This window comes from Agelaius tricolor, unplaced genomic scaffold, assembly GCF_023055355.1.
Source record: "Agelaius tricolor isolate 1412-34295 unplaced genomic scaffold, bAgeTri1.0.p SCAF_14, whole genome shotgun sequence".
In the NCBI taxonomy this organism is placed as follows: Eukaryota; Metazoa; Chordata; class Aves; order Passeriformes; family Icteridae; genus Agelaius; species Agelaius tricolor.
The window spans coordinates 11,724,779-11,785,726 of record NW_027269274.1 but is presented as its reverse complement, the minus strand read 5'-3'; the positions used below and the strand labels follow the sequence as shown (position 1 = coordinate 11,785,726).

General features: G+C 50.8%; 2 protein-coding genes and 1 long non-coding RNA gene across 3 annotated transcripts; 1 reads left to right on the top strand and 2 right to left on the bottom strand.

The window, feature by feature from the left end:
- Window positions 1-2,358: 2,358 nt before the first annotated feature.
- Window positions 2,359-21,665, bottom strand: RAB7A (RAB7A, member RAS oncogene family). The gene is made up of 6 exons (XM_071439675.1): window positions 21,528-21,665; window positions 6,640-6,700; window positions 5,429-5,555; window positions 4,442-4,660; window positions 3,826-3,954; window positions 2,359-3,694 (listed from the first exon to the last, which is right to left on the bottom strand). Exons 2-6 carry the CDS (start codon window positions 6,690-6,692, stop codon window positions 3,599-3,601), a joined length of 624 nt encoding a protein of 207 aa, XP_071295776.1. The 5' UTR covers window positions 6,693-6,700; window positions 21,528-21,665; the 3' UTR covers window positions 2,359-3,598.
- A 102-nt stretch (window positions 21,666-21,767) lies between these two features.
- On the bottom strand, window positions 21,768-33,509 carry LOC139595895 (uncharacterized). The gene is made up of 3 exons (XR_011681167.1): window positions 33,414-33,509; window positions 29,742-29,867; window positions 21,768-29,074 (listed from the first exon to the last, which is right to left on the bottom strand). It is a non-coding gene; the product is annotated as an uncharacterized lncRNA (long non-coding RNA).
- Window positions 33,495-40,970, top strand: RPN1 (ribophorin I). Its single transcript, XM_071439672.1, has 10 exons — window positions 33,495-33,813; window positions 34,349-34,413; window positions 35,604-35,910; window positions 36,157-36,366; window positions 37,322-37,514; window positions 37,842-37,941; window positions 38,211-38,349; window positions 38,522-38,641; window positions 39,112-39,357; window positions 40,377-40,970. The coding sequence occupies exons 1-10, from the start codon at window positions 33,586-33,588 to the stop codon at window positions 40,557-40,559; spliced, it is 1,791 nt and encodes a 596-aa protein (XP_071295773.1). The 5' UTR covers window positions 33,495-33,585; the 3' UTR covers window positions 40,560-40,970.
- The last annotated feature ends 19,978 nt before the right edge of the window (window positions 40,971-60,948 follow it).

The following is a 60,948-nucleotide window of genomic DNA, read 5'->3' as shown; positions in this document are numbered from 1 at the left end:
TCCTGCTGCCCAGAAAAAGGTACCCGGACGTCCATAACTCTTTGTCTCTATTGTCTCGTATTGTCCTAATTCAATTTGTCCAAATTATTATTACTCTAATTGTATTACTATTTTTATAACCATTTTATTACTATTAAACTTATAAAATTTTAAAAACAAGTGATTGGCGTTTTTCACACACACATTCCTGCTGGTGTAACTGTGTTTGGGTGTGCAAACAACTAAAGCCCTTTGGTGTCCCTGTAGAAACCTGAGCCCGTGTGTGTGTTTGTGTCACACATTTCCTTTGGTGTCCCTGCAGAACCCCGAGCCCGTCTGTGTTTGTGTCACACAAACTGCGGGCCCCGGGCTGTGTCCCTGCACACCTGGGGCCGGGGCGGTGCCGCCGTTTGGGGCTCCAGCTGTGCAGGGCCGGGGCTGGCACCGAGCCCGCTGCGGCTGCAGGCCCTGGGCTGGCAGGAGGGCTCCTGCTGGGGCTGCTGCTGGGGCTCCGGGCAGCTCCAGCCCCAGAGCCCGGCCAGGAGCCGCTGCCAAGGCGTGCGGAGCGCTCCCGCCCCAGGCTCCGCAGCTCCAGCGCCGGCGGTCGGCCTGGAATCCCTTTGGCACGGCTGCCCCCGCAGCCCCTCAGCACAGATGTGCTTGTGTGATTCCCCAGCTTTGATGTGCGCACATCACACAGCACAGCTGCCTTCCGAGCCGTTCCGGCCCTGCTGCGAGCAGCCGCTGCCAGCCCCGCACCTGCCTGCTCTGCCCACCCCGCCCTGCCGCCGCCTCCTCAGCTTCACCCACTGCAGTCCTGAGCTGGCTGAGGCTTTTCCTTCCCCTCATCCAGCCAAGCTCCTTCTTTGGGTCTCTTCCTTCTGCCCTGCCAGGACTTGGGCAAAGAGGAAAACCATGCCTGAGCTCATGCACCAACTGAATGCCTCAGCCTCTTCCAGGGCCAGGCTTCCTCTGGGATTCACCCAGCAACAAGTCACCCTTGCATCCACTGTCACTGCAGCAGCAACAGAGGTCATCACAAAAGTAAAAGCCATGAGACTCCAAAGGTGCAGGGAGTGGTTTTAAGTGTGTGTGTTCCCTGCAGCAATAGTCAGTTCAGCTGGCTTCTCCAGAGCACAGTGATGACAGAGATTCTTGCAGAACACCAGTCCCCATCTGTGACACCACCAGCCCTGAGTGTAACAGCAGGGCAGCAGTTCCCATGCTGCTTGCCTTCTGTACTGGTTTTTGTACACTTGTGTGTATCCCCACCTGTAAAAACATTGATATGTAGGTGGCAAATGGAATCCTCCCCTCCCCTTAAGCATCCATAGCATCCTGTGGCAAGGAGCCCCACAGCTGTGCTACTTCATCTGGAGCACTCTGCCTTGGGTTATTGCCAGTTTATCTGACTGGAAAGACATTAAACACAGGGTTGCTTGAGGGCTCAGCCCCACCACCCAAAACCAGGCAGAGGGCTGCAAAGTTCAGACCATCTCCTTTCCCCAAGAACTTCAGGGTTGTTGTTCCCCCCTCCCCCAACTTGGCTTGCTCCACATTCCAGCTGTGTCCACAGAAAACAAGTGCAGAGCAACACTTTAAATGAAGATGAGCAGAAGGTCCAAGTCTTTCAAAAAGCACACAGACAGAAAAGTGGTCCCAGCAGGACACGTTGCTAGTGCAGTTATTTGAGATTGATGTGGACAGCAAAAGCCCAGTCAAGTGAGAGAAGTATGATAGGACAGCACTATAAAATAGGATATGGAGCACAAAAACTGTTAGAAAGCTCTTGAAATAACTGCCCTCATTTCACTAAACTCTGTTTTCCATCTTCCTCTGGGTACAGTTGTCAGCTCAGCCTTGCTGAGTGCAAGCAGAGGGTCATAGCCAGCATTTAGAAATTAAAGGCTTTATTTGACTAGGCTGGAGCACAGAAAAGCCCTCAACTCACTGCAAGGAAGCCCAGGCCAGCCTTGCTGGGGAGCAGGAAGAGCTGAGCCTGCTCTGCTCACACAACCTCTGCAAGGGGAGGGCAGCAAGAGCTTTAAGAGCCTGTCCCAAAACACAGAGGCTGTCCAGGACACACACCCAGAACAGGGCTGTGCTCCGAGGGATCTGATCCAGCATCATTCCTGCCCCTGGAAGCAGATTCCAGAGAAGCAGAGGGGTAACTCTCTAGCAGTGCCCCAGCCAAGCAAGCAGGGCTGGCTCACCCCTCTCTCAAAAACCAAGCTGGAAGGCACAAACTTTATAGTAAGGAAGAAGCACAAATGTCCTTCAGTTAGCAGGCACTGGCTTGCTGGGATGGTGACTAGACAGAGGAAAGAAAGCATGTTAGTGGAGGAAAAAAAGAGCCAGAAACAGGAGTAAACAAGAAGGTTTGTTCTTGTTAAGTTTATTGGCATCATGTTTGTTTCTTTACATAAGAGCTCAGCCTACGTACTAGAATGTAGACCTCTGGAAAACAGGTAGAAGGGCTCCATTTAAGCAAGCTACAAATGCAAGAACAAATACCAGGAAGAAAGGAAGAGAGGAAAGGGACTAGATTGCCAAGTTTTTCCATACCAAAAATCCAGATTAGCAGTCAGTAAGAAGAAAGGGAAGATTCATAGTCCAGGTCATTCATTAAGAAACAGCTACCACACCCCAAGTGGGAGCTCCTTCCACAGCACAAAGAGCCACAGGCACACCTCAGCTCTGGCTCCTCATGCTCGCTCCAGGATGTCAGGAGTTAAGCAGTAGGGGAGGTGAACAAATGAGGTCATTTCATAGCTGTATTTAATTTTAAATCCAATAATCCAGTGTGCATATCAATGCTGTTATGCAAATCTGAGAATTTAGATACAAGGAAGCCAGACAGATTTTTCCAGAAGATGAAGCCTTTTTGGCCTCAAAACAAGAAGGCTTACATAGTTCATCTCTACTGTACAGAATACTGCCTCTATCTGGACTCTGTGTTGCTAGCACGCCGCAGGTCACAAGTGTCCTCCTCACTTTCTACACAACCTGTGTTTCAGTACTTGAACATGTAATTCAGGAATTTTACACTAATTTATACATTTTTAATTGGTTGCATATATTAACATGTACTATAAGATTTTTCCTAAAGAAGCATTACATAATACATGGATACTGTAAAAAGATCTGATTAGTTAAAAGTAACAAGCATTAACAGAGATACATACAAAACTCAACCTAGTCTGACTGAGTGCTGAGCTTGCAATGAACTATGGGTAATCAGCCTTTCCAATTGCAGCCTTCACAGGGGAAAACACGAGACAGTTAAAAATGTATGTAACTTGTTACACAGATTACCTGTAAACAGTTTCTCTCCATTGGACACCTGGAATTAGATTCAGTTCCAAACATACATAACAGTTTCCATTTTAAACTAAGAGAAAGGTCTGTTACCATGAAGTGTGATGTGGATGGTGTGGGGACCTGAGCTCTGAAGTGCAGGACTCAGATGCTCATGAGAGATGGGTGGATTTTGGCAGCTGGAGATGCAATTTTTTTTTTTTTGTAATTTCATTTTAAACACAGAAGAGGGGCTGTGTGTTTGAAGGCCTAAGTGTGATATTTGTTTGTGAAGGACTGTGCTCAACCCCTCCCACTCCCCTCAGCAGCTGCAGCTCTCCGCAGAAGCCTTCGCTCGGTCAGTCTTGTCTAGTTTGATGGGTTCGGGGAATTCATTGTAAAGTTCCACTTCGGTTTCCTAGTGGGAGAGGAGGAGGAGTTAATGCTCTGCAGACAGCTCCCAGCATGCAAGGAGCTGGGCAAGGCTGGGGGTGAGCCCCAGGCTGCCCACAGCACTGGGGCAGGGCTGCACACTGCTTCCCTCTCTACCTGTTTAAGTGCATTTCGTGCGATCGTCTGGAAAGCTTGTTCCACATTAATGGCCTCCTTGGCACTGGTTTCAAAGTAGGGGATGTTGTTTTTACTGTAGCACCAGGCTTGTGCTCGTTTTGTGGTGACCTGGGTGGACAGAGAACAGCATCACTGCCTTCTGCTATGCAGGGAGGGGTTTTATTTTCTGGGCAAGGCCAGAGATCCCTCACATCCAACCTGAGCAGCTCTGACCTCAAAGCCACAGCCTTGAAACAGAACACAGGAGACCACTTCCCATCACCTGACAGACCCAGCCCCAGGGGAAGGAGACCACAGAGCACTGGCTTGCTCCCATAGGAGCTGCTCAGCACATCTGGGGGAGGAGAAGCAGCTCCTCTCCTTGCACCTCCCTCCCCAGGAAGCTGCTGCAATCCTTCCACCAGTGGGCAGGAGCATGCTGTGCACAGGGGCCTGACCTCTCCAGGCAGGAGAAACCCTTCTCCGGTGGCAGACAACATCTGAGCCACTCTCAGGCACCTCCCACTCCTGTTTCTCAGGTAACCCTCCTGTGTTTCTACAAGGTCTCCCACTCCAGCAGTTTCTTAAGAGGAGGTTAGTAAGTCCCAGTACTCACTTGTCTGTTTTCTAGGTCAATCTTGTTTCCCAGCACAACAAAAGGAAAATTCTCAGGATCCCTTGGACTGGCCTGAATGAGGAATTCATCCCTCCAGCTGTCTAGGGTTTTGAACGTGTTGGGAGCCGTGACATCGAATACCAGCACACAGCAATCTGCTCCCCTGTAGAAGGCAACTCCCAGAGACTGAAATCGTTCTTGGCCTGCTGTATCCCATATCTGGAGCAAAAGACAGGGCAGATAAGCCAGTTCTACTCTGACACAGTCAGTCTGCAATTAGGGCATTCATTCCAAAACTCCCCACCAGGCATATATAGTCCCCAGCTGGGCAGATAGCAGCACCTGCAGGCTTAGGGATTTCTGTAGGCACTAAGCATCAGGAGCCAGAAACACCTTCTAAAGATAGTTGACCCTTTTTGTATTCAGCCTCAGCCAGGGACATATTCTTGTCCTGGACAAGCAGGACTTGGGTATTAGGGTCAGCAGGTGACCTGTCTGCAGTGCTTGGATGCACCTGGATACCAGCAGAGTTCAAACACTCCTGTGATGGCTGCAGCTTTTGCTGCCTTGCAGTCAGTTTCACCACAGAGAGATGAAAGCTGCAGATACCAGAGACATAAGCAGGCTGGCAGGTTAACACTACACCCATAAGGCTTGGGGTGACACAAATGGTTGACCTAGGGAGTCCTTTCCAGTTCTTGAACACTAGGGAAGCGAATCTTTCTAACAAGACCTAGTTTGCTGACAGTACCAAATCCAGTTTTTTAAACAGGACCTAACAACACTGCTGTTAGCTAAACCCAGATTAATCTTTGTATTCCCTTGTTCAGCCCATGCAAAAATTTGTAGAGAAGCCCAGAAGCACTTATGTCTAACAGAAGTTCAGTGCAAACAAGACTCACACCCTGGACACTGATCCCTACACCAGAGCAGATGCTTCCACACAAGTGGGGTGATGGCACCCCTTGCAGCAGGGTCCCTCCTTACCTGCATTGTCACTAGCCTGTCATCCACCATCACCTCTTTTGTCAGGAAGTCTGCACCTATCGTAGCCTTGTACTGGTTACTGAATTTCTTGTTCACATACTGGTTCATGAGCGATGTCTTTCCCACCCTGCACAGGAACACAAAAAAGAAAGACTTGGTAGGCTGCTTCTACAACAATGTTTGAGTTGACCACCCTTAAGAGAACATTCCAGTGCCCCTCACTGCCCATAACCTCCTGGCTTTTCAACCAGGGAAGAAGCACCCACCTCTGCTAGTAGGGGCTTGCACACCAAGAGATGCTGAGGCACCAGCTGAATAAGAGCATTAGCTACCCAAGGATACAAAGGATTACATCCTGAGAAACTTCACTTCCCCATCACTAATCTGATCCTTGGTAAGGAACACACATTCACATTATGACCATGAAGGTGATTTTAGAAGATGAAGTGCTTCAGAGAAACCCATCACAAACAGTAATCTTCAGCCTCTGCAGAAGGAGGAGGTGGAAAAGCAGACGATCTCAGATGGCAACAGCTCACAAACACATCTGCTAGGCACCCAGAGGTGGAGATCCTCCCCAGAGAGCAAGCTTAGAGGCTCACATGCCCTCTGTGTGGCTGAGAAACACTCCCTGAATAACAGCTTGCTGGGGACAGCAGTATAAATAAACCTTATGTCATGGGAATCAGGTTACAGCCTGCACAGCAAGCAACCTGTGACAGCAGAGCAGACTCCTTGCTGAGAGCACAGAGCAAAGCCTTTCACTCCAAGGGGAGTGCTCCAGCCAGCCCCGAGGAGGAGCAAAGCAGATGGCTCAGTACAGACTATGTCTCTGACAGAGCTTTAGGAAGTCACCTAAGAATGCTTACTAGAGGTTTTGGGGTTTTTTATTTTATTTTTTTTTTAAGTGAAACACTCATTCCAACAGCACATGTCCTCCCTGCAGAAGGTTATCCACTCGGCTACTCCAGTGGCCTGCCCACCACACTTTCCCCATTTAATATTGTGGCAGGACCTCAAGATACTGCAAGGACACATTCAAGACAGAGGGCAGTGAAGAGTTCTTAGACCTGAGGTAACACAGCTGTCATGGGCTGGAAAATCTCTCCTCCCAGCACTGCTGATTCCTTACAGTGCATCCAGGCTCCCACTAGTCAAGAGCACTGCTCTAGCCAGATACAGATTAGCATCTTAAAGGCTCTTCCACTTACCCAGAGTCTCCAAGGATGATGACTTTCAGTAACACTTTCTTCCTAGAAGTCATCTTTCACACTAGAAAGGAAGAACAATCCCATCACAAACTATTAGTATGTCATTCCTCAAGAAAGCAAGCAGCAAGTTTGGAGGCTGGGAAACCTGACTCCCAGCAAGGAGCCAGGGACAGGCAGGGCCCAGCACTCCTGAAACCAGACTCCAATTCAAGGCTACGCTCAGCACTGCCCAGGTGTCTGCCCACCGCACAGGCTGGGCCATGCCAGACCAGTAGTGGCAATTTAATACCAGATGAGCTGAGCACTTGTCACTTACTGTACCAAGACCCTTCTGGATCCCATTTCCAGGCCATTTGGGAGATACACTAGCCCTGGCCATCTCCCTTGACTTGAGGCAGTGCAGTAAATCATACCAGCTCCCAACACAGATTAATAATTCTTACACATGCCACAAAGTGAGGGGTAAGCAGGCATGTGTCTAATACCACACTCAAGCTTTTTTGTGCTGTTCAGTAGTTTCCCAGCAAAAAATAATTAAAAAAAAAAAAAAAAAAAGGCAGCATTTCCTCCATCATGAGCTTGGAGAGGGGATAGCTTTCTCCAGCAGCTGTGTTTTGTGAAAGAACCAAATCCCAAGGACATGATGTGGTTGAAGCAGCTGCAACAGCCACACAGGGCAGCTGAATTACAAAGCAAACTGCTACCAGACTGTGGCTTCTCTGAGGGCACAGGAAGCTGACTACTGCCACCTCAGCTTTGGTGTAATAAGGTTACAGTGACAAACCTCAACATTCAGCCCACTGATGGCCATCCACTCCATCAGATGATGACTTGTTTGTCAAAACTTCATAGGCAGGAGGCTCTAAACTGGCCACTAATGGTGCATCCAATTAAAGAGAGAGCTGAGCTTCAGAGTTCCACACTCATCTGCTCCCAGGTCTCCTTCAGACCAGTGAGGCAGCTACAAGTTCATCAGCTGCAGCAGGCCTGAATACACTTCTGGATATTCTTTAGCATGGTGAGAGCAAGTACAGGGTCTGTCCAGTGGCTGAGCACACCCCTCCTACCCTGAGGCCCTTCTCCACACCTCTGGGGAGGGGGTGGGCCAGCCACTCTTATGTGCTGCATCAGATCACAGACCCTGTTTTGGTACTGACCTGCTCCACAACACAAGGACTTGGCTTTCCTGAGGGAGCCCTGCACGTTCAGTACAGCAAGAGGAGCCACAGGACGGCTTTAGCTGTGCTACTTGACTCCAAAGATCCTTGACAACTGGACTTGGTACTCAGCCCTTATGTATGGACTTGCCTACCCTAAAATTCCCATCCTGCTATACCACATTCATTACAGCACACAACTCCTACTCTTCAGGAGCTATTCCTGATTTTCACAGCTAAGGAGGCCTTTGCTTCTACAACAGGGATTTATGTCTCTTCAAGCAGCTTGATCCTTATGTGCTTCCTGGGATACACAACAGCCTTAGGTACTGGATAACTACACCCATTTCACCCCACTACTACAGGAGGCTTCAGGCTGTAAAAGCCTCTCACTAGATGCAGTCCCAGTTGCAAAACATCTTAATCATCTCAGGCTTTGAGCGTTAGAAGACATGGAGAGCTTTAGCCTTTGCTGTCAGTGGATGCTGCAGAAGCTGAAGGAGCACTCCTGCAGCCACTGTAGTGATGCACCTACAGCTACACCTTTTTGGACTGGACCCACCTCACAGTCACAGGGTTGTTTAGGTTGGGAAAGGCCTCTGGGATCACCCATGTCCTGTACGTGTTGCATGGTGGCATTCAAGATATCTGCTCCATAACCTTCTCTGGCACCAAGGTCACACTAACAGGCCTTCCACAGATCCTCCTCCTGATTCTGACCCTTCCTGTAGATGCACATTTCATTTGCTAACTTCCAGTGCACTGGGACCTCCCCAGGGAGCCACAACTGCTGGATTGAAAGGGGCTAAGGAAGCACTTCCACCAGTTCCCTCAGTACCCACCCACAAAACCACTGAGTCTTGAGTGTGTGTTGAAGTCATGTAGCAGGCCTCTTCCTCAGCCTTTATCACTATGTTTCCCTCCACATCTGATAAAGGATGGGGATGCCTCTTTGCTCTCTTTTGTTACTAATGTACAAAAACACTCTTTACACATTTTATTATCTTTTACAGCAGTAGTCAGATTAAGTTCTAGTTGGGCTTTGCCCCTTCTGGGTTTTTTTCCTGTATAACCTCATGAGATCCTTGAGATACACCTAAACAGGACTCAGTGCTGAGGAGATAACAGCCAGGGGCTGTGCAGTGAGCAGCAGTGACAGGTCACCCACAGGGCTGATGCCACCCTTACATGGGTGTTAGCAGATGCCAGAGAGCATGTAGAGGACAGCTTCTCCAAGTGTCAACACCTCACTTTTCCAGTGGGCTGCATGGTTCACCGATCCAGCTGACAGCCCAGCTATGCTAACCAGGACAGAGCCAGCTGAAAGTTGTCAACAGCACCAACACTGAGCTCTCCTTCTGCTCTTGCCAAGATGCACGCACCGTAGCCACGGGTAGAACAGACCAGAGAAGGCCCTTCAAGCCTGCACCTCCTGTGTTCACAAAGCACATAACAAGTGACACTTTTGCCAGCCAAGCCAGAGACTTGTGCAGCACAAGCAGCCCAGATGGAGCGAGAAGCAAGTGAAGAGAGCTTTAAAACAGCCTTAAGACAGCTGTGTACACTGAACTGTCATCGAAAACATCTGCATAGGTTCAGGTCCAGTGCAAGTCACTCGATTTCCTCAGGACAGAGGAAAACAACTCACCCAGAAGTGGCTGTGCCAGAACATAGCATGCTTCTGGGAACTGCTTCTATTTTCCTCAGAGTGTTTCCAATATCACTTGCTGTTGCAGCTCACAGCTTCCTGGTATTCGAAGCAGCTTTGGACAAGCTGGCATTAGTTCTTGTGCTTAGGGAGGGATTTGCAGAGCCCTAAATTGCAACACTAAATCACACTGCATGCTTATCTCCCAAGTTCAACATAGCCTGAAGTTCCACTATGAGGGGAGGGAAAACTGCTCTGCTGAGCAGCCACAGGAAGTCAGGCTGAGTCAGAGCTGCCACTGCCTTCTTGTCATAGCTGACAGGTTACCCAGCAGTGTGAAGGGCTGTCACTGCCCCATCAACACCAGGCAGGTGAGACACTCAGCTTCCATCCCAGGTGATGCAACGGATGTGAGCCATAGCACAGGAAGAGCTGCTGCAGCTCCGTATTTGGTGTGGGACAGTGAGGAACTGCAGCCCTGCCAGGGACCAGCATGGACACTGCCCAGTCTCACACCATTGCTCTATCAATGCCTGACTGATACTGCCTTGAAGCCCAGTCAGTTGATGGGCCAAGCCCCCTTTAATAACCTTCTATTGCAGATATAAACAGACCAAGGCTTCAGAGTTATTCCTTGCCCAGTACAACAAGGAAAGACATCCTCAGGTCCTGTAGAAAATGGTTGAGTTCAGATAGGCTGGGCTTCCACTGACTCAGCACTAAGAGTATTTTGCACCATAGAATGCAGCTTGTCTTGCCTTATGGTATTTGACACAATTACTCCAGAGCAGCACCCTGTTGAGGCACACACCCTTCAGATGGCAGTGTGAGAGCTCACATGGGGCTTCTGTCCAGTCCAAGGAGCACTTCTGAACAAACACTTCCTTTTTCAGAGGTATCACAAAGAAAAACTTGTTTGTTAAGATTTGATCCAAGACTCAGCTCTGTTTCACACTACATGAAATCCTTTTGAGCGAGGTCATCTGCATGACTGCTCAGAACACAGCCTAGAGCAGCACACCCAGCCAGCCCTGCTCAGGAGCCACCAGACACTCCACATCAGCCAAGGGCTGATCACCAGAATCATTCCTCCTCCTCCTGGCTTAACTGTGCCAAAGAAATGACACAGCTGTCTCTAATACAGGAGAGGAAACCTTCCACTCCATTTTTAATGCCTATCCTCTAAGCAAACAAGCCATTAATGATATGCTGACCCTCAAGAAATTAAGCTGGTATAGCACACTGTCCCACAATACTGTTATTACCTTTAACACTCACCTGCAGCAGTAGTAAGGGAAAATTGCTAACACTGCAAGCATCACTGGTTTAGCTAATCTGAAAGGGAAAGTCAAAACCCATGCTATGAAGCTTCATAGCTCTACAGCTCAGATGCAAGAGCAAATAAAGCCTATGCCAAGTCTAATTAGGTTTCCCTTGTTGCTTCAGAGCACATTACAACTGTCCTTTCCCTTGCTATATTAAGACAGCTGCTTTAACTCAAAGCAGAAATGGAGGGTTACAAATTCCTTAGAGATGTTCACGTGTCAAGTCACAATGTAGGCATTTTAATATTAATTGGGTTGGTACAAGAAGGAACAGTAGCAGTTTGCATTGATGGCACACCAGACCTCAGATTAGCTATGCTTTAACAGAAGCAGGCCTTGCAAAAGGAATATTCTAAATGGCTCATGGACAGTTTTAGTGTGAAAGCATCCATCCCTAGGGGAATCTCACCTCCTTGGAAGACAAGGCTCCCTAAGCAGCAGCATACCCATGCCAGTTTTGAAGCTGCTGAGCAGTCTTTACTGTTTCAGCTTTGCTATTGAACAGTTGGAATCACAATCCTAACATGTCCATAGAGGCTGGAATGTTTGACCAGGAGCTCCCTGTTACTACAGCTATCAGCCTGCCACCTGCACCTTCTCAGCAATCAGCTCAGTGCTGAAGTGAGGATGCTGGACAGCACATCTCATCCTTATGTCCTTTGCCAGGAATATTTAACACCACACCAACCAGGCACAAAGTGGTAGGGCAGCAGGCATTAAGCACAGCTAAACTCAGAATTATGGATGCCTACTTATGCTCCCTGTCCCAGCAGGCAGCACAAGAGTAAAGCAGGTATCCCACAAAAAGGTGTATTTGAACCTGAAGCACTGCAGCTCTGTTCTGGATGCCATGGCTGATAAGCAGAGCTTCCACTTTCCCACTATACCACAGGACCTTTAGCAAAAACACCCAACCATGAAGAAGCTGATGTGGACAGATCAGGTGTCCATTAGGGGCTACCACACACAGCACCATGCCTACCACAGTGACCAGACAAGAGCTACGCTTGTGCTCTGGAAGAACCTTCTGTCCTGAAATGTGGGAAGAGTGTCCTAAAATGCAGCCAAGTGCACTTCTGACACAGAAACAGCACCTCTACTCACTGTTCTCTTGCATGGATGTCTCTGTACTACAGAGAGCTATTTTTATTCCCTCCCTCCTCCCTCACTGGGTTCAGCATTTCTTCAAGGAAACTGAAGCTGGAAATATTATTCAGGACCAGCTCAGTCAGACTGAACCAGTTCCCTCTCAAAAGTATCAAGTTCCCTAGCATGTTTGGCATCTCAAGGGCTTATGTCTGCTTAAATCTTCAGCCACTGAAATGAGATGGTGACTGAATGTTTATCCTGTTTTTAGAGGCCCAAGCACACCAAACAACCTGGCACATACCACTTGCCCCATGGTCACACTGCGCCTTGCCATGCTTTAGCTAAACCTTTCAGTAGATACATGAATTTGCTCCAATTTTTCAGCTACTCTGAAAAAGCAAGGCTTCATCCTGAAAAAAGGCATAGCCTATTATTGCCATTAGTTAACCAGAGTCCCAGTTCCTCGTTGCAGAGTGTCCAAGCAGTCCAGACACGCTTTGTATTGAAGCCTCAAACCCCAACTGCAGCAGAGCCCCAGATGGGGCAGAAAAAGCTTTACCAGTTACAATTTCACAGCAGCTTGGTTCCCACTGGCTGGTCAGACAGATATTGCTAACAAGGCATCAACCAATACAAAGCTACAAATGACTGCCTGAACAGTTCAACACAAATCTGAGACCAACAGATACCAACATTGCATTCTCCCAAGAGTGACACAAGTGCTGTCTTTTCAGCTGGGCAAAAGCACAGCAGTAGTCAGAAGACAATCAGCAGGGGCTATTAATTTAATATCAACATGGCTTAAGAGATGCCAAGCTGCCTTCAAGGAAGAAACCAGGAATATCACAATGTAGGCATTGTGGCTGCCTTTGATGTTTTTGACTGCCACAGAGCCTGCATATCTTCCTTACCAAACCCAGGTGCTCTACAGGTGGAACATGTATCCAGCATCCTCACAGTGAGCACTACTACAGAGGCATAGGAAGTTATAATAGCAGGTTGAGTCTTGCACTGACAAAGGCTGCACAGGCAGGACAGCACTCTCCCACTCCCATGACAGGACTATCAGGAGCTCAGCTTCCCCAGCTCACTGGAAAATACCATTGAGAAAAGCCTCACATTTAGTGGGGACACGTGCTGTGTCTAAAAAGGAAACCAGGAACATCTTGTAATTTGGGCTGACAACTTGCAAGAACTGCTCCCTGTAAATAGGTTGTTTTTGAGGCAATGGGCTCTACAGTCCATACAATCAGAGGTGCCTTCAGGCCTCGCAGATGCACCATGGAGCAGCAGTCAGTTCAAGTAGAGCCCACACCAAAAGCACCTGGCAAGATATTCTTGTGACAGCTTCACTGAAGGGTACACTCTAGCTGCTGTTCTACAGTAGCATCTAAAAACTGATTTCCACCTCCTTCTTCCCAACACGTTTATGTTGCTGTTCTAACCGATATATTTCCTCCTGCTGGTACCCAGCCAAAAGCTCAAGCAAGCACAGCTCCTCATTCCCTCCTCAAGAGGAGCAGCTCAGCAGGCAGCTGAGCTGCTCCACCAAGAGCAGGCTTCTGTCCAGTTGGTACTTTTCCCAGACAGCCCTGTGAGGCAGAAACTACCTCTGTTCATGGAGCTGAAAGCCTCAGCTACAACTTAATTTTTGATACCTTGTGTAAAACATTATATTGCAAGCTGTCAGGTGTAAATACACTGTCCAGTACATCCCACCCCCCTTTGAGAGTCCTGTGCCAAAAGCTTCACCTTCCTGAAAAACAGCCTGGAGCTTTAGATGCCTGCTAGCACACTGACATGGCTCAGATCAAAACTGAACCTTAGAACATGGTTCAATATCCCAGAGGAATTAGCTTTTTAGATTACATCTGTCTGCAGTAAGCTTCCACCTCCTTTTGAGGGCAGAGTTGCAGCCTCCAGTGCTGGAGCAGCTGCTCTAGAACTGAGTGAAGCTTAGGAACCAGCAATAGCAGCTCAGCCACATGGCTTCAAGTTCTGTTCATTGTCTACTTCAACACAGGCACCAAACCAATGTGACACAGTGCTAAAAGCCAACTGACATGGTCTGAAGAAGCTCCCAGATGGAGCTGACACCAGGCCTACACAAATACTCTGCTGTGTCCTGTTCATGGGTAACATGCCCTTAAAACAGGTCAGTGCTAAAGGAAGAGAACAATGGGGCAACATGCAGCTTGGAGAAACAGGCAGAAAACCTGGCTGGGAAATGGAAGTTTTGGAACAGTTTTGAGCATAACAGATTCCTGGTGTGATCAAGGATGCTCCAGAGCCAGGGCTGGGTTGCACACTCCTATCAGTGGTAGTAGGGTTTTAGCTTGCCTCAGACATCCCCTCAACCCTCAGCTGGAGGCTCTATCACACATCCCTTACATGGGCAAGGACTCAGGGCTCACTGGAAGGAGACACGCCAACATCCAGCCTGCCAGAGTGCAGACAACACAGGGAAGGCAGAAGCAATGCCACTGGTAGGAGCTGTGTCTGCACTGACATTGCAGGACTTGCACATGAGAAGGGGTCTGCCCTGCCTGAGGTCTCAGCTCAGCTGTGGCTCCCTTAGGGCTGAGATTTGGAGAGCACTGCATTCCTGAGAGGCACTGATGCATATGATCAGTTAGGCTCAAAGCCCGGGTTCTCAAAGCCAAGCTCTTCAGTCCAAGCCTCACTGATTCACAGGCCTGTTACACCTCCTGGCATTTCTCCAGATGAGAGTTGTTCTATGCTGCACAAAGTTTAAACACTAGCTGTGGATCTGAACAGGTTTTTGACTGTAAAGCTGCCATAATTAATTGTGACTCTACCCTAGAAAAGTCCAAACTACATAGGACTAGATCCCACCCCTAATGCCAAAAATTGATCTGATTTCTGCTGGTTTAGACATCACAACAGCCACCTTCTTGTGAGGAGGCATCATGCTGATCTGACTACATGGTTTGTGAGTGGGAGCAGAACAAGCATGAAAACACATTTGCTTACAGCACCACAGCATATGCTTGTCCATGTTCAAGCAGACCAACACTGGCTTAGGAGCAGTGGGAAAGGTCTGGAGGACATTTCTTATTGTCTGCAGGAACAGTACAACAACACCCAGGCCTCTGCCAAGCCTAAGATCACAGGAGCACATGCAGGACCTTCCAAGTGATAATCACACTGAGGCAAAGCAATGAAAGGAAGAGACTGAAGAAAATGTCCCCAGGGATGCAGCCAGCTATGCTGGGCAGCCACCTTGGGTGGATCACTTTGCTCCTCAACAACCTGAGGATGATTCCCATCATCTCCACAGAGGGTAGCAGGTATGGGAGACTGCAGCTGTGGCAGGAGAAGAGGCCACAAAGATCCTTTTGAAGCTGATGCTACACACTAACAAGACCAGGATTCCCAGAAAGCAAGCCAGGGCTGCTGAAGTGGAAGTCTTCTGCTTAGAGGAAGACATCTTAACAAAAAAGCCAAACCCAGAAGCTTCACTGAAAGCTGGATGTTTCCAGTCATGAAGTTTTAGTCCACTGATTCCTCCAGCAGCTAAATGGCCCTTATACCACAAAATATCCTCTCAGGATTGGGCACACATACCCTAACAGACCGGTAGCAAGTGTCCCAAGATCATCTTCTACCTTCTCTTGGAGGCTCAAACCATGTCAAGAATCAGTGTTGCTGTGCCCCTGCCTTCCAGTAAGAGGCAGTTGCCCTGTTAAATCCTACAGGATTTCAGGTAGTTCCCAGCAGATTTCCCCCAAGGATAAAGCTGTTACAAGAAAAGGCATGCTTGCTTTAACACCCCTCCCCCTTTATCAGAGCAAGTTTAACTTCCCCTATTCTGCCCTGGGGGAGACAATCTCAGGATGTGGGAGGAGAGTTGAGCACATAGCTGGCTGCTGGGAGACACTAGGCAACAAGCCATGTGTCTTGACTAAGGGCCTTGCCTACGCACAGCACTGCAGCTACACCAGCACAGCTTCCATGATGCCTCTACCACCACGGCCTCCTTGGTGGACAGCTTTCCAACCAGTAAAATAAATCTGGGACTAAGTGGAACACAGATAGAGTGCTCACAGAGCTCAGTTTATACAGTGGTGTTTACTGGCCTTTGGACACACAGCACTCAGATAGTGGAGCCACCCAACAGTTTTAGTAACCCTGACATGAATATCAAGAGCCTGGCACAGTTCTCACATCAGGCCATACCCTGAGTGACAACTCCCTTATTGCTTTCTATAAAACAAACACAGTCAGAGGCAGCTGTTTTTTTTTAATCTATGTGTCCAGAAGATAAGGCTGTCCAATTTGAAATATTCTAAGTTAGCCAGGCCCCTGACAAACAGTTGAGTTGTTAGATTTTTACCATATCTGACAGTATTTTTTAAAGTGCTCAGATTAATTCTAGTTTTGACTACAGTTTAAGTTTTCAGAGATTCCTGCTTTCAGTTTCAGAAACACAGATAACTTTTGCAGTGGTAAGCAAAACACAGATCTTAGACCTTGTCAGTGGTAAACAAGCCTTGTTTATCCACTCCTGGCTGCCAGAGTTCCTAGAAGCTGGGCAGGAAACAAGAAGCTGAAAGGAGACTTTGACCAAGTCAAATGACAGCCCTTAGGAGGTCTGCCAGAGGCTGCAACTTACACCTGATACTCAGATCTGAGAGTGAATATTGTGTTTCCTACAGCATAAGAAGCTTGATAGAGGAGAAAGGACAAATACTGATGGGAGATCCTACTAGCAGATGTGGGGAAGCACCAGATCAACACTAATGGCAAAAGCATTACTCCTCCTTCCAGGAGGTCCTGTTGTCAGTAACGAGTCTTCTAGAGAGGAAGCTTTCTCTAGGGGCAGGTTGTAATCTAAGAACTACACCTTGATCTGCGAGCAGAACTCTTGATCCTACACACACTCAATACTATGCTAATGTGGTTTGCAGAGCAGGAAGGACAAGTATTTCAGTACCAGAATGGGAATGCAACAGGTAGCTTGCCATCACGGCTGAGTCAGTGGCTAACAAGGAATTCATACTGTGGATATTCAGTTTCACACTCATACTTCATACCCTCATACCTCTTGCATAGATCCTGCATCAATACTTTACCACTTCACCTATTCTCTTGATGAAGCTCCACAAAGGTCCAATGAAAACCTCACTTGCATGGTGAGATTAAGAGAACTTTGTGGGCAAATGGCATCTTGTTAGGCAGGGGAAAAGGTTCAGGCCCAGGCATGTCTCAGCTAAAACCCTCTCACTGCTCATGCTGGAGACAATGTCACCACTGTGCCAGTTTGGACTCCAGATATCATTATCCATGTCTGGGAGCCGAGTGACTCAGCCCACTTGAGGGAGACAAGCACCAGACAGGTTACTTTGAAGAGGATTCTGCTTCCAGCTGGAAAGAGTTCAAGGGCTCAGCACAGACTTGTTAGATAAACTGGCAGCCCAGTAACCAAGGTCCAGGTACTCCAGGCAGGCTGGCTCTGAAGGCAGCTCCAGTTACTGGCCTCCACTTTTGTCCACCACTTCACTAGTCCACCTTGTCTCTCAAATGACCACAGCTACAGTATATAGGACAGACTCAAGACAAATACTGGGCTTTTTAAATTGACATTTAATTTCATTTAACAATTTCTGCTTGAAATTCATGCAAGTACAGTTAGACACAATTAGTCACCTTAAATTGTCATTTTAAGTGGTTATGCAGAAGAAAGAGCAAATCACTCACTGTATCAAGTGCCTTTAAATCATACAGAGAGAAATCTGTGCCACAGGTTTACACTTCAATCCCATCTCAAAGGCAGTGCACTCTGTCCTGAAGCTTCACTGCCCTATGAAGACAGCTGTGGCCTCAATAACAGGTTTCCTGGCAAGAGAAGCCAAGGCTACCGGAGATAAGCTGCAAATCAACACACTTCAGTGGCCTTGATGAGCCTGCTTCCCTTCCCAGGGTCACTGGCCATGAGGGAGCAGCAGCAGTGTTGACAAAGCTTCCCCCACAGAGCGAGCGCTGCTTGCTGGCACCGGGGAGGAGGAGCAGGAGCAGCGCTCGCAGCAGCGATGACATCACCAGGGCAGATCTGCCAGCACAAAATGCAGCAGCACGCTGGGCTCCAGAGCTGCATCCCTACCCATCCCTACCAACAGGGAGCAAAAAGCAACAAGCACACCAGGAGCCAGAGGGGAACCAAGTGACACAGGGGTATCCCTTCAGCGCCTGCTATTTCTGAGCAGCACGTGGGCAGCTCCTGACCTTGGACGCTCATTTGCAAGCTTTATTCAAGGTGCATTTAAAGAGATATGGGACCTTTAATCGAGCCCCTCACTGCACAAATAAGCATGGTGTATCAACTACTGTCATTCAATTAATTATCTATATCTAATTCAGTTTTGAGATGTACAGCTTGTGTTTGGATTGGTGCTGCAGAGAGAGACACTTTTATCCTCACAATCTCTGGTCACAGCTATATCTGAAGGCAGACTGTTACACAGCAACTACAAAAGATCATTTTAGGAAGCTGCAGAGGGAAGCCAACTCAACTCTAACTCATGAGGCAATTAAATTGCAATTATCAAGACAATGCTGTACAAGAATGAAGTACTTCAGCATCTGAAGGGTGCAAGACTGCTGCCAGACAAGCAGCACATGCTAGCGCCCAACCAAGTTCAGCACTTAGGTAAGGTCTTAGCTGGACTCTCTTCTGTAGAGGCAACAATCTTTAAATTACTCTACAGCTCTGCAGAGAATCTTAGGTCCACCAGGGCCCAGTAACAGGGACTTCAGAGCAGGTCAGGTCACAGCCAAGGAGAAGCCCAGAAGACATAAGGAAACACTGGCAACATGCAAGGTGAGGGTCCTGTACTCATTTCACAAAGGTTCAATTTACTTCAGTTACTAACAACATTGCTGTATTCTGAAGGCAGGGACATGCAACAATAAGTACCTGTGAGCCCACATCATCCACCAGTTTCAGAGAATGCAAATATCCAAGTGCCCTATTGCATAGCCCTTATTCTCAAGCCAGGTACCTGCAAACTTTCTCTCACAATGCAGCATTTAAAAACACACCCTAACCAAGCACGGCCAATTTTGTTTACAGCCAAATGTTAAGTTCTGCATAAAGTAGTCTCATTTTCACACAGAAGTCAGACCAAAATCCCATACATGTTAGAGACAGAGCTATTTATAGTTTTGCACAGATGGTTTGATGGTAATTGTCATGTTTCCTCAAGGACAAGCTTTGCCAGAGATTTGCTCCAACAGGTAATTCTCACAACCTTCCAACACAAGTATCATAAAACACGAGCTTTAAGAAGGTACTGCAGAAAATAAATCTGGTAACCCTCCTGCTCACAAGCTTTCATTTTGATCAGCAAATTAAGCAAAGTCATATCTTTCCCAGGTCACTTCAGAGCAGAGCTTGTTCATTTTACACTTTCAGCTGAGGATTTATCAATGTTTTAATATGTCTGTGCTACTCAGAGTTGGATTCCCTGGCTTTGACAGAAGGGCCAGGATGCCTGTAGTGCAGACTCTGCAACACAGTTATTTAAATTCTTGTCACCCTGAAGGTACAACTCAGGGTGTCCTGTTCCCCACCTCTTCACTCAGGTGACCAGTGACAGGATCAAGAAAACAGTGTGAAGCTTTGTCAAGCAGGTTTAGGCTGGATACAGAGAAAAAGTTCTTCACCCAAAGGGTGGCTGGGACTGGAACAGGCTCCCCAAAGAAGTGGCCATGGCCCCAAGCCTGCCAGAGCTCAAGAGCACTTGAGCACTCTCAGGCACATGTGGGAGTGTCCTGTACAGAGCCAGGAATTGAACTTCTGTGATCCTTGTGTGCCCCTTCCAACTTGGAATATTCTGTGATCCCATGCTGACCTAATATCAGGATATTTGAGTTTGAGGACAGGGACCACTGCAGGACACCACAGGGAAGAACAACACTAAACACAGCTTCCATCTTCTCAGTTATATTTCACACTACAGGTTGGGAGAGCAAGAAACTGCTATGAGATTTCAGCAGTCTTCCTTACTGAGGGCTCAGATTAGCCCCATAACAGCCTTTCTACACCAGACATAGGATATTAACATAACAGCACAGAGTAAAGATAAAACCCAAAACAAACAAACACACACCCCAAACAAGCAAGGCAGTGCTTGAAAGTTAACAGTATTAGAGCTGCTTTACTTCTGAGGCTCAGGCCAGGCAGGCATGGTGGGTCCACTCATTAGTGCATGGAGGGCAAGTCATGTGTTCAGTCAGCTGTTGGAAGTCACAAGGGAGAGGGGGAAAGAAAAGTATACTTGTTCTTCCTGAGTAAGTACAGCAACGAAGCCTTGATTATTTAACAAGGAATATTCAAATTACTCCACCCACTTTAACCTCAAATTCAGCTCCTGAGAGAGCCGGGTACACTGACTCCAGCAGCCTGGTTCTACTGGAACCATAGCCAGGCTGCAGCTGTCACAGCCAGGAAAACACTGGCACAGCTACTTATATACCATTCCCCTAAAAAGAGAATCTCCACTTCCCCAAACCCAACACCCACATGGATACACAGACTGTTAGGCAGAGACCAGAGCTGGCCAGCCAGTGACAAGTACTGGAAGCTTTGAAGGTTCCATGCTGGCAAGTGTCAAACAAAGAACAGCTTGCTTACAGCTGGGGGGGGGGACGACGACGACTTCATTCTGTCATGTGTTCTCAGTTTACATATAAAACCCTCATACAGACCACAACAGCTCTGCTTATCAGCAAACATTTGGAGTTTTCCAGGAGATAATGCTGAAACTTCTAGCTTTGAGAACAAAAGGCCTAGAGTGCTAGGTGAGACACACATTTTGATGCTGAGGTTACCTACCCTACTTCAGATGAAGACAGCCGTTTTTGCTACTAAAATAAGCCCTCTATTTACAGGGAGTGCAACTGTCTTAAGTACAACCATCAGGCATTTCCATATTTATTAGTCTCTATATATATGGAAACTAATAACGCATCTATCACTTAATTTACCTTATTATACACTCACAGACAAAAGCACTTCTAAAATCCACTCTAATAGTTCTTAGCACTGACTCAGGCTTTACACACACCGACAGCTCCTTTCGCAATAACTGCCAGTCTCGCCGGCCGCCTCTCCGGTCAGTTTAATCGCTCCCGGGGCTGCCGGTTCACGTTACAAGCGCTCCCCACCGACCCCCGAGCAGCGTTTCACCGTCCCGACCCAGCGCCCTCCCACCGGTCACCCTGAAGCCTCTTCGGGCTTCGCAAGGAGCCACAGCAGCTCCAGAGGCCCCAGACAAAGCGCTCCCTGCCCGGAGGCACCGCTCGGGCCGCTCCGCAGAGCAGGCTCCACAAAGGCCTGGCCAAACGCGCATCCTGGGAAAGGCCCTCGGGGAGGAGCCCGGGCCTGGGGAGACCCCCCTGCATTGTCCCGAGCCAGCGCCGGGCCCGGCTCCAGGGAGCTCGGCGCCGGCAGCGCGGCCACCAGAGCCCGCCTCGGGGCGGGCAAACGAGCCGGGCCCCGGTGCAAAGCCGGCCGGGAGCACCGAGACAGCGCCGCCTCCGCCGCGGGCCCCCCGGTGCCGGGGAGGGGCCGCGAGCGGCTCCCCCGGCCCGGGGCTCGGCCGCCCGCCCATCCCCGCAGGCAGCGCGCGTTGCCGCCGGGCTCACCTGGTGGTGCTGCCGCCGCGGCCCGAGCCCGATCGCTGCGCCCCCCGCCCGCCTCGTCGGCTTTAATGGGCCCCGCCGCCTCCCGCGCTCGCTTCCGCCTCACCGACAACTTCCGCTCACGGGGCCCGGCGTCACCGCGCGCCGCACACGTGACCCGCCCGCCATCTCAGGGCGCCGAGGCCCAGCGCAGGCCCACGCCGTGGGGGTGGGAAATAAAATAAATGTTTGTGGAAAATAAAATAAATGTTTGTGGAAAATAAATGTTTGTGGTACCACCGGAGCCCGCACAGAAGGGAGGGAGGGATGGGAAAGGACCTGCCTCCCCCGCTGGCTTCCAATGAACACCGCGCCCTGGCCTGAGGGGAGGTGGAAAGGGCCAAAGAAACCTTCATAATTGATGAGAACACACGGGCACAAATCTGTTCTTTGGTGTCTTCTAAATAGCATTGAAGAATTAGCACGGAGTTCCCTACAGTTAAATTCCTATGTGAAAAAAAAGAAAAAACTCAGTTATTGCTATTAGAAATAAAGAGGCAACATTTTAGATTATATATGTTTAATATTTACAAATTTTTACTTGCAGCTGTAATTTAAAGTGGGGTAGTAGCACCAGTGCATGTCAGGAAAGAAGATAAAAGATGCCAGTTGGATGTACATTCAGATTAATTAACCAGGCAATTGTCAGCACCAAGAGCAATAGTGCAGGGAGTGAAATGGGAGCCTCTGAAGTGTCTGGACCTAAATCCATGGGGTTACAACTATCCTGGCGGTACAAGTGAAATCCGTATTTCCTACTCTCAGTTGGCAGCAGGTTCATTTAGTTACTCAGCAATTACTTGAATATTATTACTCATCCAAGTCATGTGACTGCTGTGGGTTTAGTTAGCTTATGAACTCAGGAAAGCCACCATGGGAAAAAAAAGTATTTTTAAAGCTAATGAAAGATAATAAAGGACTGAGGCAGTATTCCAGCAACATTAAAAAGAAAATCACACAATGACAGACTTGTTGGGATGACAGACTTGTTGGGGTTGGAAGAGACCTCTAGAGATCATCCAGCCCAGCCCATGCCAAGGCAGGGTCACCCAGAGCAGGTGACACAGGAACACCTCTAGGTGGGACCTGAATGTCTCCTGAGACTCCACACCCTCCCTGGGCAGCTGTTCCAGGGCTCTGCCACCCTCAACCTAAAGAAATTCTTTCTCATGTTGAGGTGGAATTTCTTGAGTTTTCATTATGGCCTTTGCTCCTCATCCTGTCACTGGGCACCACCAAAACGAGTCTGGCACCATCCTCTTGGAGCTATCTTTGAGATACTTGCATGGATTACAAATCCCCTCTCAGTCTTCTCCAGACTACACAGGCCCAGTCTCTCCTCATAAGAGTGATGCTCCAGACTCCGGAGAAGGAAAATTTCAGCAACAGTTTATTAGTGCTTTTAGGGTGCCCCATTAGATGCAAAGAGCTGCAGAAAAACCTGGTATCAGTTAAAATGCAGACTGGACAAAAGGGAAAAGCCTTCAGCACATCAGCAGCTGGTGGAGCAGAGCACTGACTTGTCCCGGTGCATTGCCTTTAACAGGAGACCCACGTGCTGGGCTCTTATGGGCAGACATTAATGGCAAATAGTGGGTGTTCCTCAGCTCTCTTTTCTTAAGAGTTTCCTTTTAATTTTTTTTTTACATAAGGTGAAAAGCAAACAAAACCTGTGAGTTAAATTTCCTCCTGCTGGCACCACCAATTACAGACCTTTGTAATGCAGAACTTCACAAAAAGTTCCTGTGCCACTTGCTCTTGATAAGACCAACAGATGCTTTCCAATCCTCAGTGGGAACACAGCATTTTCTTAAGCTGATGAGGCAAGATCCTCCTTCCCTCCAAGGACATACAGATCCTGGCCCTGGGGAGGACCAGGGGCAGCAGACAGGTCCCTGCTATCCAGGATGGGAGCTACATTCAGAGTGGCAGAGTGAAAGCAGGAGGATGGAGTGGCAAATGGAAGTATTGAGCTATGGCTCCTGAAATACCTCCCTCTCCCCTCCCCATCAAAATAAACACCTACCCTGGGGACACCAGAGTGTGCTGCAGTGAGCAGCCCAGCACACTGAGGTTTAGCAGTCTGTGAAAGAAACTATAAAATGTCCAACCCCAATGAAAACCCATAAAAACTGATCAGTTTGAAACCAAATGCCAATCGTTCCTAATCACTAACACAGCTCTGAAGAAATCAATTCTCTATCCTTGAGGGGCATTCACACAGCTGAGTGGATCTCTGAGGTTACAGTAAGAGATCTTTAGACATTTACTGGTGCAGAAACCTCAACCTATTTCATGCATTCATTCCTCTAAACCAGGAAGTGAGAATGTCTCCTGCTTTGATTTTCTTCCTTTTGTGTCACCTAATCTCTATTTGCTAATCATCCTGATCCAATTAGAGACAATCAAACATTATATGTCTTACACCACCTCTGTGCTTTTGTCCTTGGACCAAAAGAGCCCCTCCTTTTCCCCTCTCATTTCTGAGATTATGGAGCGAACAGTGGTACAAAAACACCTGCAGAGAGGCCCAGGGAGGATATCACCACAGCTGTGGCACTACAGATCCCTGCCATGAGCTGAGAGCATCTCAGATTCCCTCTTCTGTGGACACACAGCTACCCCACCCCTGGCCATCTGTGACATTAAAAGCTTGAGTAGAGTCCCCTTATTCCCCTGATACTCGTTCAGCATATTTCAGCTCTTCAGAGTCCTGCAGCCCCTCCTCCTCATCGCTGGGAGCAGCCTTTCTTTGCCTCTGTGCCCAGAAAGATGTAGCACCAGCCCCTGGTGGCTGTGCCTCAGTGAAAACTGACTGCCCAGAGCTTCCTGTGCATAGCTGTCCTCTCTCAGCTGGCTGTGCAATGCTGTCCCTTGTCACTTTTGGCCTTCCAGACCAGCTTCCTCAAATTATCATTATAATGTTCTAACATACGGAAATTTAAAAAGGGAACTAAAATGCAGTAAATACACAAAATGTTGCTTTGATACTCCAAGCTTTGTCATGCTTTGATTTATCTTGTCTAAAGCAGATTCCCCCTGCTTCTGCTGGCATTTTGTTAATTAAAAATCTGCTATTGCATGACCACCTATGTATTTCCACTGGCAAGAGCAGAGACCCAGGCAAGAGCACAGCCTGCCCTGTCCCCTAATCCCTGCCTGCAGTACAAATACTGTTCTGGTAATCTGCTAATGCTTTCACCTTTGCAATCCTCTGATAGTTGCCAAGTCATAGAACAGCATCACATGAAAACAAAAAGGTAGCTCTGGACAAGCCTTGATCACCAGATACCAAATACAGAAAGCAACTGCAGTCACTTTATCTCATGGCAGATCTCCAGTCTGTGGTGCAGAGGACACAACACAGTGCAGGGATTATGTCTGTGCTCACCCAGCAAATGCCTCTGCTGGAGGATGAACATCTTAAAGCACTGGTACAGGGCCTAAATGCAGCCACTGAAACCTGAGCCCCGCAGGGAGGGTGGGGCTGACCTGCAGTGATGCAAAGCCCGATTGTGCCAAGTCCCCTCACACCAGACACAAGAGACACATAAAAGAAATGGCTTTGGACTCTTTTGACAGCTTCCCCCCGTTCAATAGCAACAGCCACAAAACCACTGCAGAGTTGTCATCTCTTTGATACTGGGAGGTGGCAATGCTGGCACCTTCCCTTAGCTGCCAGCTCACTCCCTGAGATGAGAAGGTCCAAACACCTGCTCTGCCTTGAGTCAGCCTCCTGCAGAGGCTGTGGACAACATGCTGAGCACAGGGGAGATCCTTAGACAAGTATCCATGTTGGCCCTGCCAAGACAGGCAAGCCCATGCTGCTGGTCATGGTGTAAGGTGGGCCCCACATGGCTTTGTGCCTACTGAAGTTATCTGGGCCGAGACTGGTGGAAACCAAAGCCCATGGAAAAGCCACAGAGGAAGGGATATTTCCATGGCCCAGACTTTGTGCTTAGGGCCAGAGAGGCATCCACATATTATTTATAACCATAAACCCATGAGGTTGTCACACAAATAGTGACAATCACCTGAGCCTCCAGCAGGTCTCCCAGCTGCCCTTCCTCCCCATCTACAGAGGTTCTCCAACACCACCACCACCTTCCCACTTTTACAGCCAGTCATAAATACCAGATAATTATTTTTTTACAGCTGCATTGGGAGGTATGCCAGGTAATTTCATATGACTGTTCTCATACTCAATTCAAGAAGATGATCCAAAGACTGAAGTAACTTCCTTGAGGCCAGAGTGAGTCAGTTACTTTGTCCCTCTAAACACATTCTGAAAGGCTAAGGACATTCTGAAAAGATTTTCAAACCATAGGAATGGTATAAAAATAGGTACAGAGAGAGGTGAACAGCCAGCACAGAACTGCACAGGCTTTTGCAGAACTGGCCTTGCTTCAGGGATCAAGCTTTTGAATGAGGAGTGTGTTACCAAAGCAGCAGGTTCCATGAACTGTTACTTACCAAGCACTGAAGCCTTCACAGTGCAGATCTGGTGAGCCTGAGAGCTCTCAGCTCATGCCATTAGTGGCTTTTAAGGCACAAGGGCAGGCAGGACAGGCCAGTGGCTGGCAGGGCCTGGAACACCTTGCAGGTACCACTGCACGGGTGCTGTGCGATGGGGTGGACCAGCCACGTGAGCTCTGCATCCAGCATTTTGTGACAAAGGTGGCCATGTCATGCTGTTGTTGCACTCAGAATGTGTCATGGGAAAGGAGCCTGGAGCCACATGACCTCTGTGAGTGGGACAGGTGACTTGCATGTTGCTTCTTCCTTAACAGTGAGTCAGTGTCCAAAGATGTCCCAAAGAAGCTCTCTGTGGCTAGGAACCAATCTGGCTGCAATGCAGCACACTCTCAGGGTCTGCAGGTCCATCCTGCAGCCCAGGAGACTGGGGCTGTCTGCAGAGGCCTGGGAAGTTCCTCTGGGACCCTCCATGGGAAGGACACAGACGTCCCACAGCAGGATTCCCACCTCAAACACCAGGCAAGGCACAGGGTGCTGCACATTAGCTTCAGATCTATCTGCTTCAGCTCTTTTCAAGTGACAGATTTTCGCAATGCCCTCTTGTCTGCTCTAAAAGGAGAAGCAAATCCTGTATCAATGGTAACCACAAGAAGCTGGAATAATTTTGAGTACATGTTTTCAGAGACTGTGACAAAGATACTCAGCCTTGAAGGATAAGGGTGTGTGGGCAGTGAGGTTTGCTTTGCTTTTATCTTGGACAACACTTTTCAATGCCTGGTATCTCAGCAGCTGCATTTCTGACCCCAGGGAGTTATGACTCACTGTTTGCAAATCTCTGAGCCACCAAATTGAAGGTATGCCTTGCAAAGCATGATTCTAAACTGAAATGCTTATAAGTGGGTGTTACAGCTCTCCAGTTATTCTGTTCCAGCACTCAGGGCTGGTTCCATATTGCTGCCTAAATTTCTGGCAAATAGAAATCAGCATCTCTTACTTTGTTTAGATAAACAGGATCTCTCAGGGTTTGTCTTCTTCAGTGAAGTTCTCAACCAACCTGTGAGCAGTGAGGCTACAGAAGATGCATTATCCCACCTATCCCAGCACAATGCCAGCCTGAGGAAATCTATTCTGCCCAGTTGCTTCAGACACCAACATCAGAGCTGAGGCTGGCCCTCTGGGGGCTGAGGCTGTCTTTCAGCTGCTTTCTGGGTGACCTGTGTGGGGTTAAGTGAGCCACTGACTGCCATCCTTTCTGTTGGAATACATCAGTTTGCTGACTCAAGGACAAACAACACAAATGTTTTATCAAACATTTCTTAGCAGGCAAGCAGGAGAGCTTTGTGTGGGTAGCCCAAGGCCTTCAGAGAAATAAATAAGAACAAATGACCAAAAGATCCTCACATTTCTTTTTTCCTTGATCATTACTGTTTTTCTTATCAGGAAGGTGTCTGCATACAGTGCTGCAGACCAATGCTGTTCACAAGGGGTTAATGCTCCCTCTCTTTGGGAGACCTGTGAGGGGAAGGAATCACCACCATCCATCTGGCAGGGCATGATGAGGCTGTCTCTTGGGAAGGGGCCACTGCTGACCACCACATCCACACATGTCAGGGTCCATGAACAGCTGGGCTTGGGTCAGAGGTTTTGGTCCAGCCAGGCAGGGGCTCAGGGGTGCCTTTGCTGGAGAAATGGAAATCCCAGCTGACACTTCACAGAACAGGATCCAGGATGGCCCTTGCCAGCGGATTCACAAATTTAGTAACCTGGTGAGAAATCTGCATTATCTCACTGCTTGAAGTCAGAGCTCTTGGAAGGAGCAAGACCATTGCCAATCTGTAAATGACCCCCTCTTGTTTGCTGTCAGTGGGATCCTCAACTTCCTGCTGCGTGTGGCAGATCCTGCAAAACTGAAGCTTTAAAATCCAGGTTTAAACTCTCTGTGAACAACAGGCTCCTAGGTAGATACACCAGCATGTGCTTTCCTTTCCAAAAGCAAGCTGAGGAAGAGGAGTTGCTCCATATGAAGATAGCAACTCCCTTACTGTGCAGAGAGGCAAGTGACAATTCATTGCCAGACTTCATTGCCACTGAGGATGAAGGACCACAGAACTGTACTGTTCTCAGGTCGGTCCTGGCACCACATTTGCCAGACCTTAAAGGGTCAAGAGGAAAAATGCAACAGCACTTATCAGAGAGATAGGCACTAAATCCCACAGCAGTCCCGTGACACCCGGGCACTGCATCACTGCACAGCCTTTCCCTCACCTTCCGTCCTTCAACCCGGGCACAAACCACCTCCTGAAGCGACCCCAGCAGCGGCACTGCACACCCAGAGCCTGGCAGGCAGCAGGAAGGCACAATGAAACCTGCAGATCCTTCACCCCGGGGGACAAACCACCTCCTGAAGCGACCCCAACAGAGGCACTGCACGCCCCAGAGCATGGCCGGCACAATGGAAGGCACAATGAAACCTGCAGATCCCTGCAGCGCGAGGTGCCCGCTAGCCCGCAGGTCCGGGCGGTTCTCACAAACAGCCCATCACAAAGAGCCTCACCGGGGGCTGCTGCGGGACGCAGCCGGTCCTGCCCGCCATTGTTTGTTGTCGTTGCCAAGGTGAGGCTGCAGCGACGGGGGCGGGGCCGAGTGGGCGGGGCCGAGGGCGGGGTCTCCCCACCGCGCCCCCGCCGGCACCGCCCCTCCGGCGCGCCACGGGCGCCCCCTGGCGGCGACGCGCGGCCATGGCGGGGGTGCGGCCGAGGGGACATGGCCGAGGGGACAGGGCCATGGCCAGGGGGCAGGCGAGGCTTTTTGTCACCCCTCACCGCTGGGAACCGCCTCCATCGCCCAGTCTGGATGGGGCACAAGTGTCACCGCTGCCTGCAGCTGCCGGCCAGCCCAGGTCAGGGATCTCAGCACAGCCTCTCAGGTGCTGCTACCTTGATTCTGCTGCGGGCTCTTTCAATGTATTGATCTCTGTGATTTCAGCCAAACGCGGCTGCTGTTGCCTCCATCACTGACCCTGGGAGGTTGCAGCCCTGGGGTAAGCAAGCAGATGGAGAGGTGTAATTCTCTGTCAGGCCATGCAAGGATTTGCAGATCTGCAGCACAAGGGTGAGATGAAGCTGCTGCCACAGGAGCCAGCAGGTCTCCCCTCTGCCGATAGCAAGGACTCCCAGCCTCCTCCTCTGGAGCCTGGAAGGACAGCAGGTTCCTGCCTCCTTGGTTCTCAGCATCTGTCCTTTCCAAGTATGCACTTTTGCCCTTCTCTCTTCTCCTCTGGCTTTGCAGATGCCAGTCCACCAAAGGTATTTTCAAGCTGTGGGTGTAGCCAGGTCCTGTGTGAACTGTGAAGTACTTGAGTGGCAGCCTTGATCAGACTCTCATTTTTTAAATATAGTTAAAACAGCACTGTTCCCTCTATCCAAAACATGCTCTGATCCTGTGACAAAATCCAGACCCAGTCAGCCCAAGGCAGCTCTCCTTGTGTGGACCACATACCTAGCTCAGCTTTTCCATTTTAACTGTACATGTGTAGCAGATTTTTTTCATTTACAGCCTGCCAGTGCCTGCCTATGGCTATTTCAGTTACATTTTCAGTAAGCTTTAAGAAGAGTTTAAAGTACTTTTTAAATGATGAAATGCCCTCTTTTCCACAATTTTTTTCTCCTTATTTCAACAACACTCATCACACAGTAGTCTCACCCCTTGCAGGACTCACAGATGCTCTCCCACATTCTTCCAGAAGGTTTTCCCTGTGTTTACCAATGCTTCAGACAATTGCTGTGCACAGGCAGGTTTCTTTCATTATTTTCTCCTGAGTCTTGTGGTCTGACAAGGAGAGAAAACCAGATTTTTTTTTAAACCAGGAAAAAATTATTTTAAAGAAAGGTGAGCACTATAAGGAGTGGAGAGGGAGGGGCTACTGCAGATAAGGAACTTGAAAAAATCCAGAGGAGCAGCCCCTGGACAGACAGTGCCCCATCACTACTTTCTCTGTGAAAGCATGATGTGTTTCCAGAGTAGCTGAACAAAGAGTAGGAACCAAGCTCCAACCAGCTCCCCTAAGTCCACCATTCCATGGAAATCACAAGCAAACCCCAAATAAGAATAATGGTGTGTTTTGCTTGGCAGAGGCTCAGTGTGAGTTGTGCTGACAAGCTAAAAAATGAGACTGTAAAAACAATGAAACTGGAAGAATGTTGTTGTTCTTTTTCTCCAGCTGCTTTTTGAGGGCCTTAGCAAGGCTAAGCAGACTCTGCCATCACTCAGCCACCTCATACCTGTGCTCTCATGACTGGCAACTACCAACACCTTGCTCTGAATAGAGAGAGAGAAATGCCCTCTGCCTCCCACTGGCAGCCAAAAGGCTGATTTCACCTACACAGGGTTAAATGGTGAAACACCAATAAAATCTGAAGCAGGGAGGTTTTTTCAAGATCACTGATAGATTTGTACTAAAATCTTCAAGGTGTTGCCAGCATGACTTCTGGTACACATACCCAGCCCTGTTTATTCTCTTCTGTCCCTGACCTGGGCTCCTCAGAGAGCAACACATTGTATCGTGGTGCAAGCTCCCCTCTGGCATGAGGATCACAGCAGAATAAATCCTGTTCCCTGCTGCTACAGGCTGCAGTGTGCTTCTGTAGTCACAGCCAACCACTCCTTCTACAAAACAACTTCTCCTTCCCTCCTTGAGAGCAAATTGCTCTGACAGATGACACAGCTCTGAGTTTGGCATCAGCCCTGTGTAAACACAGGAGCACAGGGCCTTTCCTGGGGTGCGGTTCTGGTCATGGCCTTTCCTGCCAGAGGCATTCATTGGCCCACGATGGTGCCTCAGCCCTGGCAGATGGCTCCATCCGGCTGTTCCCTCCCACTGCTCCAGCCCTGGGGCTGACACACCCTCTCCCCAGCACAGGGGAGCTGGGGCACTGTGCCAGTGCCTGCATGGCACCAGGGGCTGCTCACCTCTCTCATGCTGCTTCCTGACCTGCAGCTCTCTGCTGGAGGGGGACATTCCTTGCAATGAGAGAACAAAAAAACATATGAAGAGACACAAAAAGCAGTTCTGAACTCCTGTCTCTCTCTGTTACTTGGCACCAGGCCTGGGTAGCCAGATATGCACACAGGCACTGCACAGCCTGCAGGCTGTCCCCAGGCTGTCCCTGGAGCTGTCCCAGCCACCATCACAGCCAGCCAGGGGCCACCAGCAGCTGTGACTGACCCCATGCATGAAGGACAGCCTGGCACTGCTCACAGGGCAGTGGCAAGAAGGGCCTGTAGAGCCAAACTCAGCCTTGAGCAAGCCCAAAGGCAGCACCTTTTCAACCCAAAGACAAATTTAGTCTATGCGGTAGGGCTGAAGTCTTGAAACAGATGATACACAGGCTCAGCATGCCTCAATTATCACAATTAGAAATGGATTCAAACACGGGGTTAGTGTACAGCACTCTGGTTCAGAGCTCACCAGGGATGGGTCACATATTGAAACTGGCATTCACCAGCCAGGTCAAATCCAGCCTCTGAGATGAACCCATTGGAGAGAAATTTTTGGCTCGGGACAACTGAAGCCCAATTATTTCCAGACATAAGGGACACATGCATTTATTTCTTTCCCTCCCTTTACCAGGAGAAATTGCCCGAAGGGAGAGAGGGAAATAAGAGCTGCATGTGTTATTAAAGAGGCCGACTGGAGTTCATTTATTCCGTGTGACACATGGAAGGACAGTGACAGCCCTTCCTAGCAGAGGAACTTGCAGACCCAACCAGGGAGTCCCCAGCTGCAGCACTGCTGGCCAGCCTTTAATTAGAGGTGGCTGTTCTGCTCAGCCTCTCATGTTTCACAGTTGCTTCCCCCGAACATGCCTACCCAGCTCCAGGCCCCAAAGCCCAGCTCTTTGGAGAAGGCCAAGATAAACAGGCTTTTCCTGGAGAGCAGAGGGACTTGGAATATTTCCCTGGCTGGAAACATGAGGCCGAGGAGGTGGAACCCACCCCTGCAGGCATCTCCTGCTGTGCTGCTGGAAGAGAACACCACTGTCACTGAAACAGGGTGACAAAACTACCTGCTTGTGCTAGGATATGCTTACAGGGCGAGTTGCCAAATTCACAGGCATTTATGTATTTACCTACATAAATCAAAAGGAAATTGAAGTAATTTGCCAAGAAAATTTCCATGACAGGAATTTGGGGGTGTGGGGGGTGGTAAGAGAAGAAAAGGAAGGCTAGCTGAAAAATTATGCTGTTTTGAACATAGCACACCAGGAGACATCCCATTCTATTTAGCCTTTGCCAAGGGGCTGTTTGACTCCATATCCAAACACGTAATTTAGGAAATCCTCTTCCGATACTTGGCAATCTCAGGCCAAATCAAAGAATTATCTCTGTGACTCTATTAGGATCTTAAAGAAAGATTGAGTCCTGGATCACATTATGCAAACATGAAAGGTCTGCTGTCCCACAGGGCTCACAGGCAAAAGCCCTGCTCTGGCAATCACAGCAGACAACATCCATTCCTTGCTTTTATCTGCCTTAGATATTTGAGAATAAAGTGTCAATCACCTCTTCCCCAGTCATGTGTTAAACCACTAACATTTTCCTTTCCCCAGCTGTCTTCAGTCAGTGCAGGGCTGGTTACCATGCCTTGGCTACCTGCAGCACTTCTATACTCTGGCATCACCAAGCTGTCAGTTATCTGTGTTTTTTTTAGCAGAAAATTTGGGTTCATCTTAACTCTATTTGTGTTAAACCTCACCTTCCAGAGCGAAGTGTGCCAGGTCAGTGAGATGAACTGTCCCGATTGGAGGCTCATTAATTCAACAGCATAATCAATCCATCCCTTTGCAGTGCCTGGTGCTATATCCCAGTGCCATCCACACTGACACCTCCTCTGGGCCGTCCTATGCTCAACACTTCCCAATGCCTTCCCATCCCTATGCCCAACACTTCTCAATGCCTTCCCATCCCTGTGCCAAACACTTCCCAATGCCTTCCCATCCCTATGCCCAACACAAGATTGACATCTCTGGCCCCTGGAAGCCCTGGCAGGAACCAGCCACTACTAAAAGCATGGAGAAACAAAGCTGCTTTGTGCCGTGGCAGGAGACGAGGCTGAGGAGCACCTGAAACCCCTGAGTATCCCGTAATATTTGTTATAGTTGTTTTTCCTCTCTTTTTCGGGCAGAAAAAGAAGTGAGAAACCCCAGCATGGCCAAACAAGCAGCGCTTGACCGGCCCCGAGGCCCGCCCAGCCCTGGGAGCTCAGCACGGGCAGGGGCCCAGCGCCCAGCGGGAACACCCGAGCGCGGAAGCACCGGAACTGCGCGAAGCCGAAACCACCCCCAGGACTCCGGCAGAGCCCGCCCAGCTTCTCACCTCAGGCCCGGCCTCCTCCTCCTCTCCTCCCCGCCTTCCTGAGGCCGGGCCTCCAGCGCCGGTGGGCGCCGCCATCGCCCGCCTCCTCCCCCACCGGGCGCCGCCATCTTGTGCCGTGCCCGTACAGCGCGGGCGCTGCCATCTTGTGCCCTCCCCGCGCAGTGTGCCGGCCATGGCGGGGCTGCCGTGCCGCCTGCTGCTCCTCTGCCTGGCGGCTGCCGCCGCCAGCGCCGATCTAGTGCTGGAGGAGGTGCGGCGCTCGCTGGACCTCAGCACGCACCTGGCCAAGATCTCGGCCGAGCTCAGCCTCGCCAATGCGCCGGGCGGCGCGGCCGCCTCCACTTTCCTGCTAGCTCTGGAGCCCGGGCTGGAGCCCCGGCTAGCCCACCTGGGCGTGCAGGTGAGCGAGGGGAGCGGGCACCGAGCGCCGCGCCCGGGAGGCCGCGGGCGCTGCCCGGCCCTGCGCCCGAAGGGACACGTCGGCACTGCCGGGTCCTCAGCGCCGCTCCCGGATCCCGCGGCCGGCCGGGAATGGGGGTGTGTGCCGCGGGGTGAGGGCGGGGGTGGCAGGCCTGGAGGCCGTGAGGGGGCGATTCACACCGACAGGCTGGGCACGGGTCGCCGCCAGCACGGACGGAGCAGGGCTGGCAGGCCGAGGGGCACGGCCCTTACCCACAGGAGGATCGGAGGAGCAGTAGGACTATATTTCTGTTGTAGTCCCAGAGGTACTGTCACTTTAGATAAACTCAGAGAGGGGTACATGCAGAGAGGAGTACATGCAGTGCTCTATAGTATATCTGTATGCCGAGTTCTGTCGTATACCTTGATCAGTATTCTCATTCGTGCAACTTACGGTGACTGTGCCGGCTTGGGAACCAGGCTGAGGGAACATGGGAACACACAGCACACTGATCCCATATGTTGTTCGGGAACAGGTGAAAGGCGAGGAAGAGGAGGAGAACGCCTTGGAAGTGAAAGAGACCAAAGTTAAGGGCAAAAGGTGAGTATCACCCTCTAAGGTGAATACCTAGAGGTGTGCATGGGGAGTTCCTAACTCCTCACAGTGAAGCAGAGATACTCCCCCAGTTCCACACACCTAGAGATCAGGAGTATTTTCTTCCTCATCTGTGCTCAGTCTCTTGTACTCAGTGCCTTGAGTAATGCCCTGGCCTCCTGGGACACCAGGTGAGAGAAGTGTTTGGTCATGCTCTTTCCCATTCCTCCATTCTGAGCTCTCAGACGGTTGGCAGTGGTGACTACAGAGAGTTTAGTGCCCTGTGGCAGTGCGTAGAGCATCACAGAGTGCTGGGTGCCATGGCCCAGTGCAGGCTCTTCCTGCTGCCAGGAGAAAGGATGCTGCTGTTTGCATCAGGCTCTATACTGCCAAGCTTGGAATATTATGTAGATGCTGCAGGCAGGTGTTTTCTGAGCCATGAGAGCTGAGAGGTGAGCGATGCCTTTGAAGTGGCTCAAAAGCACAGTGCAGCTGGGTTTGAAGAATACAGTAGCTGTGGAGTTAAGATGCCAGGGTAGACCTTGGCTTCTGACATGGCTGGATGTCTCATGTGATCCTGCCCTTGGGCCACCAGGCATGACATGGAGCATGTTTCATTCTGGCATCACCTCGGTCTGTCCAGTCCAAATCCTTACAGATTTGGTGGAGTCTCAATCCATTCAGTAGAACCTCAGTCCAAAACCTTGCTTTCATTCTGGCCATTAATTTCAGATCCTGTGGGCAAAAATCTGAGAATAAACAGACTTTGTGGCAACAGGTGCTTAAGATGTTTGTGATTTGTCTTCTGGACTTGTGCCCGTGCTTCCTTTATGCAGATAATTCCTGTAATCTGGAGAAGAATGCAAAAAAACCTCTCGCTGAAGCTTTATAAATGCAGGATTAGGGAGTGGTATGTCACTATTCCTCTTCCCAAAAGAAACCAGGTGTTTTTTGTGGAGCAAAGACTGAAACTCTGCCTGGACACAGTTCAGCCTGTGCTGCTTCCCCAGCACAGCAATCACACCTGCTGGAACAAGATAACTCTATGTCTTGGAGGGGCAAGTGAAATACCTGCCCAAATCACACATTACACATGTGATACGTGGTCACCTGTCCCCAGGGGATGTTGTAGTGGGTGGAAATGAATGCTCTCTCCAGGGAGGTCCCATGTTCTTACCTGTTCTTCTCCCTTCCAGCGGGAAGTTCTTCTCGGTGAAGCTGCCCTCTCCTTTGGCCCCAGGAGCCAAGGTCCGTGTCTCTGTTGAAATGGTTTTCACACACGTCTTGCAGCCCTATCCCACCCACATCACCCAAAGTGAGAAGCAGTTTGTGGTCTTTGAAGGAAATCACTATTTTTACTCACCATACGTGACCAAGACCCAAACAACCCGTGTCAAGCTGGCCTCCAGGAACGTGGAGAGTTACACCAAGCTGGGCAACCCTTCCCGCACTGAGGACACGATTGAATATGGCCCCTTCAAGGACATCCCTCCATACAGCCAGGTAAATTTCAGTGCAAAGGGGTTGTGGCTCTGCACAGAGCATCTTCCAGACATGGAAGATGTGTCTCAGAGGCTGGAGAGTGGGAAACTTTCACGTAGAAATCACAGGTCAGCCATGAGTTAAACTGTGTGCCAGGAACACGTGCATCTGCCAAGGAGGGTTCTCTGTGCCACATGGAGTGGATCGTTGTGAGGGGAGCTTGCTACTTCCTTTAGATCTGACAGTTTATCTTTTCTCCCTCGTTAGGACACTCTGAAGGTGCACTATGAAAATAACAGTCCCTTCCTGACCATCACCAGCATGACACGAGTCATTGAGGTGTCTCACTGGGGTAACATTGCTGTTGAAGAGACGGTTGATTTAAAGCACACAGGAGCAGTGCTGAAAGGGCCTTTCTCCAGATACGACTACCAGAGACAGCCAGACAGTGGGATCTCTTCAGTCAAATCTTTTAAGGTGGACATTTTGCACATGTATTTTTATAACTGTGACTTCCCCTTTTCTTAGATCCCCAGAGGAAAAAAAAAAATTGCAGTTGTCCTTTGCCTTTTGTTTGGTAACCATACCTGAGTAATAAGGGAATATTAAAAATCTGGTCTATTTTCAGAAAAAGCTTGTGCTGGATAGGAATAGCTTTTGGAAGCAGCATTAGGAGGTTATACACTATTGCATTTGCTGGTCTAACAGACTGCATGTACAGGGGCATGTGGTGTTTTCCACACTTCAACCCCTCCAATCTCAGGGATCCTCTAAATCCCTTACCCCTATATTGAGATCTCTGCTTTGGGTTTTCCACCGTGCAAGAACCATTCATTCTGTCCCCACCCCCTTACTTTCAGAGTTGCCTCTCTGTCATATCCTCCTCATGTTGAACAGTATTAATTGGAAACTCACCCATTCATTCCTTGCTCACAAAGCACTCAACAAGAATTAAAGCTGTGGCTCTGCTAGCCAGATGTAAAAAGTGTTATGTGTTCTCATCTGAACCAAAACCTTTCTCATTGCTTGTAGCCTTCAGGATTGATTGTTGTAATTCTCTAGGGTGGTGCAGCCAAACAGAAATCTCATTTTGTTGAGTGTAAAGCTAGCAAGCCCAGTCAGCTAGGGCAGCAAGTTGGAGTGAAAAGGGAATTGCTGTCCTCGTGAGCATGATGATCCCTTGCTGTCTGGGGAGTTTGAAACTCAGCTGGAGAAAGCACATTCATTTGGATGCCAAGAGATTTTAGTGCTGGCTGCCACTTGTGGGATTGCTTATAATAGCACAATTTTACCACTCAGTTCAACTGAACGACCATTTTGTCATGTCTCATATGGGAGCTCAGCTTCTCAGTGCTTACCAGCCTTTATTGGTTTTGCCAGTTTCACTGAAAGTCACTCCCCAATGCACTCACTGCTGCTTCTCTCCATACAGACCATTCTCCCAGCTGCTGCTCAGGACGTCTATTACAGAGATGAAATTGGGAACATCTCCACCAGCCACCTTCTTGTCCTGGATGACTCTGTGGAGATGGAGATCCGTCCCCGATTCCCGCTTTTTGGGGGCTGGAAAACCCATTACATCATTGGCTATAACCTGCCAAGCTACGAATACCTCTACAATCTTGGTGGGTTGCTGAGGGGGAAGGGAATAAAAAACATCCTCGTGTGTGTTTTAAGGTAGTTGCTGTACAGAAAAGAATTGAAAGCTGAGGTACACAGGACCTTAGCAACAACAGTTTCCAGCTATTTTTTCTAGAATATGCAAATCTACCTTTTTTATGCTTCCTTCAGGTTTTTGTAGACATCTGGTTAAAATATATATGAGTGAGCTAGTGCCCCCTGCTGCACAATTATCCATGCAAATTCTGCTCCTGCTCTGGGTGGGAGCTGAGTTTCAAGGCTGTCCCTTGTTCTCTGAGGAACTGTAACCACTCTCTGCTCTGCACTTTTAGGTGATCAGTATGCCCTGAAGATGAGGTTTGTTGACCATGTGTTTGATGAGCAAGTTACAGACTCTCTGACTGTCAAGATTGTCCTGCCAGAAGGAGCCAAGTAAGTGTGATTCCTCCTGGCTTGTTACTGCCGACAGTGCTATGTTGGTGGCACTTCTCCAGTCTGCTCTAATGGCCTGGGGACAGTGAATCAAAACCATGACTGTGCATATGGAGGAGATCTTGGAACACAGCTTTGCTTCCTTGTAGAGCATTGTTTAAACTGCATAATTTACCTTGTGCTAGAGGCTACAACTGCCCAGATGAGTTTTGAGTTACGCCATCTCAAACACCATAGGGTCATATGGGACTGTCTGCTTTTACCCACAGGAATATCCATGTGGACAGCCCCTATGAAATCAATCGTGCCTCAGATGAGCTTCACTACACATATCTGGACACTTTTGGACGTCCTGTTATTGTGGCACACAAGAGCAACCTGGTGGAGCAGCACATCCAGGACATCGTGGTGAGTGTGGCCTCTGAGCAGTTGTGCCTCCTCTAAATTCAGCAGCTCGGTCAAAACACCTAAGAAATAAACACTGACTGGACTGCTTGGGTGCTTCTGCTGCTGCCTGAGGAGAGGAGTAAACCCTGCAGTAACATGGGGCACTGCTCAGTGTTTGGAACTTCTCTTGTAGGTTCATTACACCTTCAACAAAATCCTGATGCTGCAAGAGCCTCTCTTGGTGGTTGGAGCCTTTTACATCTTGTTTTTCACTGTGATTGTCTATGTCAGGCTGGATTTCTCCATCACCAAGGTCTGTATGATGAAGAGCCCTGTGGGAATATAAGCAGATTTCTCAGCTGTTGAACGATGATTTTTCATACCAGTAATTCTCACTGAATGTTCCTGCCATTCCAATGTGTTACTGGTTGTTTCAAGTCCTGTGTTTGTTCTGCCTAAGCACTGGTACTCCTGCAGGGCTGATCTCCTGTCATAAAGCTAACTAGAGTTTTGCTTGCTGCATAAAAAGGGATCCTCCTGAGAAGAAGGGATGTCTACAGTTCTCCCTCTGAAGTGTTTTCACTGTTAAACTATTTGTTGGGCTGGACTGAGTGCTGAAAGGTGCTTCCCCTAATCAGCACTTGCACCATTCACTTAATTACTGTCAGTTGACTTAATTAGAGAGGGAACAATTTTCATAACAGTCCTGTGGCAGATTGCAGGCATGGCTTGATGCAGGTCAGAGATATGACTGCTTTGATCTTCCCCCCTGTCCTCTTGCAGGATCCAGCTGCTGAAGCCAGGATGAAGGTTGCCTGCATCACAGAGCAGGTGCTCACTCTGGTGAACAAGAGGCTGGGGCTGTACCGCCACTTTGATGAAGCAGTGAATAAATACAAGCAGTCACGGGACATCTCCACCCTCAACAGTGGCAAAAAGTCTTTGGAGATGGAACACAAGGCCCTGACAAATGAAATAGCCTCTCTGCAGTCTAAACTGAAGACAGAAGGCTCTGACTTATGTGATAAAGTAAGAAATTCAAATTTATTTTATAAACTCTCCTGTTCTTGGCTCTGTCAAGTATTCTGCAGGAGTTTTAATTGGGTGTTTCTGCAGCCAGTGTAGGTTGGGTTTTTCCATCTGAAAATGGCTTGATCTCTGCAAGAGTGTGTGAAAACTTATTTTTGCAGTAATCTCAGTTATGCAGCCATGTAAATGTTGCTGGTAAACAGCTGCTTGTGCTGTTTCTTAAGCAGCCCTTGAACCAGCTGTATTTGTACAGGTTAATGCTTTTGTAACACAATCCTGATGCTTCTCATTGAGCTCATGGCAGTGACATTTAAGCAAAAAGTGGAAACTATCAACAAATTAACAGTTCTGACTCTACTACTCACACCAGTCAACCCAAAATCTTCTCCCTCATCTTTTATTTCCTTGCACATTGACATTTGGTGCTGACAGAATTTTGGTAACATGATGCTCCTCTGGGGGTGGTTTGCTCTACCATGTTGAAAGCCACAGCACAATGAGCACACACCCACTGTCCTTCCCTTCAATGTATTTTTAACACTTACCTGAAACAGCCACTTAACCCCAAGTGAGGGACACTTTGGTCTCTAAGATCCATTTAGCTAATAGCCACTTTGGTTAATCTGTTATTTACCTGAAAGAGTAGCTCTGTCATTGCAGACCTCCCATCACACACCATGAACATTAACTGTAGGCACACAGCTTCCAGCTGTCAGAGCTGTGATTTAGCTTGAAGCCTTTAAAATCCATCATGAAATACTCTTTCACAGTCTCTTGGCAATATGGCTCCTGGGTCCTTGGAGGCCCTTTTATCTGCACTCCTTAGTTACCCATTCATGGAATATTCCTCATAATGTGATGGTTCAGGAAGCAACATTCAGGGATTAGAGATGTTTCTACTTAGCAAAAGATGAAGTCAGTGCTATCATCTGCCATCTCTTCTATTCCAGCTTCGCTGTAGGGATTGTTTAGTTCTGTTTTGTCTCCTCTAATACTCCCTGGGTTTGTCACCCTGCCAGGTGAGTGAGATTCAGAAGCTGGATGGCCAGGTGAAGGAGCTGGTGCTGAAGTCGTCGGTGGAGGCGGAGCGGCTGGTGGCAGGCAAGCTGAAGAAGGACACGTACATCGAGAACGAGAAGATGCACTCCAACAAGCGCCAGGACCTGGTCTCCAAAATCGACAACATCCTTGATGCACTCTAACTCTGCTTCAGCAACTGCAGGGGTGTGAAGGGAGGTGAGAATTATACACTTGGAGCCAAAACTCACTCCCAGCAAAATTAGGGGGAAAGTTGATGTGGAATGTCTGAAAGTGCATTTTGTTTTTAGATTTTTTTATAGAGCCTGTCTGCTCGACAGCACGTGCTGTGCAAGGAACCAAGCCAGCATGTTTGGCTGGGTAATGGGATTTCTTTACCAGAGGTGAGACTCAGCCAAATTATGAAACATCTCCTGCTTTTGGTTTGCCCTGTATAGATGTGCTCTGAGTAAATGCACACAAGGAGCCAGTCTGAGCACAGACACACTTATGGCAAAGCTGAATCTCTCAGCTCTGGAAAGAATAATAAAAGATACCTTTGTTCTACTTTGAAATAAAACAGTCACTGCCTTGTGTCTACGTGTTGTACTGGGGTTGGAGGAGGTGGAGGGGCTGGGTGGCCCCATCCTGCCCACAGCCATGAGTGCAGTTCCCTGTGGAACAGAGTTCAGCCCTGACCACTCCTGCCTCCTGTGTGCCCTGAAGTCAGAGCTCTGCCACCTCACACAGCCCTGACCCAGACAGGGGAGAAGCCAAGCCCTTGTTCCCCAGGAATGTGCATGCACCTACATCCTTACAGGGAGAAAACAGAACCTGTCTGCCATCCTCTTCCTGTGTGCTGCATGTGACAAAAGTCCCTGCATTGCTTGTGCTACCCATGTAGGTCCTTACACTTAGATAACTTGGGAGGTGTATGTAATCCCCTGCTAATAACAGTCTCCTAAGATTTTTCCTGTACATCTTTGCCTTGGTTCACTGTTGAATGCTCCAGACATGGCTGCAGAGAGCAATATGGTTCTCCCCGACTGCCTTTGCCTGGCATAGTTGTTTAGATCAAAGTGGTTAGAGATCCTCATACAGAAAAAGCCAGAAGGGGCTGTGTCCCTCTGTTTGCCCTGAACTGCAGGTGGTGGCAGCTGCCCCTGGGTGGGTGTGTGTGCAGGGCAGGGGTGGTAAGGGGTGTGTAGCCTTCTCCACTGGGCACCTGCAGTTCCTGTGGGAAGCAGACTCTGCAGAGAGTCTGGAGGTTGCCTGCACACCAGGCACAGCACGTGGCTGCCCCACAGACCAGTGGCTCATGAGGAGACTGATGCCAAACGTGGCTGTGCTGGGGAGTGAAGGTTTGCCACAGTACTGCACTGGCACCCTGTGTGGCACACTGGCTTGAGGCAAATACAGCCCCCATGGCTCAGTGCTCCTGCCAGCCCTGTGCTTGGATCTGCACAAGCAGCAGGACACTTTCCAGCCCTTTGCCAGGCTACCTGCCCTGCTGCTCCTCTGTGCTGGACCTACAAGCCCAGGTCTGTCACAGACACACTTGACTCTGCTCCATACTAGCCTCTTTTATCTGAGATAAAAGTTGTCCTTATCCTCTCCTGGGATACTTTTCTCCTTGCACAGAGGATGCAGTTAGTTGGAAAGCCCTCTGCCCTAGACCACACAGCTTCCAAAGTGGTTTGTTAGTCAGGAGTGTTCTGCAGCAGGCCTGAGCCCAGGCACCCACCACATTGTCACCAGGTGCAGCTCTGTCCCATGCCCACAAACTCACCTAGCAGCAGAGTGAGCAAGCCTAAATCCCTGCCTATCTGCTCCCTGTGCAGATGCTGTGGGGCACCCTGAGACATTGAGTCCTGCCTGACCAGCTGCAAATAGCTAAAATCAAATAAATTGTCATTAATCCATTGAGCCAGGGCACACACCATACTCAGGGAGTACCAGGGACATCCAAAGCCAGACAAGGGCTGCCTGTTGCACCCAGCCAAAGCAGGCAGGTCCAGAGGATGAGGAGAGGGATCAAACTGGTGATCCCAAAGATACCTTTAACTCTCAATTCCCCAGCAGAGGAAAAGCAGTGCCACCCTTCAGAAAATACCACTTCTGCTGGCTGGAGCCACAGCTCAGACCCCTCAGGGTACAGTAGAGCTTGTGGTGCCTGTTAGAAAGCTCTGTGGGGTTGACAGTGCCTGTGCCTTTGTACCCCAAGGGTATCTGATCAATCAGCAGACACCTCAGCCCACAAAGCTACTGGGCAGCTTCAGATACTGCTTGTTAATGGAAACTACATCTGCAAAGACAGCAGCTATAAATAGGATGAATGCAGGCAGCCCCAGCTAGAAAGGAGAGCTGGAAAGGTCCCCAAAGAGAGCTGCCCCAGTTCCTGAGGCTGAGAATAAAACAGCCAGTGCAGAAGTGATGCCTCAGTGCTCTCCACACAGCTCCTTTCTGCCACCCTCCCTGGGGGGATGTGCCTCCCACACTCTGCTCCCTTGAGCCCTTTCTGCCTCAATGCTGCTCCTGCAGCAGCACATACACCAGGGAACCTTTTAACAAACACACAGCAGCAGAGTGACCTAGAAACCTGAGCCATTTCTAGATTCCTGCAAATTTACTACTGTGAATAAATGAGAAATAAAGGAAAAACCACAGCACCTACCATGAGCTTAGGATCTGCAGGAGCCAGGGGAGAGGCAGAGCAGCAACACCTGATGCAGCAAATGGACTAATTAGGGCTCTAGCTGTTTGTCCCTGCCAAATTTAAAGGAAGCAGCTTCCAGTCCATGGGGTGGGGCAAGGGATGAGGATTATTGGGTTAGGAAGGTTGCCACCTGTTTGCTGTCTCCTCATCAGCTCTGAGGGCTCTAGGGGACCTGGCTTCAAAATCTCTCTCCCATGGTTGGGGTTTACAAACTGTAAATACATCCAAGGTGGTTTTCAAATATCTCCCTGCTCAGACTCTATGATGTGCCCAGGTAATGCTCCTTGCCAAATGTGTGACCCAAGGTGCCCACTGAGGACAGGAAGGAGCCACTGCAGGGCAGCCCAAATGGAGCTGTTAGGGAGCTCAGTCTCTCATCCATGTGGCTCAGGTGGGGCTTGCTTTATTCCTCCAGCCACTGTCACCATGCTGGCTTCTGCCACCTGGGCCACTCCAGCAGGTCCCTGGCCAGGGCTGGCCTTGCTGGCACCATTTTTGGCTGGCTTTGGGATCTCCCTGAACTCCAGCTGCTGCTTTGCAAGGATATCCTTTATTTCTTCCAGGCTTGGCAGGTGTGAGGAACTGGAGCCAGCAGGTTTCCAAAGCATCACAGTCAACACTGGGCAGGGATGTAGGCACTGCCACCAGGGAATCCAGGCATGAGGGCTCCTCTTCCTTTCAGCCACACTCGTGCCATTTAACCTGAGACCTCTGGGCAGGGGGAATCCCAACCTGGTGCAGAGGACCATCTCCATTTTCCTTCAAAAATAGCCAGCCCTTCAAGAGAGAGGTGGGAGCTGCTGAAGGACTGTCTCTGCTGCTCTTCACAGAAGCTTTTCTGAGACAGAAAGTTCACTTGTGATCTTGCTCAGAGAAAATAGCCTGGGGAGGTTGTTAGGAGTTGGGAGGCATCTGCCAGGGGGATTGCAGAACAGCAGAAGGAAAGGCTCAAATATAGGAGCACTTGAGACCCTCCAGCAGATTAACATCTCACATGTAATTAAAGCTGAGCCCTTCTGGGAGTTTGTGTTTAGTTGTATTCCTGTGCAGAGTTTGGAGCCAAAAGGTTGGAAGGGCTGAAATTTGCCTCTGCAGCAAAAGAAACGAAGAGAGAAGAAAAAAAAAGTGTACGGAGCAGAAGGAAAAGGAAACCACACAAATGCAAGATTTGCTGGTGAAAGCGAGCCATGATTTCAGATCCCAGCACAACACAGCCACCTGCCTTGCACAGACATCTCACTGCTCCCACCACCTTCCCACACCTCCCCTGCTCACCAGGGTGATACCCACAGCTTCTCCTGTGGTCCCAGGCAGCCAGAGAACAGCTTCTCCCTCTTTGACTTCTTGTTTAGAGTCTTCCAAGGGAAAATCTAGAGCTGAAGACCAGCCCAGAAGGTCCAACCCATCCTCCAGTGAATGCTCAAACTCAAGGGCTGGGAAAAAATCAGGTTTTATATTAAGTGCCTGGTAACTCCCACCCACAGCTTGTGGCCCTAGCCAGCCCCTCATCCATCCTCTGTGGGTGGGGATAGCCCAGTACTATTTCCATACCATGGACCCTTTCTCCCCTCCCCATGCTGACACCTCCCCTCTGCTCTGCAAGGACCAACCACATTTTATTTATTTTTCATCCAGCAAAAGAAAATCACTGGGCTTAACTCAGCACAAATCCTGCAGGTCTGTGGTTGGCTCTGGGGCTGCCATGTCCCTGTACACCTTGGGGAAGCATGTACAAACACATACCTGTTTTATCTCTTCCAGCTGAGCTGACCCTGCCATTTCAGCGGGAAGCAGAGCTGGAGCACGTGCCAAGTGCCATGCAAGCAGCCATGCTTTAATGCTGCCTGCTGCATTACAGCCCCAGGGAGCACACCCTCATCACAGCTGGGCACACCCTGCACCAGCACAGGGAGTTTTGGCAAGTGCTCAGGGTCAGCATCATCCATGGTCTGTCCCCTCCATCTGTCCATGGACCATTCCTGCAGTGGGGCCCACAACTTGTGGGTACCCCATCCCCGTGGCAGACCTGGTGAGCATTCCCTGCCAGGCTCCACAAATGGAAAGACAGACTTCCCATCTCCTGTTCCACCATTTCCCTCCCTCCATCCCCAGTAATGCTGCCTGGTTCCCAGTCTCCCCAGTCTGTCAGCTGCCCAGCACCATCTGGTGGCTTTGGACCAGAGGCCCAGAGACTGGTTTGGCCGGTTTGAGCTGCTTCTGGCCAGAGGGTAAGGGATATCTCATACCCTCTTTGCCAGCACCCGCTCCCTCACCATTGCAAGGTGGTCTGTGCCCTGGAGGGGGACCATGTCTTACCAGGCAGCAGCATGGGGATGAGGACATGTCCCAGTGGGCAGCAGTGCACAGAGGGATGGGAGAAGACCCCCGTGGTGCTGGTGGGGCCCATGAGGCCCAGGGCTCTGCAATGACACCTCACTGCCTCCATTGCCACTAGAGGCCGACAGCGCCAGGGGGGTGGCACTGCCATACTGGACACCCCCACCTGCCCTGTCCCTGGCCACTGCTGCCCACACCACTTGGGGGACCCATTGCCACGCTGGCACACGGGCCAGCTCTGGCCTAGGATGGTGGCAAGCATCATTCTTTCTTTCTTTTTTTTTTTTTTTTTTTGCCTAAATTTATTATTTTTTCTTTCCCCCCCTTCTTGCTCCTCCTCGTCCAATTTGTCTTCAAAGCTGACATGAGAGAAAACCCCAAATGACAGCGCCTGCCCGGCACAGTTTTACCACAGTATCCTGAAAAAGGCATCTGGTGAGCTGATAATGCAGGGGGGCTCCGGGCGGGAGCCCCTGCCGGAAGCACAGGACTGGCGGCGGTTGAAGGGCCGATGCTTCAGCAAACAGGAAACGTCCTCAGGGCACAGGGAGCTCCTCTGGGGCTGCTCCAGGCTCTTGAGGCACAGCCAAGGCAGCCCACCCCACTGGGGCCATGGTGGGCAGGCTGGGACCCCCATCCTCCCTGCCCAGCCCCACTGCCATCTTGTGCAGGGCTCCAACCTGTTGAGTTTTGTCCTCCTCCCAAGGACAGCAGCCATGCACACCGAAGATGGAGGAGCACCACAGGGTCAGTGTGGGCCTTGCCTGCCATGGCAGAGCCAGCTTTGGTGGCTCTGGTGTCTGGGGATGTCCTCCAATTGTGTCACTTGTGTGGCTCTCTGTAGTGCCCAGCCTGAAGCCTCTGCTGTGCCAGGGGCTCCGAAGATGATGGGGAGCATCCTTGTGCCATGGGGACACGAGGGCTGAGCATGGCAGTGGCTGACGAGGCACAGCCCTGAGGTGCAGAGCAGCGCCTGGCCAGCAGGGAGGGAGGCGGCTGCCTCAGCCCGACAGCGCAGGATGCAGAAAGCCGAGCCCGGTAAAGAGCAACCCGAGTGTCCCACGGCTCTGAGCTCAGCACGTCACGGGACACTCAAAAGAGAGGAGCTGAGAGTGAGAGCAGAGAAGCTGTGAACTCACAGCTGAAGCAGGAGCCACACTGCACATTGTGTTGGGTCCCTCCACAGCGAGGGGAGATGTTGGCTCAGGCTGTGAGGTTCCCTCCATGTCATTGTGCCTCTAACCCTGCCACTCTGCCACATCCAGCTGCTGAAGAGACAACCTGGTGGTGTCCCTCTGTCCTTCACAGTTCCTGACTGCACAAGGCTACTGGGTGGCTGTGCAAGGCTCTGCCTGAGCTTGTCATTAGGTCAACATTTTGCTCTCAGCCAGCTACACAAGCAAAAAGATCATGGGTACTTCTTGTCCTCTGACTCTTGAACTGGTCCTGACTGGAGTGGTACAGGACTTGCTGGGCTTGGACCAAGATCTGGAGATGCTGGCTTACCAAATACCCTCCCATGGTGAAATGTTCATGCTCATTGCCCACAGAGCAGCATCACAGTGGCAGTGGATCCAAAGAGGCATGGGGAAGGTGATGGGGATGCTTGGCACCTCTTTGGTAAACCTGCTGTGCAAAGAGAAATAGGGACTGGTGAAGGAAATGACAGTGAGGAGCTCAGGGCCAGCCCCCGGGGCTGCTGCCACTGAAAGGCAGGATGGTGTCCTCAGCCAGATCCAGCTGCTCAGGGTCTCAGGCAGCCAAAACCACACTTCTCTGCTGCTCAATGTGCACACCAGCACACTTCTCTGCTGCTCAATGTGCACACCAACACACTTCTCATGTGGTGTCTTGTGTGCCTCTTTGGCACGCAGGGAGATTATACAAGCTCAAGGCATTCAGAGAGGGATGAGGAGGAGGATTTAGAGAACCTGGTGGTAAAAGAGCACATGCACATGATGTGGGACAAGGTGTGAGCTGAGGAACAGAAGATCAAGTGAGTACCAGTTCTGGGCAGGTGAATTACTGAGGTGCTAAGGCTAAAAAGAAATAATATAACCAGAGCATCAGAGTGAGAATCCTAGCCGAGTGTCCTTCCTATCACGGGGTGCTGTTTGGGATACATAACACCTGGCTTGTTTGAAAAGGAACTTGTGAGATAAAACTAGAGGGGTTGAAGGATTCCTCATCATCCAGATAAATGAATGACACTCACTTCTGAACAAGGCTGCAGCTCTCCAGCAGGTGGATGGATCCAAAAACCTCCTGGCTTTATCCCATCCAGCAGTTCAAGAGTACCCTGTGAACAGCACCAGCTCTGTGAGTGATGGGTGCAGAGCATGGGCAGCAGCTGCAGGAGCCAGGAACACAGGAGGATGCCCATCCCAAAGGCAGTGAGCTGGGCTTGCACCCTGCCTGCCCGCCCTGCTCACCCCAGCCCTGCTGGTTCCCGTGCCCGCAGTGCCCCCTGCCTTTGCTTGCACGGCCCATGCGGGGTCTTAGGTCAGCTCTGCCCACAGCATTGGGGGTCTTAGGTCAGCTCTGCCCACAGGACTGGGGGTAACCTCCACCTTGGGACATTCCCATGCCAGAGAATTAGAACAGGCAGCAGCTTTTGCTGCCTTTGGGACACCAGTTACTGTGCCACGGGGCGCCTTCATATGGCAGCTTTATGAACTGGCAACAGTTCTATTGGAGGACAGTGCCAAAATTTGTTATCCTTACACTTCACTGATGACTTGCAAGTGGACTTCAATTTTTATCGCGTGCATTCAGCATCCCTGGATACCCAGTGTGGGTAGTGAGGGAACAAGACAGCCCAGACAGGCACTGCACACCTTGCTCCTGCATGATTTACTCTTGAGTGGTCACAGAAGAAGATTTTGTCACCCAGTCCTGCTGTCTGTGCCCAGGACTGTCAGCTCCCACTCCGGCACTGCCCATCTCCAGCCTCACAGCCGGGAGCATGCATCACCTTGACAATAGCTCGGCCAGCACAGGAGCATGTGCTTGCAGCCGGCCTCTCCCCCCACTGCCCTGCAGACCTGCGAGGAGGGAAGATACTGAGATGGAAAATGCCTCTCCCTGACTCTTCATCCAGCCCAGGGGAGAAAAAAGTTCCTCTTCTCCTTCCTCCGGCAGAAGAGCAGGAGCTGCGGCTGCTCGGGGGATGCTGTAGGCAGGAGCCCCCTCCTTGCTGTGAGATTGCAGCGTTGCCGCTCCAGGATGCGGGCGCTCCCCGGCCCCGCGGGATGCAGGGCTGTCCCCCGGCTACCGGCTGCCACCAGGGGTCCCTGCAAGCCCGCAGGTTGTCCCTGCCCGCCGCGGGGACAAAGGACAACCCGGCTCCCCTGCCTCGGCCCACCCTGGGCTGGTGTTTCCAGGGGTTTTGCTGGCTCAGCCGGGCCAGCACGGAGCTGAACGCCAGACTCGGCATGCAGAGAGGGATGCAGGGCAGAATGGGAAGGATGAGGGATGGAGATAGGGCAAAGCTGTGAACAGGGTGGACATAGCCCCACTGAACCCCAGCTCCTGTAACTACTTATTTAAGTCTTGCTTTGGGGCTGTTCTTCTCTGATTTATCCCAGTGAGGCTTTTGTCTGGTGAGATGCCACGGGCAGGTGTTAAGGGGCTTGGATACTTTTTTGGGAGACACATACCCAGTGCCCAGGGCACAGGTGGGAATTGGGAGGAAGGTGAGGCAGTGGAGGCTAGGTAAGGACATGGAGTGCCTCATTCAGGTGGGAGAGAGTGTGTCATCAGACAGAGCAGCAAGGAGGGCAGAGGCAAAACCAGTGCACCAAAGGTGATGGAGCAAAGGAGGCCTCTGGGGGGCTGTTGTAGCTGCATGGGTGGAAGCTGTGGGGTCCTGAAGAAGCTGTGGTGATACCGGGACCAGGCAGTGGGGGAGACAGTGAATAACAAGTCTTTCTCTGGGCAAGGCCGGAGCAGATGATACCAGTGATGAGGGGAGCTTTGCTCCTCACACAGCCACGGAGAAGCACCTTCTTGCAGCAGGGAGTGCTCCCATCACAGTCAAAGCTTTGCTGATAGGCAGCAGAGCAAACCCAGCTTGGGCAGGACCCACAAGACATGTACATCAAGGTGTCAGGCAGCAAGCAGTGCTGATGTTCCTGTTCAGGCTGGTATAGAGGGACAGGTCCCCTGCCTGCAGAGGTGGGAGGATTTGCAGGACAGGGCTGGCAAGGGTGGTAGACACACTTCAGGTAAACCTTCTGTCCCTTCCTCTCTCCTCAAAGGCTATAGGGGGGGATGCAGATCTGCAGATGCAGCAATGCTGAGAAAAGCAGCATCTACCCCCTTTGGCCCCCCCAAATGTGCTCCAGTATCTGTTTTGAGTGCTGTCTGCCTGAGTTTCCTCCCCTCTGACAATCTGACATTAATCTCCCCTGCACTGCTGTCCTGGTCACATTCATTTTTATCACAGTTCCGTTGGTGCCTGGCTGAGCTTTCCGGGTGCCGGCGGGGCCCTGTGCGTGGTCCCCATGCCGGTGCTGCCAAGCTCCTGCTGTCCCTCTGCCACCAGCCACCCCAGGGGGGCTGCCCCCACCCTCCCCAGTCGGAGCTGCTCACCACATCAGGATACAGAGCAGCGCACCAATTCCGGACGGGCTTATTTCAGCGCTCTGGTCAACCGCAGGCGTGCTGGGTTTCACAAACACGCCATGGCAGCCCCACGCAGCCCAACGGATGCTCCAGCTGCTCCAGGGGACCATGCTGACAGCAAAACCCCCTGCAGCCACCCCAAAGAGAGCCCAGCCTGAGTCTGGTGTCTCTGCTCCAGGACAGTCATCCTGAGGCTGGGTAGGTAGGAAACCTGAGGTGTGTTGAGCTTCTTTGGTTCTCAGCCTGGTTTGCAGTGCCCCAGCATGTGGCAGGCCGTGAGCATGGCAGAGGCTCTGTGTGGCAGTTTGGGTGCACCTGTGGCACCTGCCTTCAGCTGGCACAGGCTGTTGCAGAGCAGTTTGGTGCCAAGCCCATGCACGACCCATGCAGGCAGAGCTGGGCCAGGCAAGTGATGGCACACCCTGCCACTTAACGAGTTATCAGAGCCAATAAGTTATCACAGACAAACAAAAGCTGGTGCTGCCAGGCTGTGGTTTCAGCAAGGAGCCCAAGCAATCACTGCAGCTGACTGGGAGAGCAGCTCCTTGTGCTGCAGTAAATGCCCCTGGCACTGCTTTGCTGACCTCTGCAGCTCTGTTCAGGTACATCTTTCTACTCAGTTAGATCTGACTGCTGGTTACTGAGACGGCAGCAAAAATCCCATAAGAAGGAACATCATGGGGAAAGCATAAAAGAACCTGCACAGAGCAGGGGACACAGGTTCCCCTCTGCTCAGTGCCTGCTCAGGATGTCACCAGTCACCCCAGGGAAACAACAGCCTGCATGTGATACCCTCCCTACAGCCCCACTCCTGGAGCTGCATCCAGTCTGCCTGACCCCTGCCCCCAGCCCCCTGAGGATAGCCCCCTACCCATGCCCACAGAGGACCTGTTTTCAGGCAGGCTGTGCTACCTCAGTGCTGGCTGCCTGCACAGGCTGCCAATTTCCTTGTGACCACGCTTTCCACACCAAGCACAGAGCAGTGCTTGCAGTGCTGATGTAGGTCTCTGGGCAGGAAAGCCCTGGGGAGCAGCAGCTCAGGAATACAGGGGTTTTGTGGCTCTCCAGGTTTTATTTCTAATTGCTTCTGATTGCAAATGATGAAAAAAAAGAAAAAAAAAAAAAAGAAAGAACCAAAAAAAAGAAAGAACCTCTAGGCATACATTAGCTATTTACCTGCACATCCCCCTTTTTCCCAGGCTCTCCTGGTGTCTGCACACATGTCCCATCATCCCAGGGGTCTCCAGAGCTCCTAGATGGCAGTGATGGCCTTGTGGAACACCAATGTTCTGGGAAAAAGCTGGTTTCTACTGTCAGAGTCCCCAAGTCCAACAGGGAATTTTGTTCCTCTTGAGCCAAATATAATTTATAAAACCAAGAAATGGAAAAGCAAACACCTGGCCCACAATACAGGCAGCTTCATTCTCTGTGAACAGACATTGCCAGGGCAGAGGGCTCACCCCTGCCTGCAGTGAGTGGTGGGCAGCACAGACCTCAGGGGCTTGCAGGGGTGACCTGGACTGTCAGCAGCACAGAGCACTCAGATCACCACCTCCTCTCCTCTCCTCTCTCCCCTGCACAGGCCTGTGCCCTGTTGGCCTGCCCACAGCCCCAGTGATGCTGGGGGGTCCTGGGGCACACGGGAGGGGTGTCCTGGCAGAGACAGAGCCACAAAGCAGCAGCACCTGCTCTGAGCACATCCAGCCTGCGTCAGGAGGCAGAGGCTGCTGAGAGACGCTCCTCTGTCTGTCATCAGTGCAGCTTCTTCTCTTCAAGGTCCTATTGTGCCCCTTTGAGCACGTTGGTAAGCTTTGCCAGACTAATCCTGCCTGGTATCCACCCCCTCTGAAACTGGGAAAACAATGCCAGCCCTTAACTTTGTAATCCCAGCAGGCTGGGGAACGTGCACGCTTTGCTTTGAAGGCGGCCCTGCCTCAGCCCATCCGTGGGGCAGGGCAAGGAGCTCTGTACTCTGTTGTCGTCCTGTGACAGCTCCAGCAGACATCTGTCACCACTGGCCTGGTGTGAGTGTGTGGCTGAGCCAGCAAAGCCTTTTGGGGGGGATCTGGGCACCCATCGCCCCCCACACCAATCCCTGCTGCAGCAAATCCAGCTGGAGGGGAAAGGTGCCTCCAAGCCACCACTGGGAAAGGGTTGCACCAAGGGTTAGGGTTCTGAAAACCACAAAGCCCAGAGCTCCAGGCACACTGCAGCTGCAAAAGGCATCCCAAGTGGAACACAAAACTGCCAAAAGATGGCTGCCTCCATGGCTTTCTTCTTTGATCCAATCTCAGCCCTCATCTTTTCTTCCTCTTGTTAGGGTAGGGGTCACACCTCTGGCAATGTACCTTCTGCAGGGACCCAAGGGCCATTTGCTCAGAAAGCCTCATAATGGGGTCTTGGGTGTCAGGCCTCAAAAGGGCCTAATTTGCCCAGCCCAAATATTCCTCCATTCCTGTAGGAGCTCTGTTGCATGGCTCTGGTGCAGCAGGAGGGGAGCTGCCCTCCCCACCCACGCTGTGAGGGACAGGCTGCTAGGGAACTGTGGGGTGTAACCCAAACAGGAAAACTGTCAGGGACCCAGCCCTTTCCAGCTGGGACAGGAAAGAGACACTCTGGGTCCACTCAGGGCCCAAGCTGGCTGTGCTAGCAGCCACACTGGGGGCACCCAAGCACCAAACAGAGCCCACACTGGGATCTCCATCCCACCAGGCTGTTCTCAGGGTCACCCCATCCCTGTACAGCCCCTTCACTGCCCACCCAAGACCAGATCATTCCCAGATTTCCTGAGCCTAAAGACTGGGGTTTGTTACCACCCCTTGGGTGGGAGCTGACCAGGCTCAGGATCCTGGGGGTGATTCAGAGCCTGGGGCTGCAGGAACCCCATGGCTCCTCTCCAGAGAGGGGTCTGGCCCCACAGCTCAGGAGCAGCCTGATGCTCACACAGCATCTCCCCGGGCCGAGGGACAGGGAGTGGGGTTCAGCATCAGGGAGCCAGGGAAAAGCAGAGACCAGAGGAGGGAAAGCATCCCTACAGACTAAAAGCACAGAAGGGACATCTCAATTCTCTGTCCCAGAGCCCGAGGGGTCCCCGGCAGCGGCAGCGGCCCCGGGGCCGCCGGAGGGCACCATCCGCCCGCTTTTCCCGGCTGCCTGGCGCTCCCGAGGATCGGCCCCGGCCCGCCAGTCCCCAAAGCCAAGCTGTTCAAAGGCACACGAAGGATGTGCACATCTACAGCCTGCTCTCTAAGGCAAGGACCCTCCTTCTCCAGCACCCCTAATCTCTGCTCAACCCCACGCATGGGGAATGTGTGAGAAGTGATCACAGGCGTCCCCATACCTGTGACAATAGGCAGAGGGGAGCGCACCCAAGAGATGTTGGCCCCAGTGAGAGGAAGCAATCCCACAGCACCAGACCCCCAGTTCCTCGGGAGCAAGAGCTGGGCCACACTGGTATTTTGGGGTTAGAAGTGGTGAGGTTTGGTGCACGCTGCAAGGAAAGGGCTGCTAGTTGGGGCTTATCCCCCTCTGGTGATGGGTGCCCACCCCAACTCCATACTGGCACTCACCCATGTGTGGTGGGGATAAAACATTGCTGAGCACCCACCCTGAACTCTGCACTCTCACAGAACCCCAGCTCCACCTGCACTCCTGGGTGTAAATGGCACAGAAAGGGCACAGCATGGCTGTGGATTCACATCAAATTACTGTCCAGGCTTGAACAGGCAGACACAGAGGAGGAGAGACAAGTGCCCGACCTCCACCCGTCCCTGTCCCCACCCAAGTCCACAACAGCTGCCTTCCCCTCTGCAGTCACCCCTGTCTCCTGTCACTGTGCCACTTGCCTTTACCTGAGGCACCTCACCCCTGCCTGCCAGCGACCAGCCCCTGCCAGTGGTGTCATTGTCCCTGTCAGTGGTGTCATTGTCCCTGTCAGCGCCCTGCCGCCCTGCAGGTGTGAAGACAGGACGGCCCTTTGTGTGTGAGCCTTCCTCAGCTGCTCCTGCCCCGCTGCTGGGCTCCCTCCAGCCTCTGCACGTCCCCCTGGCTTTTCATCACCTGCCTCTTGCTCTTCACAAAGGGCAGCCCTGTCCTGCGTGCAATGGCAGCTGTGGTGCTGTGTGCTGCACATCACCCACAGATGGGTCTCCCTGGGACTGGGTGCCCCATGGAGGGAGGGAAACAGGGAGACAGGGAAATCTCCTGGGCAAGGCACGATGGGGGTGGGACACAGCCCTGAAAAGGGGGCTCTGAAGGACTCCTGCACACCTCTACACATCCCACCCGTGGCCATGCAGCCAGGAGAGCAATGATTTAGAGTGTGCATTGCTCCATCACCCCAAGGGAGCAGTCTTGGACACAGCCCACCGTGGTGCTTCTCAGGGTGGGGAGAAACCTGATTCTGTGCTTGCTCTTTACTGAGCTCTGATGGCCAAGGCTTCTGACCACTATGAAGGAGAAAGTCCAACCTCCACTTCACAGTTTCCAGGTGTCATTCCACTGAGGAATTTCCCCTGAGAGAACAGCGAGGCAGTTTCCATTATGCCCAGTGGGCTGTTTGCCTGCAGGCAACTGGGGCTGGTTTGCAAAACAGAGAGAGAAAACAGGTTATGTTTGAAATATTTGCAGCCCTTCCTGTAACAACAAAAACGCTGCCCACAGCTTCTGACCTGGCACAGATCACAGCCTCTGTGTTTGTTTGGTGGCCTTGAGATTTACACCTGCCCAGTGGGGACAGGCAAGGAGACCTTCAGTTCCAGAAAAGAGCAGAAAGTGTTTTGCCCTGGCTGCCTGCCCTACTCCAGGCCAGGGATTTCTGTGGGCTCGGGATATCCTGCTCCTTCTGCCCCAGGATAGCAGGCACAGCTCTGGCACAAGTGGCTGTGCATGTCCCCCAGCTGGGACAAGAGATGATGGAAAGTGTTAGATCCTCAGAGCAGCGGGCTCGTGGCCTTGGGTGCTTTGCAAAGCAGTATTTTCCTTCCCCTACTACAAATCTGCTTTGCTCTGGGCACCATTGAATCACAGTGATCTGAAAGTTTGTTTTGCAGTTCATTGATCCCACGCTGAGCTGGCACACACTGGCCAAGTGGCAGCAGGATAAGGGCTACAGGGTTAGGCTGGGAAAGGATTTCTCCATCATGCCTTCCCCCTTTCTGAAAACAACCTAGGCAGCTCACTGTGCTCAGTTCCCTGCTGCACTCTCTACTTTCCAAAGCCTTTGCCAGACATCCCCCTGTGACTCCCCTCTGCAGAGCCCACGCTGCAATTGCTGCCCCTTCCTGTTCTCTGTCCCACAGATCATTAACTAGCTCTGGTCTCTCTCTTTTTATTTTTTTCTTCTTCCCTTTTGAACGTATCAGCCTCATGGAATCAAAGAGGCATTTCAGTGACTCAGGCGTTTCCCATTGCCCTATTCCAGCATCCTCTACTCTTAACGCTGAGAGCTTTTCACGTCCTATTTGGAACTGATAGGAAGCCCTTTCATTGTTTCACTACATGGATATTAACACTGATGAAGGAAATGCTCCATCTGATAACAGAACCGTTGAAAAGAGCACCATTTCCAAACGAGCAGACTCGGAGACAGTGCATTCCTGCAGCTCTCACCAGCTCAGCACACTCGCCTCCGGCAGCCCCAGCAGGCAGGACCAGCTCCCCACTACTCACCCCTGCAGGCTGGGATGTCCCTTCAGCACCTCCAGGAAACATGCTCTTCCCTCCTCACAGCACAGGACAGTGCCCAGGTTTATTCTTGAGATCAGCTTGGCATCTTCCAGGCTGTAAGGAAAAGCTGCATCTGAGATGCTCTGGCTTGAATAGCCCAATGGCCAACTGTGGGGTCAGCCTCTGACTGGAGGGAATCTGTGTGTCTCAAGGAGTCAAGCAAAAAAACCCCATCCTGCCTGGGTGGACATCAACTGGCATTTAAGGCATTCTCTGAGTTGGTGTCCATTCTGCTTATCAGCATTTAATTAATTATTCCTGAGAGCCCCTCCTGGGGATGAAGTTTCTTAAATGGAGCTCAGAAGAGATAATAAGTCTCTTGAGGGATGGCTAGAGGGAGAGCCAAAAGCTCCATCTCATGCTCCAGCACCGAGCACAGCGACCAGCATCCCAGACCAACAGCCCTGCCATGCCTCAGGGTCCCCAAAACCAGCACAGGCAGGTGGGCAACTTCTCTCCAGGCCATATCCCAAGTCAGTCACCATAGCAGAGAAATGGCCACCATGGCCTCTTTCTGAAGTGTTTTGATTGTTTCAGGACTTTCTCTCCTGAGACCTCTCCAAAGCTGGCTGGGCAGTGTGGTTTTCTGTCTCTCCTGGAAGTAATTTCCTCCTGCTGTGGCTGCCCTAATCAATTAGTGACCTCTAATGGCCTCCCTGATTGCACAGTGACATCCGGAGCACATCATCACCACTGGTTTCCTCCTCTACCTGGGGAGCAGGCATTTTCCAGAGAGGGAGGCTGGGTGGGGAGCACCCCTCTGCCCAGCCCTCTTTAATGCTTCCCACCCCTGGGTGACTTTCCACTCTCTGCCCATCTCCTCCCACTCCCATGCAACAAGAAATGAAGTTTTCAGCCTTTGATGTTCTGGTAACAAACAGACCAGCACAGAAAGGTCCCTAAGCTCCACCTGAGCAGCCTTTGGAGTCGTAGTCACTCCTACACAATTCCACTGAAAAGTCCATTGATCCCATTTACTCCTGACCATCAGGGTCGGTGTAACCATCCCAGAGGATGCTCCAGCTTCCAGAAATGATGATCAACACAATCTCTGTTATCAGCAAACCTCCCAGTTCACTAGACAGGTCAAAAAGAGAATCAGGAAACTTTGGAGGGTCACCCAGCACAGGGACCACAGGGGAATCTACAGCTCAGATCCAGCCTGACAGCACCTACCTGAGACAAGCTTCCTCCCTCCTGGTGACACTCTCAATGTCTCAGGCACGATGGCAACCTGTGGTCACCACTGCATGCTTATTGCTGCAGGACAGCCATCACTACCTATCTCTTTCTTCTGTTGACCAAGCAAAGATAATTAAATCATAAAGTCAGACAACATCCTGAGTTGGAAGTCATCCACAAGAATCATCAAGTCCAAGGCTCTGCACAGGACAAACCCAAGAATCCCACCATGTCCCTGAGAGCATTGTCCTATGTTAAAAACAAAGCATTCATTGAAATAGAGGGAAAGGGGTTATCATGGTGGCTACCACTTTTCTGCAATTTTCCTTTCCCAGCTGATGTGCAAACCCCAAATGTGATGAGCCCATTGGACTTTTGCTCTGCACTTAATCAGTAGATGAACAATTGAGGGCTTTCACTTCTGAGTTACTACAGCAGCCAAGCTGGCTCACAAGTCTGAAATACAGAAATTCACAGTTTATTAAATGTGTGTAGAAGAGAAATCAGGTCATCTATCAGAATATACATATCTCATTTATATCTTTTTGGAACTTCTCTCACTGGGGTCTTACCCGGGCCGTGCAGCAGGGCTGTCCCACAGAAGCTGATATTCTGAGGAGCCAAGACACTCAGTAGTTAAAAAATTTCTTATTTTCTTATATCTCGCCTCCAAAGGGCTGCCTCTGGCACCACTGGAGGAAGTCACCCAGTGTTTTGTTCTCGTAAACTGCCCCTTTGATCAGCTGAGATTGGAGCGGATCAAACAGCTCTGAGGACGTAACCACAAATCCCAGGACGTGCTGTGACGGGCAGGGAAGTGGTGTCTCCAGCATGAGCTGGCACAGCCTTGGCCATCACAGTCGGGAAACAGCCCCCTACCCTGACCCAGCCCCAAACCCCCAGCGGGCACCTCCAGGCTGCCACAATGGCCTCAGCCGACGGCCTGGCTGCAGCAAAGCTCCTGGGACTCCAGGGAAACACTGCTGCCCTTCCAGTGTGCTGGCACCGTGCTGCTGAGCCCCAGGCATGTGGAGGGTGTTCTCACCATCCCAGTCAGTGCTGGCTGCCCCATGGCTGCTTCCTTTCACCCAGCTCCTTCCCCAACTTTGGGAGCTCACACAACCCTCATACCTGCTGAGTGGGACAATCCCCATCCTCGAGCAGCAGAGCCAGCTTGGAGTATCTGACCCCAGAATGGATGAAAGCCAGCCACGAGCCTCAGGTAAGTGTCCCTGCTCATCCTCCTGGGCACACAGAGCAAGGCTTGGGTGGAAAATGAGATTCTCAAAGATCAGGCTGTACCATGACTTTGCATTTTGACTTATTTTTTCCATTTATAAAAAGCATGGGACAGGAGCTCAGCACACAGTTCCTCAGTTCCTACACCTGGTCTCTCAATAAAATACCTGGATATACACAACCCACCATGTTCCTTATGTCTTAGGAGTGTGTTGGTCTGGGAGCAGCTGCCCTACAAAGCAATGTCCAACTATTTGGTGCCACAAACCACAGCCCCATGCAGAGTCCCTGCTGGCTAATGAAGGGTTGAGGGCATGTTCTGCTCTTTTCCTCTGTGGTAGCCCTAACAAGCCCTTTTCTCTCCCAGTTCAGGTCTTTGCATACACATTCTCAGGGGCCTTGAAAAGCCCAGAAAAACAGAGACAGGCACATTGAGCTTACTGATGTGCACAAAAAAGTGCATGTAAGATAGTCATGGCTTTTGTGCTCCAAAAAAAGGGAGCAAAGGGTCTGCTGGTGGACTGGATGAGACCAGCCATCATGGGGGGCAGAACACAGTGCCCCTCCAGTCAGCCACCCTCCCCTCCATCAAAGGGACACCAGCCTCCATAAATTGCTTGTGTCACAAGTCCTCTCTCAGCTACCTTTTGCCAGCTCACGTGGCTGCCAGCTCATGGCTAGGAGCTCATTTGGCTGAGCCAAATGTAAAACCTCCTCTCTCTCTACAAAACCCAGCAGGCAGATAAAAACAACCTCCAAAATATTCTTGATTAGTCAAATTTCTTGATTCTGGTCATTCACACCAACAACACTGAACAGAGAGATGTTGAACTCACATTGGCAGATGCTTGGGTTCAGCAGGGAAACAGGGCAAAAAAGGTAAAACCCTACAAAAGATAAAGGCACACAAAGTATGAGACAAGGATGATGCTGGACCAGGCTGGGTGGGAGATGGAGGATGAAATTCCTCCATCAGAGGCTTTGCCAGGGAGAAGGATGGCAGCAGATGCCAGGCAGGGAGGTGACATGCCCAGGGCTGCCAAGGGCCAGGGACCAGCCCTAGCAGGCACTTTGCATGGGCCAGCCTTAAACATATTTCCACAGAGCTGGAGGGAAACCCCAGCTGCAGTCCTGAAAAATAACAAATAATAAAAGCGGCTGTGAGCAGCAGCAGGGCTGGCAGGAAACATTCCCAGTAGCAGCTGCTTCCTGAGTGCGACATTTATTTGATCCCCTGGCACCATCTGGGCCATGCCCTACTCTTTGTTTTCATTAAGAGTTTAGAAAAACAATTCAGCTTTGACTAATTGCTCTTTAAGGTCCCAGGCTCACCCTTTCTCCTCCCCCCACATTTCCTCTCCCAGCCCCTCACCCTCCATCCATGCCCTCCATCCCCTCCAGTCAGCTCTCCCCTTCCATCCACGCCATAACTCCCCTTGACCCTGTGTTCCCAGACATACCTGGTGTCCCCTAGTGCCAGGCAGGACACCTCTTCACGTCCCATGAGCATCCTCCTTTGCCTGCTCAGGCCACACTGGCACAAGCACAGCAACACATGCCATGGTGTGCCAGGCAAACGTGGAATGTCCTGCTGGGCTGGGCTGGACGTGTGACCCCGTGGCAAGGAAGATGAAACAGGTCAGCAGCACCATCCAGGACAGCCGTGCTGTGAGTGGACACCTCCCAAATTCTGTGGGCTGGGAGCTGCTGGTGCCCTGCCCATCTTCAACACGAGTGTGGTGTCCTGGGGGAAGCAGCCCTAAGACCCAGCCTGGGCTGGGAGCCTGTTTAGTTGAATGTGTATTTTCCACCCTGGAATAACGAGAGAGTAAAAAGTCAAGCCTGATCTGAAATCCTTGCCATGCTGGAGGGGGTTGTTATTGCACAGGACTTGCACCTTCCCCCCTCACCCGGCGTCCTCACCTGATGGCTTTAGCAGGATTCGCAGGGAGGACAAGGAACCAGAGGAATTCCGGCCCCCTAATTACACTTGCTGGGAGGAATTTGCTTTTGCAATATCCCTGCTGAGTTAACCTAACAAGCATGGAGACGAGCCTTTCTTATTTAATTAGCAGCTCCACCATGAAGTGCCCTTCACAGCACGCACAGGCTGGCTGCCCCTCTTCGAGAGCCCCGCCGGTGTTTGTTCCCTCTCCCCTCACCCTTTGCCCTTTGCAATCCCCTGCGAAAGCTCAAAGCACTTTTATGCCTTCCCTCTCCCACTTTCCGGTCCTGAAAGGTGCGCTTGGGTCGGGGCAGCGGCTCTGTTTCCTTGCTCCTTCCTAACCAGTGCTTCCTGCTCCTTGCTGCCCGTGATTATGCGGAGCTCCCCAAGCGCTGGGATTTCCTCCCCTGGCAGCCCCGCTGTGTGCTCGGCTGGGCTGGGGAACTCATTGCTGCTGGGCTCTCTCTGCTCCCGGGGCTGGGGAACTCACTCATTGCTGCTGGGCTCTCTCTGCTCCCGGGGCTGGGGAACTCACTCATTGCTGCTGGGCTCTCTCTGCTCCCGGGGCTGGGGAACTCACTCATTGCTGCTGGGCTGTGCTGTGCTCCCAGGGCTGGGGAACTCACTCATTGCTGCTGGGCTGTGCTGTGCTCCCAGGGCTGGGGAATCACTCATTGCTGCTGGGCTCTCTCTGCTCCCGGGGCTGGGGAACTCATTGCTGCTGGGCTCTCTCTGCTCCCGGGGCTGGGGAACTCACTCATTGCTGCAGCCCTGCAATCTCGGCTGCGAGAGAAACCGCAGC

Coding starts and splice junctions, on each gene's coding strand:
- RAB7A (XM_071439675.1), bottom strand. CDS start 6,692: ATGACTTCTAGGAAGAAAGTGTTACTGAAAGTCATCATCCTTGGAGAC. Junction 3,955..4,441: donor TTGACCTAGAAAACAGACAA/GTGAGTACTGGG, acceptor CTGTCCACCCAG/GTCACCACAAAACGAGCACA. Junction 3,695..3,825: donor CACGAAATGCACTTAAACAG/GTAGAGAGGGAA, acceptor CTCTCCCACTAG/GAAACCGAAGTGGAACTTTA.
- RPN1 (XM_071439672.1), top strand. CDS start 33,586: ATGGCGGGGCTGCCGTGCCGCCTGCTGCTCCTCTGCCTGGCGGCTGCC. Junction 35,911..36,156: donor ACATCCCTCCATACAGCCAG/GTAAATTTCAGT, acceptor CTCCCTCGTTAG/GACACTCTGAAGGTGCACTA. Junction 37,942..38,210: donor GTCCTGCCAGAAGGAGCCAA/GTAAGTGTGATT, acceptor TTTTACCCACAG/GAATATCCATGTGGACAGCC.